At 54.4% G+C, this 69,015-nt stretch overlaps 2 protein-coding genes across 5 annotated transcripts; both read left to right on the top strand.

The window, feature by feature from the left end:
* The first annotated feature begins 12,710 nt into the window (after window positions 1–12,710).
* On the top strand, window positions 12,711–39,049 carry SYT12 (synaptotagmin 12). 3 transcript variants are annotated; one of them, XM_025357401.1, is made up of 8 exons: window positions 12,711–12,761; window positions 20,739–20,795; window positions 25,236–25,429; window positions 30,481–30,873; window positions 34,014–34,229; window positions 34,969–35,089; window positions 36,133–36,266; window positions 38,636–38,904. In XM_025357401.1, the coding sequence occupies exons 2-8, from the start codon at window positions 20,762–20,764 to the stop codon at window positions 38,807–38,809; spliced, it is 1,266 nt and encodes a 421-aa protein (XP_025213186.1). In that variant the 5' UTR covers window positions 12,711–12,761; window positions 20,739–20,761; the 3' UTR covers window positions 38,810–38,904. The 3 variants fall into 3 exon arrangements, with proteins under 3 accessions (XP_025213186.1, XP_025213185.1, XP_025213184.1); XM_025357400.1 differs by having other exon boundaries at window positions 12,723–12,935; window positions 38,636–38,991; XM_025357399.1 differs by lacking the exon at window positions 12,711–12,761 and adding an exon at window positions 13,347–13,462 and having other exon boundaries at window positions 38,636–39,049.
* An 8,160-nt stretch (window positions 39,050–47,209) lies between these two features.
* On the top strand, window positions 47,210–63,059 carry RHOD (ras homolog family member D). Of its 2 annotated transcripts, XM_025356706.1 has the most exons (5): window positions 47,210–47,420; window positions 55,713–55,800; window positions 56,882–56,991; window positions 60,834–60,968; window positions 62,478–63,059. In XM_025356706.1, the coding sequence occupies exons 1-5, from the start codon at window positions 47,289–47,291 to the stop codon at window positions 62,643–62,645; spliced, it is 633 nt and encodes a 210-aa protein (XP_025212491.1). In that variant the 5' UTR covers window positions 47,210–47,288; the 3' UTR covers window positions 62,646–63,059. The 2 variants fall into 2 exon arrangements, with proteins under 2 accessions (XP_025212491.1, XP_025212492.1); XM_025356707.1 differs by lacking the exons at window positions 55,713–55,800; window positions 56,882–56,991.
* Window positions 63,060–69,015: the final 5,956 nt, after the last annotated feature.

Below are 69,015 nucleotides of genomic sequence, written 5' to 3'. Positions count from 1 at the left end.
AGGTGATCTGCCCACCTTGGTCTCCCAGAGTGCTGGGATTGCAGGTGTGAGCCACCGCACCCCAGCCTATTTTTTTTTTTTAATTAAAAAAGTGGATTTGGATAGAGGGTTTTTCCTTTTCGTTTTTGACAAGGAGCACTTCCTTCCCGATCCTGAGGAAGCCCTTTTTTTTTTTTTTTTTTTTTTTTTTTTTAAGACAGAGTCTTGCTGTGTCACCCCAGCTGGAGTGCAATGGCGTGATCTCGGCTCAGTGAAACCTCCGCCTCCCGGGTTCAAGTGGTTCTCCTGCCTCAGAGTAGGCTGGGACTACAGGCGCGTGCCACCATGCCCGGCTAATTTTTGTATTTTTAATAGAGACGGGGTTTCACCATGTTGACCAGCCTGGTCTTGAACTCCTGAACTCAGGTGATCCACCCGCCTCAGCCTCCCAAAGTGCTGAGATTACAGGCGTGAGCCATTGCACCCGGCCAGGAAGCCCTTCTTAATCTGATTTTTCCTCCTTTCAGTTCTTTTATTCACTGCTTATTCATCAACTCTTTACTATTACTTGTTACTATTGGTTTGAATCCCACCTCTGCCACCTGCTGGTGTTTATTCTTGGCTACATTTCTTCTTTTTTTTTAGAGACAAGTTCTTGCTCTGTTGCCCAGGCTGGAGTGCAGTGTCGTGATCATTGCTCATTGCAGCCTCAACCTCCTGTGCTCAAGTGATCTTCCCACCTCAGCCTCCAGAGTATCTAGGACTACAGGTGTGAGATGGCTACATCTCTCTTTTTTTTTTTTTTTGGAGACAGAGTCTCGCCCTGTTGCCCAGGTTAGAGTGCAATGGCATGATCTCGGCTCACTGCAACCTCCACCTCCTGGGTTCAAGCGATTCTCCCACCTCAGCCTCCCGAGTAGCTGGAATTACAGGCATGCGGCATCATGCCCTTCTAGTTTTTGTATTTTTGTAGAGACGGGGTTTCACCATGTTGGTCAGGCTGGTCTTGAACCCCTGACCTCAGATGATCCGCCCGCCTCAGCCTCTCAAAGTGCTGGGATTGCAGGTGTGAGCCACTGCACCCGGCCTGACTACATTTCTTAACCTCTCTGTACCTCAGGTTCCGAATGTGTAATCTGCGGGCTGATAAAGGAAGCTTGGTGATAAGAGTCCTGGGAGGATCGAGTGAGCCAATATATGTAATGCTCTGAGAATGGTGCCAGGTATATAAAGACTGCATGCATGTGGGTTCTTGGGGCTGTTGTTGTTGTTGTTATTGTTGGTGTTTTGAGACAAGGTCTGGCTCTTGTTGCCCAGGCTAGAGTACAGTGCATCTTGGCTCCCTGCAACCTCGCCCTCCCAGGCCCAAGCGATCCTCCACCTCAGCCTCCCAAGTAGCTGAGACCGTAGGCATGTGCTACCACGCCTAGCTAATGTTTGTATTTTTTGTAGAGATGGGGTCTCACTTTGTTGTCTAGGCTGGTCCCAAACTCCTGCACTTAAGTGATCCCCATGCCTTGGCCTCCTGAAGTGCTGGGGTTACAGGTGTGAGTCACTATGCCCCACCTTTGATTTTTTTTTTTTTTTTTTTCTGAAAAAGGCTGGAGGGCAGCGGCTCGATCTTGGCTCTGCAACCTCTACCTCCCAGGCTCAAGCAATTCTCATGCCTCAGCCTCCTGAGTAGCTGGGACTACAGGTGTGTGCCCCCACACCTGGCTAATTTTTGTATATTTAGTAGAGACTGGGTTTCATCATGTTGGCCGGGCTGGTCTTGAACTCCTAGCCTAAAGCAATCCATCCACCTCAGCCTCCCAAAGTGCTGGGATTATAGGCGTGAGCCATTGCGCCCGGCCCCAGCTCTTGATTTTTAAATACTGACAAAGCACCTGCTATATGCTGGGCCTGAAGGCTAGAGAGATGAATAAGACACCTCATCTATGCTTCAGGTTCCCAGCGTCTAGTAGGAACAGGCACAGGAACAAATAATTCCAGGACAGACACTGTAAATGTGTTAGAGGGAGAGTCCAGGAAAGGGGAGTGAGTGACTTGCTGGAGCATTTACGGAAGTCTTCGTGGGAGAGAGTTTTAAAGGATGAAGAGTTTACATCCTCTAGAAAGAAGCAAATAGAAGGCGTTCCAGGCAAAAGGAACTGCATTGAGTAAAAGCATGGAGGCAAGAAAGGGCTTGGTGTGTTTGAGAAACAGTGAGTAGGGCATGGTGGTGACGGAAGCTTAAAGTGTATGGCCCAAGGACAGTGACAGCTGGACAAGAAGCTGAAGTGACAGTGAGAAAACACTGAAACCATTTGACCTTTGATTTCTGGCTTGATGGAGACATGTAGAGGACAATGTTTTGTCCCTCCCAGGCTAGAAAAAGACAGAACTGAGTCCTAGGGTTTACCCTGAAGCATCATCTCCACTCATCCATTCTGCCCCACAGCAACATCTGTGCCATTTCTCTCCCAGACTCCCTCGTGGTGAGGCGGGTGGTGGCAGTGTGACTTCTGGAGCTGGCCACCTCGCCCAGGTCCAGGCTCCAGCTCTAACATGCTGGGCCCCAAGGGCCGGGCAGGAGAGATTGCAGCCAAGATGGGGGCAGTGTCCAGACAGTGGACAGCATGATGTAGCCAAGCCCCAGTAACCCTCAGGTCCCCCCCCACCCCTCCCTGGGCCCTGGGCCCAACCCTGAGCTCATGCCCCTTTGTCTTGCCAGACCTGTTCCGGCTCCATGTTAACTGGCTGCCCAGTACCCTGCTGGTGACACCTGCCACCACCTCCAAATGCCTTCTGTGGCTGCCCTGCATCCTGCTCATGCCAGTGAGGGCCTGGGACCTGTCCCCGAGCAACCTGGGAAAGGGCAGCTTCCAGCTGTGACTCAGAGCCTGCGGAGGGGTCAGGAGATGCGTTCCTGTGGTGCTTCTGGTTGTCCTATGTTACCAGGGGTCTATCAGTGATGGTGCCCACACCTTTTTTTGTCTTGACTCCTAGAACAAGTTGAAACAAAGGAATTCCAGACCTGGGAAAGTGGAGAAAGAATTTTGGGGTCAGAGCCATTTAAGACTTTGCCTAGGGCCTGGGTCTTCTGTCTCCTAAAGGCCTCATCCCATAGCACGCCACACAAACATGTCACACATCACACAAACACACGTCGTATGTCACAGTAAGTAGAATTTTTTATTACACTATGTTCAGGTGCAGTATTCTCGTTGACAACATATTTGTGCATGATCAAATATTAACTTTAGCTAGGTGCAGTGGAACCTACCTGTAGCCCCAGCTTCTTGGGAGGCTGACGGGGAGGGTCGCCTGAGCTCAAGAGTTTGAATTCAGCCTGGGCAACATAATGAGACCCCCATCTCTAACGAAATGAAATGAAATAATAAAGTATACACATATTAACTTTGATTTTCTTTTTTTTTTTGAGATGGAGTTTTGGTCAGGAATGCAATGGCATGATCTTGGTTCACTACAACCTCCACCTCCTGGGTTCAAGCAATTCTCCTACCTCAGCCTCTTGAGCAGCTGGGATTACAGGTGCGTGCTACCATGTCCGGCTAATTTTTGTATTTTTAGTAGAGATGAGGTCTCACCATGTTGGTCAGGCTAATCTCGAACTCCTGACTTCAGGTGATCTGCCTGCCTGGGCCTCCCAAAGTGCTGGGATTACAGGCGTGAGCCACCTCGTCCAGCCCCATTTTGTTTTCTTATTTGGAAGCCAATCATTTTCTCCAGATGTCAGGCATTGTCGGCTCTTTCCACACTGGGTCCGAGGCAGTAGGCTATGAAAACCCCTCCACAGTGTCTCTTGGTATCTGCCCAGTTTCCTCTGCTTGGGCTGTCTTTTCCCACCCACCTTGCCTGGCTGATGCCTGATCATCTTTCAGGTCTTGGTTTTGTTTTTTGGGGTTTTTTTGTTTGCTTTTTGTTTTGTTTTGTTTTTTTGAGGCAGAGTCTTGCTCTGTCACCCAGACTGGAGTACAGTGGCACGATCTCGGCTCACTGCAACCTCTGCCTCCCAGGTTCAAGCGATTCTCCTGTCTCAGCCTCCTGAGTAGGTGGGATTACAGGTGCCCACCACCACGTCCAGCTAATTTTTGTATTTTTAGTAGAGATGGGGTTTCACCATGTTGGCCAGGCTGATCTCAAACTCCTGACCTCGTGATCTGCCCACCTCAGCCTCACAAAGTGCTGGGATTACAGGTGTGAGCCACTGTACCCGGCCCAGGTCTTGGTTTAAAAGTCACCTCCAGTCAGGCATGGTGGCTCACACCTGTAATCCCAGCACTTTGGGAGCCCGAGGCGGGGTAGATCACCTGAGGTCAGGAATTGAGACCAGCCTGGCCAACATGGCGAAACCTTGCCTCTACTAAAAATACAAAAAGTAGCCAGGCGTGGTGGTGGGCGCCTGTTGTCCCAGCTACTGGGGAGGCTGAGGCAGGAGAATCGCTTGAACCCGGGAGGTGGAGGTTGCAGTGAGCCGAGATTGTACCACTGCACTCCAGCCTGGACAACAGAGTGAGACTCCGTCTCAAAAAATTAAAATAAATAAATAAATAAATAAAAGTCACCTCCTCCAAGAAATGCTCTCTGAAGCCCTCCCGCCTCAGACTGAGTGAACTACTCCACCTTTGTGCTGCCACAACACAGTGCCTTGTGACTTCTTGGCTATGAGTTGGCCTCTTCCATCAGATTATGAGTCCAAGAGGGTAGGGTCTGTCTCATTCATTGGCCCTCAGACCAGCATCCCTCTGAAAATGTAAGTGCTTATAAATATCAGCAGGGAAATGAGGCAAACGGACCTTGAAGTCAGCACTGGAGCTGGTTCTCTGTCAACCTTAAAATGCTAAGAGCATCACTTTTCAGGATCTCATTTGAGGGTCTCACTCATCTAGGAGGTTGGCACAGTTATTAACTACATTTTGCAGTGGAGGAAACTGAGGCACAGAGACAGTAAGGAACTAATCCAAGGTCACACAGCGACTTCAGTGTTCTTAACCACACGTGCTGTGTCAGAGATTTAGCATGAAGTAACCACACACTGAAAGGGGGCTGTTGTGTTTCTTCCTTCAAAGGGAGGGGACTGTGAAAAGATAAGGCTTTTGAGACCTGGGGGGGTCATCCTTTCCTTTGGGAGGAGGTTGGGAATCTGCCGGTCATTCCTGAATTCTGGGTCTCCAGGAGTGAGTCCCTGTCCTCACAGGCGCAGGCCCCAGAGTCCAGAAGGAAAGTGGGTATAAGTGGCTTGAGCCTGATCAATTCAGTGTAATTGACACACAGAGTGGAGAGGAGCAGCCCAGCCAGGCAGTATGTAGTGTCTCAGGTTGCAAAGGGGTCTTCAGGAACCACCCATAACATAACTTAGTTGGGGCTAGAATCCCTACCAGGCACTCTTATTTATATATCTCCCTTGATGGGGAGCTTGCCCTATCTCGGGGTCATTTTCACTGTGGGGGCCCTGGCCATGCAAGTTCTTGTAGTCTGCCGAGCTGATACCTGCCTCCCTGCAGCTTCCTCAGGGCGCTGGTGCTCAGGGCCTGGCAGGGTGAGCGTCTGGGCCTTTCTGGTCTTCAGCGAGGGCTCCTGTCTCTCTCCTCTTTGTCCCAGCCCCCAACCCTGACAGTCAAGGCCTTTAGTCCTTGAGCCCATCCCATTCACCCTTCGAGGCTCCTGGCCCATAAGCCCCCTCCCTGGGCCGGGGTCCCACCAGCCAGTTACCTCATTACTGAATGGATCCTCCCCTGTCTGTGTGTCTTCCCATGAGGTTACAGGCCCCTGTCAAGTGTGGCTCCCGGGGCAGGGCCTCCCTGCCCTCCACTCGGCTGCAGTCTGCTCAGCGCCCTTAGCACAGGCTGGGGCTAATGCCATCTGTGTTCCTTTCCTGGGGCAGCCATGACAAATTACTGCAAACTTGGCAGCTTACAAAACCAGAAATTAATTCTCTCACAGTTCTGGAGGCCAGAGCCCAGAATCAAGGTGTTGGCAGGGCTGGTTCCCTCCAGAGGCTCTCTGGAGAATCCATCCCAGGCCTCTGTCCTAGTTTCCAGGGGCTGCCAGCAACTTTTGGTGTTCCTTGGCTGAGGATTTCATGACTCCAGCCCCTGCCTCCGTCTCCACGTGGCCTTCTTCTCTCTCTGTGCCTTCGTGACTGAGATGTCCCTGTTTTCTTTCTTATAAGGACACCACCCATCGCATGTAGGGCCCACTGTAAATCTAGAGTGATTACATCTTGAGATCTTTCACTTAATTACATCTGCAAAGACCTTGTTTCCAAAAAAGATGACATTCGCAAGTGCTAGGTGTTAGGACCCCGATGTATCTTTTTGGAGGATCACAAGTCAACTCGCTGCAACCATCCCATCAGCCTAGATGTGTATAGATGTGTCCGGGATCAGGGAGGGTGTCCCCTTCACCTCCACATCCCATGGAAAGTGCTCACTGGAAGGAGGGAAGATCTTGTTAATGGATTTGATGATTGGGAATCCAAGCAGTGCGCCCAGAGCAGATGCCCCGGGGGAGCGGAGCTGAGTATGGGGGTGGGGAACAGGTGAGGGCCCACAGATCCAAGGGCTGGCTTCCCTGAAGCTCCCAGCACCAGCTTCTCTGGAGAGGGTTGGAGCAGCAGCTCCTGCCGGGCTGCCCTCTGCCAGGCACTGAGGCCATCCTGTGAGCCAGGCAGGGGACCCAGCAACGGGGAGCTGGTGGAAGCTTGGGGCCTTGTGGGTGAGACCCAGACTGGACAATAAGGGGCTGAGGGATCATAGTGGGGGTAGCAGGCAGGCCCCAAGGCCGTTTTGACTCACATGGAGGCAGCATCGAGGTGTGGCATGGGGGCCTGAGAACCCAGAGGGGCCTAGGTGCCCTGGCTGGCTGTCCGTGGCCCACAAACCTGGCCAGGTTCCCTGTCCTGCCCTCCAGGGCAGCAGGGATCCTCATGGTCTCCTCACTCCCACTCTTGATGCTCCCTGGAGGCTGGGGGCAGCCAGACTGCTTTGGGTGTGTGCAGGGTGGCTGGAATGGGCAAGTAAAAAAATTTAAAAATAACAATAATGTCACTGTAAAATATTCCTGTGTCATGTAGCTCCTGCCACAAACTACTTAAAAGACAACTGCTTTCTTCGTCTAGTGCTCAAACTTTCTAGATGTGAGTCTACCGAGCTGGTGTACACCTTGAGTAAACTGTCCTACACCCCATTCGGTCTATCCGGCCCCTTACTTTCCTGCAGCAATGGGAGATCCCTGCCTTGCATCCAGAGCTGCGGCTCCTTCTTAAGCTTCCCCCAACCAAGGGGATCCCGGTAACAGGTAGAGAGGCAGCGCAGGTGTCTTTTGGAAATAGAGACCAGTAGTTCCTGGGGAGGGGGTCACAACAGGAGGGCAGGGCAGCCAAGGCCAGCGCGGGAAAGCAAGTCCCTGCCACCCCTGCTGGCCTCAGCCTGGCCCCATGAGTGCTGGCCTCCAATGCAGGCCCAGCTCCTCAGCATCCTCTCTGCACCCCATGGGCTGCTCTCCAAGGACCTGTGTTATGGACAGCTGCTTCCAGGGGCCACATCCTTACCCTGGCATGGAGGCAGGGGGGCCATCAGGCAGGTTGTGGCATGATGGGAGTCCCATCTGGGAACAAAGAGAGGGGAAAGGGAAGCGCTTTCCCTCCAAGGAGTGAGCCACCTCACCCAGCCACAACAAAAAATTTTAAAGGCTGGGCGCAGTGGCTGACGCCTGTAATTCCAGCACTTTGGGAGGCTGAGGCAGGCAGATCACCTGAGGTCAGGAGTTCGAGACCAGCCTGGCCAACATGGTGGAACCCCGACTCTACTAAAAATACAAAAATTAGCTGGGTGTGGTGGCAGGCGCCTGTAATTCCAGCTACTTGGGAGGCTGAGGCAGGAGAATCACTTGAACCCAGGAGGTGGAGGTTGCAGTGAACCGATATTGCACCATTGCACTCCAGCCTGGGGGACAAGAGTGAGGCTACATTTCAAAAATAATTTAAAAGGCCGGGCGCGGTGGCTCACGCATGTAATCCTAGTGCTTTGGGAGGCCGAGGCAGGTGGATCACTTAAGGTCAGGAGTTCGAGACCAGCCTGGTCAACATGGTGAAACCCCATCTCTACTAAAAAATACAAAAATTAGCCAGGTGTGGTGGCACGTGCCTGTAATCCCAACTACTCGGGAGACTGAGGCAGGAGAATCTCTTGAATTTGGGAGGCAGAGGTTGCAGTGAGCCGAGATCCTGCCACTGCATTCCAGCCTGGGGGACAAGAGCGAAACTCTGTCTCAAAAAAAGAAAAAAAAATTTTTTTTTCAATAGTTGGGCTGGCCACTCTGGGTACACTGCCTGTGGGGTAGCCCTGCTCCACAAGGAGCAATACCAAAAAGAAAAAGATAAAAGAAAAATAGCTGGGCATGGTGACATGTGCCTGTAGTCCCAGCTATTTAGGAGGCTGAGGTGGAAGAATGGCTTGAGCCCTGTAATTCAAGTCTGCAATGAGCCATGGTCTTGCCACCACATTTCAGCCTGGGTGACAAAGCAAGATTCTGTCTCTTAAAAAAGAAAAAGAAAGGCCGGGCGCAGTGGCTCAAGCCTGTAATCCCAGCACTTTGGGAGGCCGAGGCGGGTGGATCATGAGGTCAGGAGATCAAGACCATCCTGGCTAACACGATGAAACCCCGTCTCTACTAAAAAATACAAAAAACTAGCCGGGCGAGGTGGCGGGCGCCTGTAGTCCCAGCTACTCCGGAGGCTGAGGCAGGAGAATGGCGTAAACCCAGGAGACGGAGCTTGCAGTGAGCTGAGATCCGGCCACTGCACTCCAGCCTGGGTGACAGAGCGAGACTCCGTCTCAAAAAAAAAAAAGAAAAAAAAAAAAGAAAAAGAAAAAAGAAATGAAAGAGTTGGGCCTGTGGGATGCACAGGGCAGACACGTGGCTGGTGCCTCATGAGCTGAGCCAGGGCCTGGAAAGTGAAGAACTGAGGCCGAGTGCAGTGGCTCAACGCCTTCAGTTCTAACTGTATTCATCCATTTTCATGCTGCTCATAAACACGTACCCAAGACTGGGCAATTTATAAAGAAAGAGAGGTTTAAAGGACTCACAGTTCCATGTGGCTGGGGAGGCCTCACGATCATGGCAGAAGGCAAAAATCACGTCTTACATGGTGGCAGACGAGAGAAAATGAGAGCCAAGGGAAAGGGGTTTCCCCTTATAAAACCATCAGATCGCCGGGCACAGTGACTCATGCCTGTAATCCCAGGACTTTGGGAGGCTGAGGTGGGCGGATCACCTCAGGAAGCTCAAGACCAGCCTGATCAACATGGAGAAACCCCGTCTCTACTAAAAATACAAAATTAGCTGGGCATGGTGGCACATGCCTGTAATCTCAGCTACTCAGGAGGTTCAGGCAGGAGAATCGCTTGAACCCGGGAGGTGGAGGTTGCAGTGAGCCAAGATCGTGCCTTTGCTCTCCAGCCTGGGTAACAAGAGCGAAACTCCATCTCAAAAAATCACAAAACCCATCAGATCTCATGAGATTTACTACCACGAGAACAGTATGGGGGAAACCGGCCCCCACGATTTAATTATTTCCCACTGGGTCCCTCCTACAACACGTGGGAATTATGGGAACTACAATCCAAGATGAGATTTGGGTGGGGACACAGCCAAACTGTATCACCAACACTCTGGGAGGCCGAGGAGGGGGGATCACTTGAGCCCAGGAGTTCATGACCAACCTGGGCAATGTGTCGAAACCCCATCTCTACAAAAATACAAAAAATTAGCCATGCGTGGTGGTGCGAGCCGGTAATCCCAGCTACTCAGAAGGCTGAGGTGGGAGGATCACCTGAGTCTGGGTGGTCAAGGCTGCAGTAAGCCATCTTTGTGCCACTGCACTCCAGCCTGGGTGACAGAGTGAGACCCTGTCTCAAAAAAAAAAAAGTAGAGAGCCGCTGGCTGCAGCGCTGGTCTTAGGGCCCAGCTGTGTGGCCTTGGGAGCCTTTTCTTTCTAGTCTCTTCACCTGTAAGTGTCACTGACTCCACGCACAGCATCTCTATGGTGCTCAGATGGAGCATCCTTTGGGCCAGACCTCAGGGTGGGGCCTCCCCTGAGGTGCCCTGCTCTTCAGGAACCGGTCCCAAGTGTCCCAAAGGCCAAGGAAGAATGAGTAGGGGCTTTGCTCAGAGGAGGTGACCTCTGTAGGGTGTGATGTGCAGAAGTTGGAGGAAGCCATTGGTGAGAGCAGGGAAAACACTCCAAGCAGAGGGACCAGCAAGGGAGAGTCCCTGAGGCGGAAAATGGCTTGGCAGGCATCGGGAAGGCCAGAAGGCCCAGGAGGCAGGAGCTCAGCAGGTGACAGGGATGGTGGCATGAAAGTTCAGAGAGGCCAGCAGGGCCTGTAGGCCCCAGAAAGGAGTTTGGCTTCCATTTCCAGAGCAGTATGCAGCCACATGAGATGTTTTTGCTTTTGTAAATTGTACTGAAGCAAATCACACATGCACAAAGGTGTACAAATCATAAGTGTACAATGCCATGAATTTTCACAAAGTGAACACACCCAGGAGATGGGCACTGAGATCAAAACCAGAGTGTGACCAGCACCCCAGCATCCTCCCGTAGGCCCCTCTAGTCACCACCCCCATGGGGAGCAGAGTCCCATGCACGGAGTAGTTTTCCTTGTCTTTGAACCTCTTATAAATGGAACCATCAGCTGTGTTCTCTGTGTCCAGCTTCTTTAGCTCAGCAGTACATTTGTGAGATTCACCCACCTTTTTTTTTTTAGACGGAGTCTCTGTTGCCCAGGCTGGAGTGCAGTGGCGTGATCTCGGCTCACTGCAATCTCCACCTCCTGGTTTCAAGCGATTCTCCTGCCTCAGCCTCCTGAGTAGCTGGGATTACAGGCACCCACCACCACGCCCAGCTACTTTTGTATTTTTCAGTAGAGACAACATTTCACCACGTTGCCCAGGCTGGTCTTGAACTGAGCTCAGGCAGTACACCCACCTTGGCCTCCCAAAGTACTAGAATTACAGGCGTGAGCCACTGCACTTGGTGGATTCATTCACCTTTCATCAGTGGTTGTAGTTTTGCTTCTCTTCTTAATGGCACAGTCTTCCATTGTGTCGCTATACCACAATGCATCTATGCATTCGATTCATAAGGGGCATTTGTGGTCTCCTGTTTGGGGCTACTATGAACATTCTAGCCTTGTCTTTTGGTGTTCCCGTGTACACTTTTCTGATCACTGAAGGTTGTTCAACATGAAATTGACAAGATCTCATTTCAAGCTCACTCCTGCCCCTGCATCAGCTCCCCAGGGTGACACCACAACTGGACCAGCCTCATCTTTGCTTTTTTGTTTTTTGAGATGGAGTCTCGCTCTGTTGCCCAGGCCAATCTCGGCTCACCGCAGCCTCCGCCTCCCAGGTTCAAGCAATTATCTTCCCTCAGCCTCCAGAGTAGCTGGGACTACAGGTATTTTTAGTGGAGACAGGGTTTCACCATGTTGGCCAGGCTGGTCTCGAACTCCTGGCCTCAAGTGACCCGCCTACCTCAGCCTCCCAAAGTGCTGGGATTACAGGCTTGAGCCACTGTGCTGGCCTCAACTTTGTCTTTTGTTTCTTGGGTAGAATCCCCTATTAGAGTCTGGCCCCTTTTATGCCCTGATGATGTGTCTGACTCCCAACTCCCTTCCAAACCAGGAACTCGGCCATTCATTCCCCAGGCCTGGGTGTCCCGCGAAGAAAATGGACTCAAATGGACTCAGTCGTACCGAAGCTGCAGCTGGCTGTGAAGGTTGAGTTAAATGGGAAATGGCAGTGAAAGCTCAGGGCCCATTACCCAGGCCCTCCCGCCCCATAAAATGCCCTTTCTATTTGTTCTGTTCCAGGTCCAGGAAATGAAATGAAGACAAAAGCGCCCCCTGTGGGTGAGGGTAGGATGCAGCTCTCTTTCTTTTTTTCTTTTCTTTTTTCTTTTTTTTTTTTTTGAGATGGAGTCTGGCTCTGTCGCCCATGCTGGAGTGCAATGGCGCGATCTTGGCTTACTGCAAGCTCTGCCTCTCGGGTTCGCGCCATTCTCCTGCCTCAGCCTCCCGAGTAGCTGGGACTACAGGTGCCCGCCACCATGCCTGGCTAATTTTTTTGTATTTTTAGTAGAGACGGGGTTTCACCGTGTTAGCCAGATGCAGCTCTCTTTCTAGGGCTCCCCAGCGCCCTGTCTTCTAGACCACTGCATCAGGCCAGCACAGACCCAGCCTCCACTGAGAGGTCAGTGCCCACAGGCTGCCCTCAGCTCTAAAGGCCCAGAGTGTGGATGAGCCAGGAAGCACTGCCACCCTTGCACACTTGCTCCCCATCTGGGATCCTCACCCCACCCCAGACCATTGGAGAGGTCTCCCCAGGTGTCCACCCAGCCTGCTCCCCTGGTTACTGTGCCCACAACATGTGGCACTTCCCCCGCACCCAGCCCCTCCCAATGCAAGCCGTGCCTCACTGCCAGACTGCGCGGGCAGGGAGGGACCTGTCCCCTGTTCCCGGAAGATGGGAGATCGCCCACACCTGGCACTGTGCCCAGCCCCTGCGGGGGCGTCATAAATATCTCCTGAATGATTCATTCATTCCTTTGGGAGAGAAAGCACGACCCCTTAGTGGTTAAAGGTATGGAGTTTGAAGTCACACAGACCTGGGTTCAATTCTGGCTCTGACCTTTGGCTCTGTGATCTTGGTCACCTCTCTGAGCCTGTTTCTTCATGTAAAATATGGAGTCACCACGACCAGACTAGGCCACAGTGAGGACTGAGATGATGTTGTAAGGCACCAGCACAGAGCTGACCTACAGTTACAGCTCAGTCCTGGTGGGAGGGAGTAATTATCCATTCAGAAAAGGGGAAACTTTCCGCTGCGCCTCCTGTCGGTGTTTTCTTTGGCTCCCGGAGGTGCACGGTATCGGGTCCGTTTTTAAGGTAAAGAAACTGAGGCCTAGAAAGGGAACAGGATAACCCAGAGCGCGAAGGCTGGGGCTAGAACCCAGGCCGGCTGGCTCTGAGTCCAGTGCTTGGCCTGCCTCTCAGAGGCCTGTGGGCACATCCCCACCCATCCCTGTCCCCAGGCCTGGGAGCGAGGGGTTGGGCTTGGCCTCAGGGCGTCCCTGGATCCCAGACGCGCTTGGGGATCTCCGGCTCGGACCCCTGGAGCAGAGACAGCGCTCGAGGTTGTCACTTTAAATTAAAGAGGGGGCGAGCGGGCGAGCGCGAGGGAGCGCGCGGCGGGCTCCTGGGAGCGTGCCCGGACTGCAGCGCAGCTCCGGTCCACCGCTCCGGCCCGGCCGAGCCCCTGGCCCGCGCCGCGTCCCTCGGAGGCGGGCACCCGGCGACACTGCAGGGGTGGCGTTGCCGCCGGCGGCCGGGCTAGGCGCAGGTGCGTGCGCGCTGCGGGAGGCGGGCCGGCAGCTGGAGCCCAGCCGGAGTGGCGGCCCCTCCGCGGAGCCCGGGTGAGTACGCACCCCGACGACCCCCGTGCGCGGCCGGGATCACACCCTGATCGCTGACGCATGCAGCCCCCTCCTCGGGTCCGGGGCCCGGGACCCCAGAGCCCCGCGCACTCTGCGCGCCTGCACCTCCGCGCGGCGCTTGCACACGAACGAATGCCGGGCACCGCGCACGCTGGGCGCCCTTACCCGGCCCAGCCACTCCGCGCAGTGCGCATCGCATCGCATGCCCCGCGTGTGCACACACGCGGCTCACCCCACCATTTACACGCCTCCCCGCGCCCACGCTGCACACACGCCCCTCACTTTCGCATTCAGCAACCTGACTGTCCTCACTGTCCCTGCTCTGGCTTCACACCCCCTCCCGACACTCCGGTCCCCATACACCCTGGGGGTTCCCGAGGCAGGAGCGCTGGGTCTGCGGGAACCGTCCCAATCTGGAGGGAAACGTTGCACCCCAGCCCAAGGAGGCACTGGCTGTGTGAAGAGCCAGAGATGACCCTCAGCCTCCGGTGGCACCAGCCTGAGTGGGGGGCTTTCCAGAGCTTAGGAGAGGGCTACGGCGGGGCAGGGGAGGAAGCTTGCCCAGACTCAGGGCCTCAAGGCTGTAGATTTGGGCTGAAGTGCGGGGAGGGAGGTGGGGGCCGGGAGCCTGGCCTGTGGGTGGAAGGCCCTAAACTGGCCATCCTGGGAGCCCTCTTCCAGGGGCTGCAGAGAGACTGTGTGCCGCCCTCCTCCATTCCCAAAAGCCTGGGAAAGCTGCACCATGGAATGTCAGCTCCTTTTCCCCATCAAGGGGTTACAGGTTTAGAGCGCAGCAGCAATAGTGCTTCCTATTAGAAATGGGAAACTGAGGCTCAGAGAGGGCAGGAGACCCACCCAAGTTACCATAGCCAGTGTGAAGAAGGGTTAGGACAAGTCCCCAAGCCCCCAGCCTCCCTACTCTGAAGTCTGAAAGCTTTCCTAAGCAGCTCTGCAGAGTGGGGGCTCCCAGCCTGGGTTTCAGACCCAGACTCTGCCACTTGTCAGCTCTGGTGACTGACTGACAAATAAGACACATCTGTAGGCTGGCAGTGCTGCCCACACTGCACCTCAGTTTCCTCTCCAGTGCAAGGAGCAGGGTAGCAGCCCCCTCAGAGGGCCGTGGTGCTGAGATGACACAGGGCAAGTCACACAGTAGGTGCCCAAGAAATGCTAGCCAGCACCTCCCAGCCAGTCTGTCCTGCGGTTTCTGTGGGCTGTTTGGGGGATGGCAGCAGGATGTGGTTATCTCAGAAAGCGGAGGAGGGGGACTTGAAAAGGTTTCAACCTAAAGATCCTGAAGAGGCTCACAGCTTGAAGGGTGAGGCTCTCCTGGGCCCACCTCCCAACCCTTCCCATTCCCTTGCTAGCCAGAGAATGATGTGAGGACACTGGGCAAGGAGGTGGGGTGGAGCAGAGGGCAGGGACAGAAGGCCCCTCTCCCCTGCCGAGGCACAGCGTTCTTGAAAAGCCAATTCTCTGACAAGCCCAGGAGGGGCCTCTGCCATGGTCTGATTCCAGCAAAGCCGGGGGAAGTGGGGGGCTCTTCCAACTCCCCACCCCAAAAGGCCTGCCTGGTCAGGAGTCAGCATGGTGGCCAAGAGCCCAGGCCCAGATCCATTGCACCCTGGCACCAATCCCGGTGTTGCTACTTGTATGCTAGGTGACCTCGGGCCCCAGCTTCCTCATCTGTAAAAGGGAGATCCATTAATCCATTGAATCATCATGTCCACATTGTGTACCTACTACAACCAGGCGCAGTGCTAAGCACTTAGCACATATTATGTCCATATGCATGCAGCAGTAAGGAGATATGGCTAGGTAGGTATGATGGAGCTGGAATTTGAACCTAGAGCTGTTTTCAATGAGTAAGCTCTGTGCAGTTTAGGGTCTGGGGGTTTGGGACTGAACGAATTGGTCGGATGGGGAGGGGTGCTGCAGGGGATGGGATGTGCAATCTGGGAGCTCAGTGAGGGTCTGGAGCCACTCTGGTCCCCATGTTATGCTCTTTGCTGTGTGTCTGGACACCGGGGACGCTCTGGTCACAGGCTGCCCTGGTCCTACTGTACCTTGTCGCTATCCTCTTCTAGCCAAAGCCACAGTCCCTCTGCCTGGCAGACCTTCAGGCTGCCAGCGGGAGCCCACTGAAGTCGTCCCAGGTGAGATGGAGTCAAGGGGTCTCAAAGTGAGCAAAGCCGTTGAGAAGGGTACCTGCTGTACAGCCAGCACTTGCAACTTGGTCTCGGCTTCCTGCTCACTGGTTGGGTGACCTTGGGCCAATTCACTGCCCTTCTCTGAGCCTCCCTCTCGTCCTCTGTGGAGGACAGTCTGTGGAGGATGGGGTAGTAACAGGATTTGCCCCATGGGTCTTACGGATGGGGAAGATGGCATGAGGGTTGTCACTGCTAATGAAAGAGGGGCTGGACTGGGCAGCAGGAATGGCTGCCAGGCCCAGCTCTACCACTGCTGGCTGTGTGGCTTTGGGCAAGTCACTTAACCTCTCTTAATCTCCCATAGCTTTGCTGGGCTTGGTGAGATCGTGCCACTTCATTCCAGCCTGGATAAAAGAGCAAAACTCCGTCTCAAAAAAAAGAAAAAAAAAAAACAAAAGTAGCTCATTCAAAGTCCACTTTACCAGGCTTATGAACAGGGATGCGTCTAGGGGCCAACAGATTCTAGCAGTGAATAGAAGGATGCAGCCAGGGAAGAGGCAGAGCTGACTTAGCTCCACCTCCTGCTGGAGTCGGGAGATGCAAACCCATTGTCCCCAGATCTTCTAACTTTTTTTTTTTTTTTTTTTTTTTTGAGACGGAGTTTTGCCCTTGTTGCCCAGGCTGGAGTGCAATGGTGTGATCTCGGCTCACTGCAACCTCCACCTCCCAGGTTTAAACGATTTTCTGACTCAGCCTTTCCAAGTAGCTGGGATTATAGGCATGTGCCGCCAAGCCCAGCTAATTTTATATTTTTAATAGAGTTGGGGTTTCTCCGTGTGGGTCAGGCTGGTCTTGAACTCCCGACCTCAGGTGCTCCCGGCCTCCCAAAGTACTGGGATTACAGGCATGAGCCACTGCGCCTGGCCAGATCTTCTAACTTTCAAAGGGAAGCTGGAAATCCTTTTTAAATCAATTTTTTAATGGGAAAGTCCCCACTCATCGCACACTGCTTTCTTTTGAGGCACAGTCTGACTATGTTGTCCAGACTGGTTTTGAACTCCTGGGCTCAGGAGATCTTCCCACATCAACCTCCCCAGTAGCTGGGACTGCAGGCACAACCCACTGCACCCAGCTAAATTTTTCAATTTTAAAAGGCTGGCAACTCACTTAAATGTAAGACAAATCAACACATCTGTAGGCTGGCAGTGCTGCCCACACTGCCCAGACTAGGGATTAGGGGGTCTGTGTAGGCCATCACCAGGCTGCTAACCACAGCAGCCAATACGTACCAAGCCTGATTACACGTACCTTCTCATTCCACCCTCCTGGCAGCCTCACATCTGCTTTACAGATGGGGAACTGAGGCCCTAAGAGACTAAGAAAATTGCCCAAGGCCGCTGCAGCTAGCCAGGGGCAGATATGGGAGTCAGAGCTGGGTGCAGCTGACTACAAACCCTGTGCTCAGGATGACCCCCTCTAGGAGCCTCCACCTCTCCCGCAGTTCTCTTCTCCCTCCACTCAGGCAGATGAGATTCTGCCTTCACAGGGCACCAGGCTGGAACTTCTGTCTGGAAGCCAGGGGCGGTGGCTCACGCCTGTAATCCTAGCACTTTGGGAGGCCAAGGTGGGAGGATCACTTGAGGTCAGGAGTTCTGAGACCATCCTGGCCAACGTGGAGAAACCCCATCTCTATTAAAAATACAAAAATTAGCTGGGCATAGTGGCGCATGCCTCTAATCCCAGCTACTTGGGAGGTTGAGGCAGGAAAATTGCTTGAACCTGGGAGGCAGAGATTGCAGTGAGCTGAGATCGTGCCACTGCATTCAAGCCTGGGTGACAGAGTGAGGCTCTGTCTCAAAAAAAAAAAAGAAAAAAAGGAACTTCTGTGGGGTGTGCCTAGCAGTGATTCACACCCTCACTGAAATCTCAGCTCCCTGGGAAAGGATGTCGTGTTAAAAGGAGAGGAGAGAACAGACAGCGTGGGAGTCTGGGGTCTGAGCTGGACCAGCCATGGAGGTGATGGGGCCCCGGACAGCCAGAGGCCGGATGCAGCTTGAGGCTTTGTCCCATACCACGCCTGTTGTGCCGTGGGATGTACTTTGCCTTGCATACCTTGCTCGTATGCTGCTGGCATTGGCTGTCCCAGCTTGGCTCCACTCTTGCAAAGTCAGCTTGTGCCAGGTAAGCAGGAAAAAGCCGATGGCTTATCTGATTCCCGGCAAGGCAGCAGCAGGCTGGGAGGTGTGTGTGTGCACGTTAGCGTGTGTTTCAGCGTATCCAGGCCAGCTTCCACCAGGAGCTAGGACCACCTTGGACAGGGACCCGGTGACCCATTTGACTGGCAGATTCTTAGGAAACTTTTTGGAAACCATATGCCCACCTGCAGAGAGGCACAGTGGTTAGGAGCATGGAGCCAGACGGCCTGGGTTGAACAGTTTATTAGCTGTGTGGCCTGGGGCAAATTACACCCTGGGACTCTCACCCGCAAACCAGAGATAATAATAGTACCTACCTCATGGGGCTGTTAGGAGGATTAAATGAGGTCAGATATAAGCAAAGTGCTTAGAACGGGGCTTGATGTATAAGAAGTGCTCGGCAAGGTTGCCTGTTCCTATCATTATCTCCAGCCCAGGCCCAGGAATGAGTTTCCACTCTAGTCAGGACGGATGAAGCCCTTCCTGGCTTAGCACCGCCCTTCCATCTCCATGACAACGCACATCTCCTTGTGGGAGTGGGGGCAGCATCAGGAGAGCTGGGAGCCAGGAGCTGGCTGTGCAACTTACCTGACCTGCTTCTCGAGGCTCCTGGGCACCCCCGGACTTAAGGGGGTGGCCTAGGACTTATGGCATCCCAAATGTGCTGGATGACCCTGACTGAAGCATGGCACCCCAGCTTCTTGACTCCAAAGCCACAGATTGGGGAGAACCCCGGGGTTCCTGAAAATGTTGAGGGCCTTAGCTTTACCCTCTGATTCAACCCCTGTCCCAAAGGGAACCTACAGGATGCTCCAAGGGGTCGGGAACTAGTGGGTCACGCTCCCCGAGGACTTTTTATACTGCACCTGAATGGTGTTTGGATTTTTTGCAAATTGGTTGCTACCTTTAAAACTCAGGAAAGTGCATGTAAAAAATTCAGGTATCTGGCTTTTCTTTAAAGTGCCAGAAGATCAAGCCACAGTGGGTGGCTTTCCTGCTGGGGCAGAAAGGCAGCGGCCCTCGGGCCAGGCCATCACTCTGCACTTCTCACGTCCCCTTCCCCTCGCCCTACCACCCTGCACCAGGCCTGCAGGCTTACTGTGTGTAACCACCTCTCTGAACTACACGGGAATCCAGAGGTTGGGGCGGGCGTTATCCTGGCCCTCTGCGCCCTTGACCTGAGATCAGCGCAGCCCATCCCAGTTTCCCTTTTCCAGGACTCCCCACAGGCACCCATCGAGAACACATCCGTGAGCCAGATTTACTTCTTTTTTTTTTTTTTTTTTTTTGAGACGGAGTCTCGCGCTGTGTCACCCAGGCTGGAGTGCAGTGGCGCGATCTTGGCTCACTGCAAGCTCCGCCTCCCAGGTTCAGGCCATTCTCCTGCCTCAGCCTCCGAGTAGCTGGGACTACAGGCGCCCGCCACCACGCCCGGCTAGTTTTTTGTATTTTTAGTAGAGACGGGGTTTCACCATGTTAGCCAGGATGGTCTCGATCTCCTGACCTCGTGATCCGCCCGCCTCGGCCTCCCAAAGTGCTGGGATTACAGGCTTGAGCCACCGCGCCCGGCCTCAGATTTACTTCTTAGCACAATAATAAAACAATGAGCAGTCGCCTAGCTTCAGGTAATGGATTGTAGGAGCTCCCAGACCTTTCTAGAACAACTTCAGTTGTTCCTAAAAGCTGGGGGTGGAGGGTGGGGTGGGGAAGAAACCATGCCAAGCAGTGAAAGGACTGATAATAGAATATTGCAGAGATGCAGCCTTTCTTTCCCAATCGAAATGGAAGCATTTGAAGGAAGGCTCCGGCTCAAGCCAGGGGTGCCTTGCTCTTATGAGTCGCCTACCGCGTCCCGCTGGTCAGCCTGATGTTGTTAGGATGGAAATGAGCTGGGGTTGCAAATTTGGCAAATACAAAAACAGGTCGCCCAGGAGCATTGACGTTTTGGATGAGCAATGGAAAAGATTTTGGTGTAGGTATGTCCTATGGACTATTTGGGACACACATATTAAAAGCTGATTTGAAATTTGGCCGGGCACGGTGGCTCACACCTGTAATCTCAGCACTTTGGGAGACCGAGGCTGGTGGATCACATGAGGTCAGGAGTTTGAGATCAGCCTGGCCAACATGGTGAAATCCCATCTCTACTAAAAATACAAAAATTAGCCAGGTGTGGTGGCACATGCCTGTCATCCCAGCTACTTGGGAGGCTGAGGCAGGAGATCACTTGAACCCAGGATGCAGAGGCTGTAGTGAGCCAAGATCGCGCCACTGCACTCTAGCCTGGGCAACAAAGAGAGACTCCATCTAAAAAAAGAAAAGAAGAAGAAAAAAGAAAACAAAGGCCAGGCGCGGTGGCTCAAGCCTGTAATCCCAGCACTTTGGGAGGCCGAGACGGGCGGATCACGAGTTCAGGAAATCGAGACCATCCTGGCTAACACGGTGAAACCCCGTCTCTACTAAAATACAAAAAAAAAAAAAATTAGCCGGGCGAGGTGGCGGGCGCCTGTAGTCCCAGCTACTCGGGAGGCTGAGGCAGGAGAATGGCGTGAACCCGGGAGGCGGGGCTTGCAGTGAGCTGAGATCCGGCCACTGCACTCCAGCCTGGGCAACAGAGCCAGACTCCATCTCAAAAAAAAAAAAAAAAGAAAGAAAACAAAGCAAAATCTGAAATTCACATGCCACTGGGCATCCTATGTTTTATCTGGCAATCCTGAAAAGAGTCTTAGAATGCTTGAAAAGAGCTTTAAACATCATTTCTTAAAATGCCAAGCCTCCCTTTGGTAGCATGCCCCTTATAGCGGAGTGTAAGCTCTGGATGACAGGCACGCGCGTGCCGGGAGGCCAGGACCTGGGAACGGGACGCTGACTCTCTGCAGCCCTATCCGCTTACTCTCTTTTCCCTTCCAGTCACAGTCACCACAGCAGGCACCATGGCAGTGGATGTGGCAGAATACCATCTGAGCGGTGAGTGCCCAGGGCAAGCCCCTCCTGGATCACGCCTACGAGACCCTTACCCCAGGCCTGGGTGGGAGGTGTCCATGGGACATGAGTAATTTGTCCTTGCCATTATTGCCTTCACTGTCAAGGGCAGTCAGTGACTTGCCCAAGGTCAGACAGCCCTGGGGACATCAAGCTTGGCCCAGTCTGCCATCTCCTCATCTTGCCACTCAAGTGACTCCTTCCTGTTAAAGTGACTTTCTCTCTTTCACTTGAGAGGGTCCCCGGGGAGACCCTCGTCCTGCTGCACCCTGGGGATGAGCCTGTGAGTCGGAATCCACTCACCGAGGCCTTTTGTGGAGGCTGTCAAGTAGCCAAGGGAAAATAAATCCAGGAAGGTCAATGTTAGATTCATGAGGCATTAAACTCAGAGACCACCCAGTCCGGAGACAGAAGCTATGGTGAGCTGAGATCACACCACTGCACTCCAGCTTTCCAGCCTGGGCGACAGAGTGAGACTCTGTCTCATTAGGAAAAAAAAAATAGAGGCCACCCAGTCCAGGGCCATTGCTCCCACCCTGTCACCCTGTGCCCCAGCAGGGAGATGGGAGCTGGCCCGGAGATGCCTCGAGACTCCAGACATACTCCTGCAGCCCTCCCCATGGACGGTAGATGGGGTCAGAGCTGAAACACACCAGCCGTCTTTTCTCCCTTTGTTCTTCTCCCCATTCACAGATGGGAGAAGTGAGGCTCAGAGAGTAACGGGGTCAGGACGTGCCCTCAGGTCTCCTGACTCCCAGGCCCAGGCTCCCCATCACTCCAGGTCCTACCCTAACACAGCCCCTGGGAAGCCCAGGGCTGATCTGAAGGGTGTGCCTGGGTTTTCCCATCACTTTTCACCCTCACAGGTCTAGTCCCCCACACCCCACCCCCTATCTGTGTGGCCTTGGGCACGTGGTGAAACCTGAGCTTCTACTTACTCATCTGTAAAATGCAAACGATGAGCCTTGCCTCAGGGCTGTTGGGAAGATTTAGAGAGCTGATGGATGTGCAGCGCCCAGCACAGTGCAGACGCCACTCTCCCAGCGCCAGGGCTTTGCACATGCTGTTCTCCTGGCCTGGAGTTCTTCCCTGCCTCTGCCTCTGCCTCTGCTTGCCTGAGTCCTGGGGCCTGGTGTCAGAGTTACAGGTGCAAATCTGGACCCAGTCTGTCTGGAGGCAGATCTTTCCTCTGTCCCTCAGCTTCCTCATCTGTAAAATGGGGAAAGCAATAGAACCAACCTCACAGGATTGCCTTGACTGGATGGGTTAATATATGTGACGTGCTTAGAACAGGACCTGGCAAATCATAAATAGTAAGTGCTTCATAAGGGGAGTTATTCCTCCTCCTCCTCGTCCCCCTCATTTCCGGTCTTAGCCTAGACCCCACTTCCAATATCACCCAAAGACTGGTATTCCATAAAATCAGTAAACAAATGAATGTGAATTGTCATTTCATGCCACCTTCCTGGGGCTTTTCCTTCTGTGCCCCCAGCCCTGCCCCCTATTCTGCCACACCGGGCATGGGTTTCATCCTTCAGCTCCCAAGAGCCTCAGGCACAGGGGAGCCTGAACCTGCTTTGCCACCTGGCTGTACCCACAGCCTGCTCGGAGACCTTGGGCCTCTGGTCCTGCCCTCTGGCCAACCCCCGGCTACCACCCAGCCCTGCTGTGACCCTGTTCCCAGGACTCCCAGAACATGCCAAGCCTTGGCAGGGCAGGGCCCGGGAGCCTCTGTGGATCTCTTTGTTACGGGTGTATTTAGCCCACAGGTGACATTCTGTCAACAGGAGCAGGAGGAAGGAGGGTTTCTTCACGGCCCTTCCATTATCATTACCCATTCCTTCTGTTTTCCCCTGGTCTGCCCAGCCCGTGACTATGTGCTGCATTACTTTTACACACATCACAATTGTGTGATTAGACCGTGTTGGGGATTCATTTTTTTTCCTCTCTTAACAATGCCAGAAATGTGTCTCTGCATTGCCACAGTGCCATCCTAATGACCTCAATTGTCATGCTCAAAGGCCAGTGACATTTCCTCCCAAGACAGTGCCACCAGCCCTCCCTGGCCCCCTCGGTGGGACCTTCAGGCTGTTTCCAGATTTCTGCTGTTATAAATACAGCCTCGATGACTCATCCCAGACATAAAACTTGTTGGGATTTTCCCTTTAGAATAAATTCATCAGAGTGGTTCCGCTAGATGGGGGATGTTCTTGTCATCTGCATTTTCCAGACAGAGTCTGAAGCCCAGAGGTGCTGGGTGACTTGCCTGGAAACCAAGGTACCTGTGCCCGGCTCTGCCGTTTCTCACCGATGGCCTTGAGTGGAGAAACAGATGTGCCCGTTACCCTTCCTTGGTCTCAGTTTTCCTCTTTTAGAAAGTAGGGCCATGGCCGGGCGCGGTGGCTCACACCTGTAATCCCAGCACTTTGGGAGGCTGAGGTGGGCGGATCACCTGAGGTCACGAGTTCAAGATCAGCCTGGCCAACATGGTGAAACCCTGTCTCTACTAGAAATACAAAAATTAGCCGGGCGCGGTGGTGGACGCCTGTAATTCCAGCTACTCGGGAGGCTGAGGCAGGAGAATCACTTGAACCCAGGAGGCAGAGGTTGCAATGAGCTGAGATCGTGCCACTGCACTCCAGCCTGGGCAACAAGAGCGAAACTCTATCTCAAAAAAAAAAAAAAAAAAAAACAGAAAAAAAAAGAAAAAGAAAAGAAAAGAAAGTAGAGCCTCACAGGGTGCTTAGTGCTGGGAGGGCGTCAGGGCTGGAGGCCAGTGAGTCAGTGCTGTGGATCTGGCTAAAGGTGGCTCAGTAGACAGCAGGGCAGCCTAGAAGGGCTGCCCCACTGTGTGCTCCATTCCAGTGCATCTGGGCTTCAGGGCAGCAGTGATGAGGAACTTCTCTAGCCCCAGGTCCCCTCCCTCCCTCCCCCAGGCACTCTGCCCACTCTGGGCTTTTTATACCCCTCTATTCTTCCTGCCCTTGACTTCCAGCTCCTGTTGCTGTGGCCTGGCACACTTCTTGCCCCTCCTGATATCTCGGCTTACATGTCCCTCCTCCGGGAAGCCTTCCCGGGCTGCTCCCATTCCCAGTACGCTGATTTGTCTATTTATTTGCCTGCCCCACACCACCCCCTAGATTGCCAGCTACTTAAGGACAGGGACTTGGCCTGGGGCTGACTTAGCCCTGGCTACCTGTGCCCATAGGCTGCTGGCGCACCAGGGTGGGTGCTCGATGGATGTGCAGTGATCCATCTCCAGCCCTGAGATGCCCTTCGTGCCTCTCTCCACCTTGCTGCAAGGGAACTGTGCAGGGTTGAGGCCGGGTGGGGCAGTGGTTAGCCCGCTTGCTTTGGGGTCAGGCTGCCAGAGTTGGAGTCCCAGCATCACCCCTTCTGGGCTCTGTGACCTTGAGCAAGTTCTCTAGTCTTTCTGTGCCTCAGTTTCCTCACTTGAATTGAGACAGACATAGTACTAAGAACAGTTTAGAGAGCTGTATTTGCCAGCACTGTGACCTGCAGAATGAATCCCAGTGTCTCCTTGGCTTCCTGTGGGGAAGCAGAGCCAGGTTTCCTAGGAGAGGGAGGCAAAACCTTGGAACGTGTGTGGTCCTGCCTCGTGCCAAGCACGGTGCTAGGGAGGACACGCCTGCCACAGTTGAGGGGGTTGTTAATTTCCGTTTTCGGGGGCAGCAAGGCTCAGAGAGGGAAGGTTATTGACTCATCAGCAGAGCAAAAGCCTCTGAGCATCCGGATTTGTCTCCGAGCCCTGCACAGCCTGCAGCCACCTCACTTGTGGGTGAGTTGTTTGTTTGTTTTGGTAAGAGATTCACGGAGAGATGAGATTCACATACTGCGCAATTTACCCACTGAAAGTGTACAATTCAGTGGTTTTTAGTATATTGTGTGACCAGCCACACAATCCATTTTTAGAATATTTTCATCATCCCCCAAAGAAACCCTATTTCTCCCAACTTTCCAGCCCCTGACAGTCACTAATCTACTGTATAGACTGGTGTCAATTCTGTCTACGTAGATTTGCCTGTTCTGGATATTACGTACACCGGCTGATCATCCTCAATCCAAAAATACAAAATCGAAAATCTGAAATTTTTTGCAGGCCGACATGATGCTGAAAGGAAATGTCCATTGGAGCATTCTGGATTTCAGATATTTGGATTAGGAGTGCTTAACCTATAAGTGTAATGTAAATATCCCCAAATCAGAAAAAACCTGAAATCCAAAACACTTCTGGTTCCAAGCAACACGGGGAAGTGTATGTCTTGTTCGACATGGGATCTCCAGCACCTAGCACATAGTAGGCATCCAATAAATATCCATTCAATGAAGAAGTCAGTGCTGCTCCCCGGGTGGGGGTCTGTATCCACTAGGAAGCCCTAATGAGAGGCTGCCCTTGCCTTGCAGTCATCAAGAGCCCCCCTGGCTGGGAGGTGGGTGTCTATGCTGCAGGGGCCCTGGCCCTGCTGGGAATCGCAGCTGTGAGCCTGTGGAAGCTCTGGACGTCGGGGAGCTTCCCCAGCCCCTCTCCGTTCCCCAATTACGACTACAGGTACCTTCAGCAGAAGTACGGCGAGAGCTGCGCAGAGGCCAGGCAGAAGGTGAGGCTTCTGCTCCTACAGGTGCACAGCGAGTGCAACCCCATGCCCCCACATCCACTCAGATCGGCCTTCAGCCCCTCTCCCTCCATCACCGCCTCCTCCTGGTTGATGTCCTCCTTTGAAGGGGAGTAGACCTCCCTCCTCCCCTTTCACATCTGCACCTTTTTTTTTTTTTTTTTTTTGAGATAGAGTTTCCCTCTTGTTGCCCAGGCTGGAGTGCAATGGCATGATCTGGGCTCACTGCAACCTCTGCCTCCTGGGTTCAAGCGATTCTCCTGCCTCAGCCTCCCAAGTAGCTGGGATTATAGGCGTGCACCACCATGCCCAGTCAGTTTCGTATTTTTAGTAGAGATGGGGTTTCACCATGTTGGTCAGGCTGGTGTCGAACTCCTGACCTCAGGTGATCCATCTGCCTCGACCTCCCAAAGTGCTGGCATGAGTCATCACACCCGGCCTGCTTTTGAACTACTAACGTCTTCCTTCCTTCCTTCTTTCTTTCTTTCTTTCTTTCTTTCTTTCTTTCTTTCTTTCTTTCTTTCTTTCTTTCTTCTTTCTTTTCTTTCTTTTTCTTTCTTTCTTTCTTTTTTTTTTTTTTCTCAAAATGCTCCTTGTGGAGGAGGGCTACCCCATAGGAACGTGTCCAGAATACCCTGATATATTTATTTCTTCTTTCTTTCTTTCTTTTTTTTTTTTTTTTTTTTTTTTTTTTGAGACAGGGTCTCACTCTGTCACCCAGGCTGGAGTGCTCTGGCACAATCTCAATTCACTGCAACCTTCACCTCCTGGGCTCAAGCAATCCTCCCACCTCAGCCTCATAAGTAGCTGGGACTACAGGCCCAAGCCACGATGCCTAGCTAATTTTTTTTGTTTTTTGTAGAGACAGGGTTTCACCACGTTGGCCAGGCTGGCCTCAAACTCCTGGGCTCAAGAGATCTGCCCGCCTCGGCCCCGAAAAGTGCTAGAATTACAGGCGTGCACCACCGTGCCAGGTCCTTCTCTTTTCACCTCCCTTGTAGCTGAAGCATTTTGACATACTGTTGAACACACATCATAAGCATTATTTTAATGGCTGTAGGAGATTCCTTTTTGTGTATGTGCCATGATTGACTAAATGTCATGATAAATAATGCAGTGGATGTTCTGTATGTAAAACTTTGTCTTCATTTGGGATAGTGTACTTTGGATGGATGTCCACATGTGGAATTGTTGTATCGGGGGCACACACATTCTTAGGGCTCTCACTATACGTTGCCGAATGTTTTATCATTTAACACATGGCAGAGATTTTTCCGAATGTCATGTAGAGCTCCAGAAAGCACAGCCAGAATCTATTACCAGATTAGAGTCCCTCATGCTCACTCACTTAAGGTGTCTGGGGGGACTATCTCACATGCTGTTGGGGGAGTGTAAATTTGAAAAAACTTTTCCAGGCCTGGCGTGGTGGCTGACATCTGTAATACCAGCACTTTGGGAGGCCGAGGTGGGTGGATCACCTGAGGGCAGGAGCTCAAGACCAGACTGGCCAACATGGTGAAACCCTGTCTCTACTAAAAATACAAAAATTAGCTGGGTGTGGTGACACATGCCTGTAATATCAGCTACTCGGGAGGCTGAGCACGAGAATCACTTGAACCTGGGAGGCAGAGGTTGCAGTGAGCCAAGATTGTGCCACTGCACTCCAGTCTGGTTGACAGAGCAAGACTCTGTCTCAAAAAAAACCCCCGCTTTTCCAAAGAGCATTTCGGCAATGCTTGTCAAAAGCCTTCAAAGGACTGACTGGGCGCGGCGGCTCACGCCTGTAATCCCAGCACTTTGAGAGGCTGAGACTGGTTGATCACCTGAGGTCGGGAGTTCGAGACCAGCCTGACCAACATGGAGAAACCCTGTCTCTACTAAAAGTACAAAATTGGCCGGACGTGGTGGCACATGCCTGTAATCCCAGTTACTTGGGAGGCTGAGGCAGAAGAATCTCTTGAACCCGGGAGGTAAAGGTTGCGGTGAGCTGAGATCGTGCCATTGCACTCCAGCCTGCGCAACGAGAGCAAAACTCTGTCTCAAACAAAACAAAACAAAACAAAAAAAATTAGCTGGGCATGGTGGCAGGCGCCTGTAATCCCAGCTACTCAGGAGGCTGAGACACGAGAATTGCTTGAACCCAGGAGCCGAGATCGCGGCCGTGCACTCCAGCCTGGGCAACAGAGTGAGACTCCATCAAAAACAAAAGCAAAAAACCTTCAAGGGACTGTGTCCTCTGAGCCAGGATTTTAAGAAAGCTATTCGATACTGCAGCATTTGTATTTCTGAAAAAGTAGAAACAACGTAAGTGTCCAACAGTGCGAAAGAGTGAATTAAATTATGATTATCTGCTCAATGGAAAATTGGGGAACCATGAAAATTATGGTAAGCAGCCAGGTGCAGTGTCTCATGTCTGTGATCCCAGCATTTTTGGTAGCCAAGGCAGAAGGATCTCTTGAGCCCAGGAGTTGGAGACCAGCCTGGGCAACAAAGCAAGATCTCATCTCTACCAATAAATAAATAAATAAATAAGCCAGATGTGGCTGGGCGCGGTGGCTCATGCCTGTAATCTCAGCACTTTGGGAAGCCGAGGCGAGCAGATCACCTGAGGTTGGGAGTTCGAGACCAGCCTGACCAACATGGAGAAAGGCCGTCTCTACTAAAAATACAAAAAATTAGCTGGGTGTGGTGGGGCATGCCTGTAGTTCCAGCTACTTGGGAGGCTGAGGCAGGAGAATCGCTTGAACCCAGGAGGTGGAGTTTGCAATGAGCCGAGATCATGCCACTGCACTCCAGCCTAGGCAACACAGTGAGACACCATCTTTAAAAAAAAAAAAAATAGGCCGGGCGCGGTGGCTGAAGCCTGTAATCCCAGCACTTTGGGAGGCCGAGACGGGCGGATCACGAGGTCAGGAGATCGAGACCATCCTGGCTGACACGGTGAAACCCCATCTCTACTAAAAAATACAAAAAACTAGCCGGGCGAGGTGGCGGGTGCCTGTAGTCCCAGCTACTCGGGAGGCTGAGGCAGGAGAATGGCGTGAACCCCGGAGGCGGAACTTGCAGTGAGCTGAGATCCGGCCACTGCACTCCAGCCTGGGCGACAGAGCGAGACTCTGTCTCAAAAAAAAAAAAAATAGCCAGGTGTAGTAGCTCACGCCTGTGGTCGCAGACACTTGGGAGAGTGAGGTGGGAGGATCGCTTGGGCCCAGAAGATTGAGGCTGTGGAGAGCTGTGATCGCACTCCACCCTGGGCAAGTGAGGCCCTGTCTCAAAAAAAAAAAAAAAATTATGGTAATGAAGGCATGGAAGATGTTTGTGGTATAAAAGGTTCTTGTTTTCTCAAATCCCAAGGTCAATTTAAGGAAAATAAAAATATTTATTTATTTATTTGTTTTTGAGCCGGAGTCTCACTCTGTCGCCCAGGCTGGAGTGTAACGGCGTAATCTTGGCTCGCTGCAACCTCCGCCTCCTGGGTTCAAGCAGTTCTCCTGCCTCAGCCTCCTGAGTAGCTGAGATTACAGGCGCATGCCGCCACACCCGGCTAATTTTTGTAGTTTTAGTAGAGACAGGGTTTCACCATGTTGGCCAGGCTGGTCTTGAACTCCTGACCTCAGGCGATCTGCCACCTCAGCCTCCCAAAGTGCTGGTATTACAGGCGTGAGCCACCGTGACTGGCCAAGGGAAAAAAAAAAAATTAATATTTGGGTGAGCGTCACCCAACATGAAAGCTTCCTGTGTTGTAAAATTCCCTTGTGGCTGCTCCATCATCTCTTGAGTGGCTGGCTTCTGGTATTCTTACCCGTTCTTCTTCTGGGACACTTAGGGTGCTAGCTGTTTTTCCTTTTTCTAAACATCACTGCAATCGACAACTTGATGTATGGAATTCTGTCCCTACAAATAAACATGTTAAGAAAAAGTTGAGGGGCCAGGCGCGGTGGTTCACGCCTGTAATCTCAGCACTTTGGGAGGCCAAGGCAGGTGGATCATGAGGTCAGGAGTTCAAGACCAGCTTGGCCAACATAGTGAAACCCCGTCTCTACTAAAAATACAAAAATTAGCTGGGTGTGGTGGCGGGTGCCTGTAGTCCCAGCTACTTGGGAGGCTGAGGCAGGAGAATTGCTTGAACCCAGGAGGCAGAGGTTGCAGTGAGCCAAGATTGTGCCACTGCACTCCAGCCTGGGCAATGCAGCAAGACTTTGTCTCAAAAAATAAATCAATCAATAAATAAATAGTTGGCCAGGCGCAGTGACTCACGCCTGTAATCCCAGCACTTTGAGAGGCCGAGGTGGGCAGATTGCCTGAGGTCAAGAGTTTGAGACCAGCCTGGCCAACATGTAGACACCCCATCTCTTCTAAAAATACAAAATTAGCCAGACGTGGTGGCGCACACCTGTAATCCCAGGTCCTCAGGAGGCTGAGGCAGGAGAATTGCTTGAACCCGAGAGGTGGAGGTTGCAGTGAATCGAGATCTTGCCACTGCACTCCAGCCTGACGACAGAGTGAGACTCTGGCTCAAAAAAAAAAAAAAAAAAAATGTCTCGTGTACCCCTAGGCTGGGCACGGTGGCTCAGGCCTGTAATCCCAGCACTTTGGGAGGCTGAGGTAGGTGGGCAGATCACCTGAGGTTGGGAGTTCGAGACCAGCCTGACCAACATGGAGAAACCCTGTCTCTACTAAAAATACAAAATTAGCCAAGCATGGTGGCGCATGCCTGTAATCCCAGCTACTCAGGAGGCTGAGGCAGGAGAATCACTTGAACCCTGGAGGGAGAGGTTGCAGTGAGTCAAGATCGCGCCATTGCACTCCAGCCTGGGCAACAAGAGTGAAACGCGGTCTCAAAAAAATAAATAAATAAATAAGTGACATGAAATAATATTAAACAAGGACCTTCCTAGCTAAGGGATGCAGGGCTTCTGTGAAAGGGGAACTTGGAGATTCGAGAATGAACAGGACTTACTCATCTCTTTGACGTCTCCCAGTGACCCTGCCTATGGCCCCCATGATGCTCCCACATCCCTCTTTCTCATCCCCAGAGAGTGCCTGCCTGGAATGCCCAGCGGGCCAGCACGCGGGGATCATCCAGCCGCAAAGGCAGTCTCAGCATTGAGGACACTTTTGAGAGCATCAGTGAGCTGGGGCCTCTGGAGCTGATGGGCCGGGAGTTGGACCTGGCCCACTGTGGGACCCTCCGGAAGTCCCAGTCGGCCGACTCCCTGAACTCCATCTCCTCCGTGAGCAACACCTTTGGGCAGGACTTCACCCTGGGCCAGGTGGAGGTGAGCATGGAGTACGACGCTGCCTCCCACACCCTGCACGTGGCGGTGCTGCAGGGCAAGGACCTCCTGGAGCAGGAGGAGGCCAGCTTCGAGTCCTGCTTCATGCGTGTCAGCCTGCTGCCCGACGAGCAGATCGTGGGCATTTCCCGGGTAAGTGGGGCTTAGGGTGGGGCACAAGGGTGCTCTGGGCTCACTAGACGCCTCCCAGGCAGACAGGGTGGTGGGGCCCGGCAGGATCCCAGGAAGGCACTAGAGCGCAAATATGGATGCTGATCCCAGAGCTGAAGCTTCAGACGGTAGAGAAAGCTCCATACAGAGCCGGGAGTTGGGGGGCTCCACCTGAAGGCTCCCATTGTGTGGAGTTCTTAGCTCTCCTGCTAGGTGAATACAGAGTGTGGCAACTGTCCCTGTCCACATCTGCCCTGTGTCAACATGGGGTCCCAGCAGAAAAGGGATGACATGCTCAAGAGGGCTAATTTGGGGAGAACTTAATAACAGGACTGTCCAGGTACAGTGACTCATGCCTGTAATCCCAGCACTTTGGGAGGCCAAGGTGGGAGGATCGCTTGAGCCTAACCAGGAGTTGAAGGCCAGCCTAAGCAACACGGCAAAATTCCTTCTCTAACAAAAAAAAAAAAAAAAAAAAAAAATTTAGCTGGGTGTGGTAGTGCCAGCTAATGTAAAGTCCCAGCTATTCAGGAGGCTGAGATGGGAGGATCACTTGAGTCCAGGAGGTTGAGGCTGCAATAAGCCACGATTGCACCACTGCACTCTAGCCTGGGTGACAGAATGAGACCCTATCTCAAAAAATAAAAATAGGGGTGGGCGCAGTGGCTCACACCTGTAATCCCAGCCCCTTGGAAGGTTGAGGCAGGTGGATCACCTGAGGTCAGGTGTTTGAAACTAGCCTGGTCAACATGCTAAAACCCCATCTCTCCCAAAAATACAAAAATTAGCCAGGCATGGTGGTGCACACCTGTAATCCCAGCTATTTGGGTGGCTGAGGCAGGAGAATTGCTTGAACTCAGGAGGCGGAGGTTGCAGTGAGCCAAGATCATGCCACTGCACTCCAGCCTGGGCGACAAAGTGACTCCACCTCAAAAATAATAAATAAATAAATAAATTTTAAAAATGAAAATAACAAGAATATTTAGAGTGGCGCAGATGGGTTGTGAGGCGACCTCAGGGATGGCATGGTACCCTGGAGGGGTGTAACAGGAGGGGCGGTCCCACTCTAGATCTGAAGGGATGAGGGGAAGGTGAGGTTACTGGGCCCAAAAGGATAGAGGGCCACCTTTTGTGGAAAGGGCTACCTTGGTGGGAGCTGCGCTCTTTGGCCAAGGGACATGGTCGTCCTGCAGCAATACTGCAGAGAAGGACCTCCCTCCCCCTCCAGTTTCCTTCTGGTGACCTCCACTGGTTGACCTGACCAGAAGCCAAAGGCCAAGGGAATCTGTTGACCCAGCCCATGGAGGTCAACTCTCAGGGCCAGAGCAGAGTGGGGAAGGGTGAAGAATAAAGCGTGAGGGGCAGGGAAGGCACCCAGTCCCTTAGGCTACCCTCCACACTTCCCTGTACCTCACAGAGCCAAGCCAACAGAGCCACATCTGGGCTGAAGGATGGGGATGGCCTGTGACCAGAGTGCAAGGAGGGCGTGTTTAGGCAACACGTTGGGGTGGCCCAGCTTCTGAGAGTCAGTATAGTAGGCGATTAGGAGCAGGACCCTGGAGCCTGATTGCCTGGGTTCAAATCCTGGTTCCACCTCTTCCTAGCAGTATGACCTTGGGTAAGTCAGTTTAGCACCCCATGACTCAATTTCCCCATCTGTCAAATGGGCATCATGGTTATTGAGAAAGAGATGGGTTAACGTATGTGGAGTTCTTAGCCCAGCCCGGGTCAGTGCCCCATAGGTTGGCTCTCAGAACCGTGCAGAGCTCCTGTCGTGCCCAGCCATGTTGCCTGTGGTCTGGGCTGCCTAGAGGACTCTGGGTGGTTCAGGACGCATTCCTGGAGGAGGGTCATTGGCAGACAGCAGCCAGCACAGCCTGATGTGTGCTGAGAACCTGGTTCACAGAGCCTAGCACAGCCATGATTCTCTCATTAGCCCCTGAGACCAACAGGACGGATTGTTAGGGCATCTTACAGAGGAGGAAACTGAGGCTCGGGAAAGTGCTTTGCCCAAGACAACCCCAGTAAGGAAGCAGGAGGTCCGGGACTCGAACCCAGGGTTCCATCCTCCTCCACCCATGTGCGCACAAAGCACATGTTCAGAGAATGGCTGGTTGGGGAGCCCAGGCCCTCATGAGCAGGGGACAGCTGAGAGGCTAATTTAGCCGAAGGAGGGACAGGTGGAGCCAGATCATGACCAGCCTGAATGCCGAGGTCAGGAGGTCAGGAGGCCAGGTGGGCTTTATCCCTTGGAGGCCAGGAGCCCTTCAAAAGCAAGGGGTTGTGTAGGGAACGTGAGCACTGTGAGAAGAGCCTTTCCATGCCCAGGCAGTGACGGAAGAGTGTGGTCATGGTGGCTGGTGGCCCTGGGGGATTTATTCTGGGGAAGGCAAGCTTCCCAGCATAACAGCCTGGGCAATCCCACAGGGGGTGCTGCCCCCAGGCTAGGCAGCCCCTCAGCCTCAGGCAGGGTCCAAGGATGAGAACGCCTTTCTTTAAATATCGCCAGGCAGTGACTAAAGCATCCCCCCCATTCCCCAGAGACAGTGCCCGCAATGCACCTTCCCGGGGGCCCGCCCACGACTTCCTGGGAGGAGGCCAGTGGCGCCCACCAGGCAGGACTGGGCTTGGAAACTGAGTTGGCCCAACCTCGCCTAGTCCTCCCTTCCGTCCACCCATCCAGCCTACGGTGTTCAAACAGTCCTGGGCCAGGCTCTTCAGGAACCTGGGACATCAGTGGCTCGTGACTCCACAGACAACTGTCCCACTCCACTGCTTGCCTGGCCTAGGGCTAGACTCGAGCAGATGCAAGAAAGATGGAGACCACCTCCTCCAGGGCATCTGGAGGGTTCTGGGGTGCCACGGGCACTGAGGACAGAAATTAGTTGGGATCAGATTGTGGGAGCTTCAAACGCCAGGCCGCTAGATTGGCCACCACTGAGGAGAGGACAGGAGGCTTTTAAACCTTCAAGGCTGAGCCACCAAAGGAAAGATTGGCATTGAAGGTGTCATGACAACAGAGCGAGGACTCTAGCCTGGGCCTCTGGACTCCCTGTCCAGTGCTCTCTCCCTGCTGCGGCCTCTCAGGCCCCTAGCGCCCTCCATGGCCCTTTCTCCTGCAGATCCAGAGGAATGCCTACTCCATCTTCTTTGATGAGAAGTTCTCCATCCCCCTGGATCCCACAGCCCTGGAGGAGAAGAGCCTGCGGTTTTCTGTATTTGGCATCGATGAGGATGAGCGCAACGTCAGCACGGGGGTGGTGGAGCTGAAGCTTTCTGTGCTTGACCTCCCGCTGCAGCCCTTCAGCGGCTGGCTCTATTTACAGGACCAGAACAAGGTAAGTGACCTGCCCCGGCCTACTCGTCCGCCTCGGAAGAGCGCGCACACGCATACACTTCCATTAAGGGACTCCATCATCCTCAGCAATGGCCCGAACCCCAACATCATTAGGAGAGCAGAGAAGAAGACCAGAGCCACGTCTGAGGAAACCGCTTACTGCAGGCAAATTTCAGAAACATCCCAACCACTGTTTACAGCTCTTCTGCTGCTTTGCCACCAAAGCTTCAGAGGCTCTACCCCTACTGCGCTTCTGCTAGAGAAACATTCCTCTGGCCTTAGAGGGGATGATTTCAGACAGAGGCCAAGCTGCACTGTAGTTTTGTAATTGTAGGAATGTTCACAGAACATCATTGCTGTTTAAGCAAAGAATCGAATTCCATTCCACTTGGATCGCTGCGTATTACTACCGCAGAGTGTTTTCCTTGGCCTCAACGACGGAACAAAACTACATTTGAGAGCTACATTTGACAGGCCGCCTCTGGCCTTTGGTCCCAGGCAGGGCCCACACCCGGTGGAAGGGAGGGGTGGGACATGCTCCATGCAGTGGCGGGGGGTGGGTGGCTGTCCCTTTCTCCAGGCTGTCCCTGCCAGCCTGGAGCCCTGTGCTGAGGGGCCCCCGGTGCAGCCACTTCTCTATGGAGAAGGAAGCCTCAGCCTTTCCCTGGCAACCAAGGCCTTCCCTGGACCCCTCAAGTCGGGTGGAGAGAAGCCCTCTGAGCCACCCATCTGTCCCCCAGGCCGCCGATGCTGTGGGGGAGATCCTGCTCTCCCTCAGCTACCTCCCCACAGCCGAGCGCCTCACCGTGGTCGTGGTTAAGGCCAAGAACCTCATCTGGACCAACGACAAGACCACAGCGGGTAAGGCCCAGCAGGCAGCCCAGCTCCCCTATGTGGCTCAGTGGAAGCTGTGGCCCAGCTGCTGTGCTGTGGGCACCTGGAGGCATCAGCAAGTGTGGGACACAGTGCCAAGGTTCCCCTCAGCTTTGCTGAGCCCAGAAGTCGTGCAGATGGGTAGGGGGTGGCATGGGCACAATTAATCCAACGGGGGAAACATGAGATCCCTGGAGGGTGGCAGGGGCCCCTGTGAGGGCAGAGTGAAGGGGGTCAGAGTGATGGGGGGTCTGAGGGCAGGAGGCAGCACTCAGGGCTGGGGGCACTGGGCAGGGAACCAAGGTGGGCATCGGTTTCCTGGAACTGGAATTCATGATGGAGGCTCCATTCCCAGAGACAGGGCAGTACCCCAGACTCCAAAAAGGGACCAGGGCCATGGGGTTGAGGTGGGTGCCAGGCAGGACCTCATGCCTTAGGTCTGCAGGAGCCCCCAGTCCCTCAGTCCCTCTCAAAGCAGTGACCGTGGAGGCAGCTGTATTCTAGAGAACTGAAGACAGGGGGCTGGGGGAGCCTGATCTATTGGGAGTTGCAAGTCTTGGGACGGCGCGGGGGAGCGGGGGAGGGGCCAGCTCCAGGCAGGTGCAGCAAGGACACTCCGTGGGCAATAGGTGATGGGCAGACGGCAACTTGTTATTTCAGAGCCGCACACGGTTGAGTCAGGCTCTGGTGTGCGGGCGCCTGGTGACTCAGGGCTGACGTCTGCACTCGGGCCATTTATAGAAGGAACACGGTAGGGCTGCTGAGTTCCCCCCAGCATCCTAGGAGGGGAGCGCGTGGGCTGTGAGGCAGCTGCCGGAGCACAAAGCCCAGCCCTCACCTGACATGCTGTGTGAGCCTCAGTTTTCTCATCTGTGAAATGGGAAAAAAAATAAAGGACCAAGGGCGGGGCTGCAGGAGGTCACGGCAACAGCAAAGCATTGAGGAGTTTGGAGTCGGTGGGTGGAGCCAGACTGGGCAGGGCTGTGGTGAGTGAGTGTGACGCTGGCCCTCACTGCTGCACCTGCCCACAGACCCCTTCGTCAAGGTATACCTGCTGCAGGATGGGAGGAAGATGAGCAAAAAGAAGACAGCTGTGAAGAGGGATGACCCCAACCCAGTGTTCAATGAAGCCATGATCTTCTCAGTGCCAGCCATTGTGCTCCAGGTGAGGGGGGCTGGGGGACGGGAAGGGGCCAGGTCACCCCAGGGCTCTGGGGCTGCCACATCTCTCCACCTTCACTTCTCAGGGCCCCTGCAGGGGTAGCAGTTTGCCTCCAGCCATCACTTTCTAGCAGTTATTGAGTGCCACTGGGGCCAGCCCTAGGGTGGGTGCTGGGGACACAGGCACAGCTTTCTTGGTGCTCACAAGGGACAGGCAGGAGAGTCCCTAATCCACTAAGAGTGTCCTAGACTCCCGCAGTCAGGTGAGAGGGCTTCCTACAGGAGGGGATACCCAGCTCTGAGGGAGGACCATTCCTGGTGGAGGAATTGCAGAGGGCTAGAGAGGAGCCGGGGTGAGCCAGGCACCCACAGTTCCTGCTCTGAATCTCCCAGGCTCTATTTCAGGGTTCTGCTGAACTCCTCAAGTTCCCGTGGTCTTCAAAAGGTGACATGCTCCAGGGAGACCTCTCCCAGCAGGGACATCACAGACCACGGGTGGGAGCACTGCAGAGGTTAGGGCTGGGGCCCTGCTTGCATGCCTCGGAGGACGGGGCTCACACCACCTTTCGTCACTATCTCTAGCCCTCCTCCGCACTCCTGACAATGAGAAAGTCCTTTGTGCCTTGAGCCAAAACCTGCCTCCATAGCCCCAGGGCTATACAGAACCCGCCTAATCTCCCCCAACCCAGGGACCCCGCCTGTATGTAAAGGCCCAGAACGCTGCCTCGCTCTGAGTGTTCCTAACCCAGGCACATCCCAGCATCTCTGGCCCATCCTGGGTGTCGTAGCCTTCGCCTGCCACCCTCGTGGGGCAGGCTGCCCATGTGTCCTCTGCCTCCCCCTGGGTGTCATAGTGCCACTTCTCCACAGCCTCTAAAAGCGAGAGACTTCTTGGGACCATGTGGGAAGAGGGGGAGGAGAGAGATCGGGCTGGGTTTGAGTTTCAGCTCCCACTCTCATCTCAAGCACGGTCTCTCCTGTCCTCGGTTGTGAGTGCAACGTGGTGATATCAGTAATAGCATGTTCTGACTGTGCGCAGGTGCCGTTCTACACAGTTCACTCATTTTGTTTCCAAAACAGCCCTATGAGATAGAAACCAATTTTTTTTTTTGAGACGGAGTCTCACTCTGTTGCCCAAGCTGGAGTGCAATGGTGTGATCTCAGCTCACTGCAACCTCCGCCTCCTGGGTTCAAGCGATTTTCCTGCCTCAGCTTCCCGAGTAGCTGGGATTACAGGCACCTGCCACCACAGCCGGCTAATTTTTGTATTTTTAGTAGAGTTGGGGTTTCACCATGCTGGCCAGACTGGTCTTGAACTCCCGACCTTAGGCGATCCGCCCACTTTGGCCTCCCAAAGTGCTGGGATTACAGGTGTGAGCCACTGCGCCCGGCCCCAATTTTTTTTTTTTTTCCTTTGAGACAGAGTCTTGCTCTGTCACCCAGGCTGGAGTGCAGTGGCATGATCTCGGCTCACTGCAACCTCCACTTCCCAGTTTCAAGTGATTCTCCTGCCTCAGCCTCCCAAGTAGCTGGGATTACAGGCAAGCACCATGATGCCCAACTAATTTTTGTATTTTTGGTAGACACAGGGTTTTACCATGTTGGCCAGGCTGGCCTCGAACTCCCGACTTCAGGTGACCTGCCTGCCTTGGCCTCCCAAAGTGGTAGGATTACAGATGTGAGCCACCGCGCCCGACCAGAACAAATATTATCATCACCATTTCACAGATGGAGAGGCTGAGGTAGCAAGAGCCCAAGTCACTGCCCAAGGTCACACAGCAAGGAAGTGGAGGCCAGGCATGGTGGCTCACGCCTGTAATCCCAGCACTTTGGGAGGCTGAGGTGGGTGATCACCTGAGGTCAGGAGTTCAAGACCAGTCTGGCCAACATGGTGAAACCCCCATCTCTACTGAAAATACAAAAATTAGCCAGGCATGATGGAAGGCGCCTGTAATCCCAGCTACTTGGGAGGCTGAAGCAGGAGAATCGGTTGAACCTGGGAGGCAGAGGTTGCAGTGAGCCAAGATCGTGCCCCTGTACTCCAGCCTGAGCAACAGAATGAGACTGTCTCAAAAAAAAAAAAAAAAAAATGGAGGAGGGGGAAGTGAAGTGGGGAGGCCAGCATTTGAACCCTGGCAGGCAGGTGCTGCTGCTGTGGAGGGAGGCAGCAAGAGAAGCCTGAGGGCCTAGTTCAAACTCTTGCCTGCCATTTATTTGCTGAGTGACCTGGGGCAAGTCTCCTCACCTCTTAGATCAGAAGTGAGGATTCAGGGAGCCCCCACTGGGGCCTGACATTTGTAGCCTTGAACCCAGGAGCCAAGAAGTGCCTCTGACTGCTCCTGGTCCTCAGCACCCATGTTGCCTCTTCCTCAGGACCTGTCTCTCCGCGTGACGGTGGCTGAGAGCAGCAGCGACGGCCGTGGGGACAACGTGGGCCATGTCATCATTGGGCCGTCAGCCAGTGGCATGGGAACCACACATTGGAACCAGATGTTGACCACGCTGCGCAGGCCTGTGTCCATGTGGCACGCTGTCCGGCGAAACTAGCAACCAGGGCGGGCCAGGTGGGCAATGGAGCTGCTGGAGCCTGGTACCCACTCGGCTCTGTCTGATGCCCTCTCCATAGCCCAACTGGAGCCGTGAACACTGGGGTCCCCTGGCAGAGTCCTCATGAGCCATCCTGGTCTCTCTGTCCAGATTGCAGCAGAGGAGTGGGCGTGGCTTTGTGTCCAGGGCCCCAGGGTCTTCTCCTGCTGAGGACCAGCTGTGGCTGGGCCAGGACAGAGGGAGGGCGCTGGGCACTGGACAGCTGTGCTCCATCTCAAGCTCCCTTAACCCTGCTCCTCCGGGGAGGCCAGCTGCCAAGCCAGGCTATGTTCTGGAACCCAGCGAATCTTGGGGGCCAGGCACTGTGCTAGGCACCAGCAGGAGTAACACGAACAAACCTGGCCCTTAGGACATCAGGAAGACAAGCTCCCCTGCCCCTGAGGATCTGCTCAGTGCTGATGGCAGCCCAGCTGTGTGGACTCAGGGGCTCTGAGGGCTGGGGAAACAGGAAGTATCTCTTTGACAAGGTAGGAGCTGCACTTGGAGGGGCAGGGAAAGAACTGAGCATGTTGCAGGCAGCGGGCCCAGCCTGAGCTATGGCAGGATGTGAACTTCCCATCACAAATGCAGCCCTCAGCCCACTGCAGTGGATACAAGGAAGGGCCTCTCTCAGGGCCAGAGAAGAGACCAAGAGACCAAGAGACCAAAAGACCAGGCCCAGGCGGAAGACTGCTGGCCACGTGGAACACTGGCTCCAGAGTTATTCTCTGTGAAATCTACTCCCCGGACCTCAAACATGGCAAGAACCAGAGGTCCAAAGAGGCCCAGACACAGGTTGTTGTGCTCAGTCCTGTGCAAACCAGGCCCGGGCTCTGCAAGCATTTGATGCCCTTCCAGGCCCACTGGGAGAAAGACGCCTCAGGCAGGTCTCAGCCTGGGAGGTGGCAGGCGTGGGGCAGAGAGAATACTGGCTGCAGAGGTCTTGGTGGGCTGCAGGTGCCTGGGAAGATGTGGTGGACAAGGAGGCTCTCGGGCTGGACCTTGGAGGGGTGGCAGCGGAAGGACAGCCCAGGTGGCTGAGGCCTGATGGGAAGCCAGGAGAGGCCAGGGTGGAAGGGCGGTTTGAGGGACGCCAGGATAAGACTGAATGCCAGGCTAGGAAGGAGATGGCTCTCAATCACAGGGCGGGGGGTGCCCCCGACACTGGGTCTCCTAGCTTCTAGTTCCCGAGAAGCGAAATCTTAGAGGGGGATTCTTGGGCAAGTAGCTTCTTGCGGGTGAGTGCTCCAAGAGAAACTTACCAGAGCCAGAAAGGGAGCTGAGGCTGGAGGGAGGAAGACAAGCAAGTGTGGCTTCAAGATCATTGCCTTGGCCTGACTGCTGTGGGGGCAGGGGCCTGGGCTGTGAGAGGCACCCTGGGCCTCCCACCCAGAAGCAGAGGGGCTGGGCTGTTGCACCTCTACTGGCATCAGTCTTTGGTTACCCCCCAGCTCCAGTAGGAGGAAAGCAGGCAGAGCTTATCGTCCCCAGCCTGGCGTCCCACCGTCCCAGGAAGCCGCTTCTTGCCTTCATGGCTGAGTGCTGGGAAGGTCTGAGCTCACCCAGGCCAGCAGATGGGGTATCATCTGCTCGGTGGGGCCACCCACAGGTGACAGCATGGACCTTAAGGCTGGCTGCCCCTGTTCCTTGGTCCATAACTGGTGAGCTATGGCGACCCAGGCCAACCAGTTATCCCCAGTGATATGGGGGGAGGAGGGGCTGGAACAGGGGCCCAGGGGACTGGAGGCAGGATAGTGGCTCTCCCCACCTGACACAGCCATGGCCCAGGCCCAAGGCCAGGCTGTCTACCCTGTGGCCACAGCAGGAGGTCAGCCCAGGGCCAGGAAACACAAGGCTGGATAAGGCTTTGTAGCCTGGGAGACCCCAACTCTCTCTGACCCAGTGGCTGTGCAGTGCAGGCCACTGACCCCCCTGCCCTCTCCCTACTCTCCCTCCCCCTGACTGCATGACATGTTAAATGTGTGCCCAGGATGGCCGTGGTGGGGACGGGGTATGCCGACTGGAATGATTCTAGAACCAAAATAAAGCTGGGGCGGGAAGAGGGGGCTTCCAGGGAGCCCTGCTCGGCCCTGAATCACCTTCGTCTCTTCTCTAGGAATCAGGGACTCAGGCCTCCTATGGGTTACTGTGTACCCTCCTTCCTGCTACTGGGTGCCCAGAGGGGAGTGAGCCCCATGTCTGCTGAGGAGACCATTACAGGGACCAATGCAGGCTGGGCATGGTGGCTCACACCTGTAATTCCAGCACTTTAGGAGGCTAAGGTGGGTGGATCACTTGAGGTCAGGAGTTCGAGACCAGCCTGGCCAACATGGCAAAACCCCATCTCTACTAAAAATACAAAAATTAGCCACGTGTGGTGGCACGTGCCTGTAATCTCAGCTACTCGGGAGGCTGAGGCAGAAGAACTGCTTGAACCTGGGAGGCGGGGGCTGCAGTGAGCTGAAATCGCGCCACTGCACTCCAGCCTGGGCAACAGAGCAAGACTCAAAAAAAAAAAAGGTCTTAAAAAAAAAAAAAAAAAAAACAAGGAAAGACCAATGCATCAGACTCCTTGGGAAGCTCAGAGGAGCCACTGAGCCAGCTCTGGCAGGAGAGAGTAGGATGACAGGGAGTATTAAGGAAGGCTTCCTGGTGGTGACACCCAGCTGAGGCTTCAGGGCCAGAAGGAGGAGATCAGGTAGACATGGCAGGAGAAGCATTCCTGGCAGGGAACCGCATATTCAAAAGGGCACGAGGGAGCAAAAACTTGGCCAGTGTATCCATTTGGCCAGAACAAAGTGAGGGGGGTGGGAAGAAGGGAGCCAAGGGGGAGGCCTGAAGGGGAGAAGGGCCTTCCACATTCAGCAAATGCTGGTGTTCAGCCCGCAACACTTCAAAGTAGATGCTGCTGCCATCCCCTTTTTTGCAGATGTGGAAAAGAGCTCAGAGAAGTTAGGTAACTAGCCCAAGACCACACAGCCACAGAGCTGGGACTCAAGCTCAGCCTGTCTAGTTACAGAGCCAGTGCTCTGAATCACTCAGCAACAGCGCCCCCTTCCCCAGCTCCTCGAAGGTAGTGCTGAGGGCATAAGAGAAACCCCCCTGGGTCCCCGGCTGCTGGCTTCCCCTCCTCACCCCTGGAAGATCACAAGCGTGGGACATTCAACATGGATAGGGATGAGCTGATGGAGAACTCCCAGCAGCTGCCGGGAGGCCTGTCCACTGCAGGGACTGACTCTGAAGAGCTTCTGAGGCAACCAATGAGATGGGCTGTGGCAGGAGCCTGTAAGGGGTCAGAGACCAGGGAGGGCTTCCTGGAGGAGGTAGAAGCATGAGAGCTGGCCTTGCAGCAGGGGGACTGTACACATGGAGGAGGGAGGGGTCTCAAACTGCCTGAGCAAAGGTGTCACAGTGTCTGGGGAGACACAGCTGGGCTGAGGCTTGAGAGGCCAGGTGGCGTTGGGCTGTGGAGGCTGTGCGTCCAAGCTCAGGGAGAAGCTCCTTGTCCTGCTGGCAGTGGGGAGCCATGGTGGAGTCTTGAGCAGAAGCAGGTCCAAAGGAGGGAGGGGTCACTCTAAGAAGCTTTGGAGGTGACACGGAGGGACATCAGTGAATGTTACCCTCACCGGTGAGTGGTAGAAGGGGCAGGCAGGAGGCCTCTGAGCTGCCTTTAGGTTTAGGTTCATTCAGCAGGACTCAAACCAAGGTGCCTTCCTGGAGAGAAGCCAGGACAACCCAGGCTCTGAGAAGCTGTCTTGCCTTCTTCTTCTCTCTTGTAATCTTCCCAACCTGTTTCCCTCCTTTCTCGGGCCACCCCACCTCCAGGGTCACATCCCTCCCTGCCCCTTCATCTCCCCTCTTCCAGCCCCAGCCCTGGGCCCGTGGACATGCCTCCAGGGTCCCAGGCCCCCTCTGTCTGGGAGCCCCATGGAAGAGGACAGGTGTGGAGGTCTCTGACCTGCCCAGCAGCATTGCCTGGGCCAGGCCGGCATGTGGGAGAAGCGGGGCAAGTCACTGCATCACGGTCAGCAGCAGCTCCACGGTCAGCAGCAGCAAACTCCAAACTTCCCTTCCTCTCTCCCATCTGTCTGTGCCTGCAGACCCCCAAAGGGACCAATCAAAAAGCTAAATAAGCACCAAGATGGGGCCACCAGACTTCCTCTCTCTCCACCACGCCCACCCTATTATCAGCCCTCGCGTCCCACCCTGAAAGATCAATAATGATTTGGCAGGGAGAGGAAGCTGGGGCAGGAGAGCACGTCCCCGTGGCCTGGGGCCCCAGTTAGATGGCAGCCAGGCTGGAGCTGTCTGGGCAGGCTAGACAAAAGGAAACCTGGGAGCACAGGCCCTCTGGGTTCCACCTGGCGTAGAGCTGAGTCTGTTGCTCACTTGCTGTGTAAGTTCCTTCCCTTCTCAGGCCTCAGTTTCCCCATTTGAAGAATGGGGGTGTTGGATAAGATGGCCTCTAAAGAGCCCTGTACCTCTGACCTTTGGAGATTCTGTGTGTATGGACTCTGGAGCCCAAGAGCCTGGGCCCAAATCCCAGCTCCTCTGCTTACCATCTGTGGGACCTTGGGCAAATTATCCAACCTCTTTGGGCCTCAGTTTCCTCACTTGTCAAAGGAGGATAAGAATTGAACATACTTCATAGGATGGCATGAAATGACACTTGCCAAATGTCCAGCACAGGTAGGTGCTCAGTAAATGTGAGGTCAAGGCTTTGGGTGGAGGAGGTCAGGCTGAGGGCAAGGGCTCTTGGGATCCGGTATTTCAGATGAAAGAAAGTGGGCCAAGGCTGGGCGCAGTGGCTCACACCTATAATCCCAGCACTTTGGGAGGCCAAGGCGAGCGGATCACCTGAGTTCAGGAGTTTGAGACCAGCCTGGCCAACATGGTGAAACCCCGTCTCTACTAAAAATAGAAAAATTAACTGGGCGTGGTGGCAGGTGCCTCTAATCCCAGCTACTCGGGAGGCTAAGACAGGAGAATCGCTTGAACCTGGGAGGCGGAGGTTGCAGTGAGCTGAGATCGCATCACTGCACTCCATCCTGGGCAAGACTCCATATGGGAAAAAAAAAAAAAAAAAAACATAAGGAAGAGAGCAGAGGACAGGGGATGCATGCAGAACTAAGGACTTCGGGAGCCACACACCAGGGCCCCGTGCACCCTGCCAAGCCACTCCAAGGGGAAAGACTGTATCTCTCCCCTTCACTCAGCCATCCACAAACATCCCACACACCCAAGTCCAGAATCCCAAGCAGGGAGGCAGCCCCTGGTGATGACTGCGCAGAGAGCTGAGCAACCACATGAGGGCAGTGGAGACGTGATCAGGACCGCACAGGATTTGGCCTTAGGATGGGGGTGGGCTGTGAGAAAATGGGGACGGGGTGAGGCCAGGGGGCCTTGGAGTAGGCAGAGGCTGGAGAGTGGTCACCTGTCCACACATTCCCCATTCATGTCACATGTGGTATTCGTCATCAATGCAAGCATTTGTTCCTTTATTCATTTCTTCACTTTGTTTCTTCTTGTAAGTCAGCCCCTCTTCCGTCCATCCTTCCTTCTTTCCTTCCTCTCTTCCTCACTCTGCTCTTCTCCTCCTTGTCCTTTTGGTTTGTCTGGCCAGGCGATCAACTGGACATACCGTCCTGAGCCACAGCTGGGTGCCAGCCCGAGAGAGGCACTCCTCTATGGGGTACAAGTGAGCCTTAACTCTTGCCCTTGAAGGGTTCAGGGCAGCAGGCCACGGTGCTGGGCTCCCCACAGATCTGGGCCTGGGGTTGGTGGGGCCTAAAAGGGCCTAAGTCACCCACAGGTTGCAAGTCCTGAGAAGCCTCAGTAAACACTGAAAACAGTAAACAGTACCCTGACCAGGCAGACTGTGTGACCTGGTCCACCACTCTAAAAATAAATTCCAGGAAAACAGTACAGTCCCAGGTCCAGCAATGTCTGAGATTCAGGGACATTCCCTGCCGACTAGAGCCAATTTCTGTGGCCTGGTGACTAAGCTCCCTCTTGCAAGAGCGTAAGCATAGTGGGGGGTGGGGGGCTCGGGGGCGGTGAGGCTGGGGCAGATCGAATCCTGGCTGTGTCCTGCTGGCCTAAGACACCCCTCTGCCTCTCTCGGAGGTTCAGTTCCCAAATCTGTAAAATGAGGGGAAGCAGGTCATCTGCTTGGTTGACGTCATGGTCTGAGAGCTGAACAAAATTGCAATTGCACAGATGAGGTGTGATGGAGGGAGACAGCCTGGCTTTGGGGTCACACCTGGATCCAAATTCTAGTTCAGCCTCTTACTAGTTGTGGATCTTAGTCAACAACTTAGCCTCTCTGGGTCTCAGGCTCCTCATCTGTGAAATGGAGCTAAGAGTCCCTACCTCCTAGGGAACAGTGCCTACACGTGGCTTGCAATCCATTAATGGGTGCTGTTATTATTAGGAAATGTTCAGTGAAACTGTACAGCATGACAGACATCAAGTGTGTCATTACAGAGATTATCCCTATAGCAACCAAGGCCAAACGCCTCTGCCTGACTCTCGGCTCCCTCCACCCCCAGTCTGGCCCCACCTGCCTTCCAGCCTTGCCACCCAAGGCCTGATGACAGCAGCAGTGGGGAGGATGACGCTGACAGCTGATCCGAGGGGGTGGGGCCCCTCTCACCACTCCTTGGGGCGGGGAGCCCTGCTCAGGAGCTACCTGCCCAGCCCGGTGTCAAGTCACTGCCCAGCCCTATGGCAGTTTCGGGGAGGAAGGGGCACCTGGAAGGCAGAGCTGTCCTGGGGAGGCTCCTTCCCTCCAAGTGGGGCTCCATCCAGCCTGTGGACCACAGCCCGGAGCCAGGCAGAGGAGTCAAGGAGCTGGACTCTGCCTCTCCACGTAGTGACTCTTGCCCTGGCTGCCTCTTTAGACCACAGTGAGTTTAAAGGAGGTTGAAGGTGCATTTTCACCTGCCTGACTTGGAACTCCATAAGGGGTGATGTCATGACCAGCATAAATTGGGGGTAACCTAATGATGTCTGCCCCCTGTTCTTTTAAGTTTCAATATAAACACTCAGTTCAAGATCTGGGAAGACCCTTGTGCCCATTTTTTTTTTTTTTTTTTGAGACGGAGTCTCGCTCTGTCGCCCAGGCTGGAGTGCAGTGGCCGGATCTCAGCTCACTGCAAGCTCTGCCTCCTGGGTTCATGCCATTCTCCTGCCTCAGCCTCCCGAGTAGCTGGGACTACAGGCGCTCGCCACCTCGCCCGGCTAGTTTTTTGTATTTTTTAGTAGAGATGGGGTTTCACCGGGTTAGCCAGGATGGTCTCGATCTCCTGACCTTGTGATCCGCCCATCTCAGCCTCCCAAAGCCTTGTGCCCATTTTTAAAAGATTTTAACTCTGGCCATTAGGAGAAGTGGAGGGATCAGGTGACAATGAGTTCCCAGTTCAATGCTGGATTTACTGCTGGCATCCAAAGTGCTCCACTGGGCAAGCACCAGCTCCTCTTGCTGCACCACTGTGCAAGGGAGACTCACCCTCTGCGGGGGCGGGGGGGCAGCATTCCGCTCCGGCCTCCACAGCCTCGCCCCTGCCGCTCTCTCCTGTGGAACACCTTCTCCCTCCCCCATCTGACTGTGTCTCACTTTTTCCTCAAGACTCTGAAGGGCTTCCTGACTCACTCAACCTGGGCGAGGAGCTCCTTTCCCCTACTCCTGTCCCGCTGCCTGTCCCTACCCCCGTTGTAGTTCTGATCACACTGATGTCCTGCCTGTCTACTATTCTAGGCTGTGGGCTTCTCAAGGCAGGGCCTGGATTTTATCTTGAACAATTCAGGGTCCCCAGGCCCTTGGGCACCAGGAGGACGTCTCATGGTGCAATAATAAGAAACACACTTTATAGAGGGAAGGTTCCATCTCTTTCCCTAGATCGTGGCCAGCCAGGGTGTCAGGTGGCTGCCCACCTTCAGCAAAACTTCCTGGTGCTGGCGGAGGGAGGCAGGCCAGGCCTCGTAGGGCCAGTGAAGGGGGTCATCCGCTTCCCACCTGGCATGAAACGCCTGTGTTGTGCTCCGTCCTAAGCCCCCTGGGGAAATGCACCATTCATTCACTCATTCAGTAAAGGTCACTGGCTGCTACCTGGGATCTGGGACCCAGCCCGTGAGCACACCCCCGCCCACACTGTCATGGTCCCGCTGTTTGTCTTCTCCCTTCCGACCTCCCATGGCCCCAGCGCGGCCCGCTCACAGTAGGTGCTCGGGCAGCGTTTCTTCAAGGACCTAGACGGCCTTGAGAGGAAGGGCCCCAGCCCAGCCGCCCGGGCCTCTCACCTGGCTCTCGGGGCGCCCGGCTCGCACTTCCTCCCGCCGCCCCGCCCCTTCCACATTCTTGCCCCGCCGGGCCTGCCCCGCGCAGTCTGGGTCCCTGCGCTGCAGCCGCCCGCCCGCCCTCTCCGCGCCCGGCCCCGGGATGACGGCGGCCCAGGCCGCGGGCGAGGAGGCGCCGCCAGGCGTGCGGTCGGTCAAGGTGGTCCTGGTGGGCGACGGCGGCTGCGGGAAGACGTCGCTGCTGATGGTCTTCGCCGATGGGGCCTTCCCCGAGGTGAGTGCCCGGCGTCTTCGCCTCGCCCGGTTCCGCCCGCGCGCCCGGGTGTGCAGGTCCGTGCCGGACGGCCCAGGCTGTGCGTCTGCCCCGGCCTCCGAGGGGTCTCCCAGCGGGGCCTGGAGTCCAGGGCAGAGTTCTTCTCCCCCAGCCATTGGGAATGAAGGCCTCAGTGATGTTATCTGTAAAGCGGGAGGAATGGCACCTACCGGGGAGGGGTGTCACAAGGACTGAGTGAGGCGACCTGGGTGCACACAAGATCCTAAGACAGCACTTGGCCGCACAATTCCGCCAAGAGGGCCTGAGGGCTTGGGAGCCAGACTGCCTAGGTTAAAATTATGGCTTTGCCACTTACAGCTGTGTGCCCTTGCGAGCGTCCCCTAACCCCGCTGTGCCCGTGTCCCTAACTACATCACAGGTGAGTGACAGCGCCCACCGCACAGGGTCACTGTGACAGTGAGTTAATAGATGTCAAGCACTCAGCCCCGGGCTGCGCACAGGAAGTACTCACGGAGAGTTGGCACATGTCACTCTTGGGAAACAAATTCTCCCCTCCAGCTCTTGCCGCTGGAATGCATGTGCCATGGGCTCTTCCTTGGAGGGTCGGAGCACACCAGCTGTAGCCTCAGCTGCTGGGCCCGCGTCTCTGCTCTCCTCTTATGAGCCCCGTGCCCTTTTGTAACCTGCTTAGCTTCTCTGAGCCTCAGTTTCCTCACAACAACCCCATGGGGTAGAGGGACTGTAGGGCGGTGGTGAGGTGGAGCCCAGGGAAGGCTGATAGGCAGCTCCGGTGCGGTACCTGGCACGTCGTTGGCGCTGTAGGCATGCCCACTGTTAATCCGTCCTGACATGCTGACTGCCCAGGCAGACTCCACAGGCACCAGGCGGCCCCTGCTCTGCCACCTCTCAGCTCTGTTGTCCTGGGAGTCCAGGGAGTTGCTCCCAGCATCTCCTTTTTTTTTTTTTTTTTTTTTGAGACAGAGTCTCACTGTCACCCAGGCTGGAGTGATATTGGCACAGTCTCGGCTCACTGCAACCTCCGCCTCTCCGGCTCAAGTGATTCTCTTGCCTCAGCCCCCTGAGAAGCTGGGATTATAGGCACCCAATACCACGCCTGGCTAATTTTTTTTATTATTTTATTTTTGAGACGGAGTCTCGCTCTATCACCCAGGCTAGAGTGCACTGGAGCAATCTCGGCTCACTGCAACCTCCGCCTCCCAGGTTCAAGTGATTCTCCCACCTCAGCCTCCTGAGTAGCTGGGACTACAGGTGCGTGCTACCGTGCCCAGCTAATTTTTGTATTTTTTTTAGTAGAGACAGCATTTCACCATGTTGGCCAGAATGGTCTCCATCTCTTGAACTCGTGATCCGCCCGCCTTGGCCTCCCAAAGTGCTGGGATTACAGGTGTGAGCCACCTCGCCTGGCCAATTTTTTTATTTTTAGTGGAGACGGGGTTTTGCCTTATTGGTCAGGCTGGTCTCGAACTCCTGGCCTCAAGCGATCTGCCCGCCTCAGCCTCCCAAAGTGCTGGAAATACCAGCTTAAGCCACCGCAACTGGCATTCTTCCTTCTTTTCTTCCCAGCATCCTCAAAGCCCCTGGGGTTGTACAGGTGCTGGGGCATCTGAGCACAAGCAGGACGGGTCGGGCCTACCCTGGTTCTTATCACACTGTAGTTCTTATCACGATGATGTCCTGCCTGTCTCCCACCCTTGGCTGTGACCCCCCGGGCTGTATTGGGCCCCGCCATGGCTTTCTGCTGCAGTGGCATTGAGTCACTTTTGTTTAGTGGCTTGTGGAGCTCATGTCACCTCCTTTGATCAGTCATACTTTTTTTTAAGTTGGGGGAAACATGTTTCTGGATGCTGCCCATGGGAACCCAACAATGAGGGCACCCAGGGAAGAGCACTACACAGGGACAGGTGGCCCAGGCCCAGGGGAAGGCACCTGATGGGCAGGGGCTGGAGGGCTGGTGCCTCACCACCAGCTCTGAAATGTCCTTGATGGTGAGACCATCCCAGCTTCAGAGCAGCTCTGACGTGGAAATGGGCGTCTTGCAGTTGATAAGATGTGAATGCTTTGAGGGACATGCTGGGGCAGGCCAGAAATGGGGGGAGGGCATGCTTGTCACCAGGAAAATGGGCCGGATTTGTCCAGGCTCTTCCCCTGTCTGGGGGCCCTGGGTTCCCTGGAGCAGGAGAGTCCTCTTCTTTTAAAGAGCCCACAATGGGCCAGGCGTGGTGGCTCATGCCTGTAATCCCAGCTCTCTGGGAGGCCAAGGCGGGTGGATCAGCTGAGGTCAGGAGTTCAAGACCAGCCTGGCCAACATGGTGAAACCCCGTGTCTACCAAAAATACAAAAAAAAGTACCCGGGCATAGTGGCACACGCCTGTAATCCCAGCTACTCGGGAAGCTGAGGCAGGAGAATCGCTTGAATTCAGGAGGCGGAGGTTGCAGTGAACCAAGATCGCTCCACTGCACTCTAGCTCGGGGACAATCGAGCGAGACTCTGTCTCAAAAAAAAAAAAATTATATATATATATATATATATATATATATATATCCCACAATGTGCAAGAGCTGGAAAGGGTTCATTTTGCAGATGGGAAAACTGAGTCCAGAGCCCAGAGGCTTGCCTGGGGGCACATGGCTTAGTGGGGGCAGCACTGATCTAGACCCCTGGTCTTCCCACTCCCTACCAGGGCCTTCTCCACAGCCCCCAGTGATCTGCCTGCTGGACCCAGCCTCCTCCTGCCCCTGTCTCTAGCACCAGACTCTTCCTCCAGGCAGCCCTTGAAGCCCAAGGGGCCAGCAGCCAGGAGGCTGGAGTCCCATCTCCCAGACTTCCTGCACACAGCAAAGGGCCGAGAGCAGCCTGAGGATTTGGAGGGACCTCCGTGACCCTCATCCGGCTGTGGCCCAACCCTGGGTTCAGAGCAGCAGGGGAGGGCAAGGTGGAGAGAACTCCTAGAACAGGGGGGAGCCGCAGGCTGGGCTGCCAGCCTCTGCCCAGTCCTGGCTGGCATTTGGGGCTGCAACCATTCCCACAGGTTCAAAGCCTAGCAGCCCCCACACCAGCATGGGGATAGGAGGCGGTGAAGAGCACCCGGCCCTGCTGGCTAGAGGTCTGGAGGGCAGACCCGAACCTGAGTCATCTCTGTCTTGGTCCAGCACAGGCTCAGCCCTTCTTTTCTGGCTGAGGACGGCCTAACAGATAAGGTTAGGTGCCATTGGTCCCATGGACAGAGGGTGACCCTGCCTGGGGGTCAAAGAACAACACAACAGAAGGTATAGACAGAGTCTCTAGGATGACCTCCCGAGTGGGGGAAAGGGCTGTGACAGTTACAAGCCAGAGGGGAAACCCAGCCCCTTTCTGCCTCCAGGAACTGGAGTTGGTAACCTCAGGAAAGGCAGGTGGCTGGGGACAGAGCCTGGCCTCTGCAGCCAGAAAGACCTAGCTCTGTCACTAGCCAGCTGTTCAGTGTGTCACCTTGAACAAGTCATTTCCTCTCTCTGAACATCATCAGAAAGTGAAGATTGTACTGATGTTCCAAGCTTGCCAGGATCAGAGACGGCGCCAGTACACAGCCACGCACAGATCCTTAGAGAATGGTAGGTGATGGTGTCATTACCATGGGCATTTGCAAAGCACTGAAACATGTTTCCCAAGAGATTCCCAGCAGGCTGCCCTGCAGCTCAGATCAAGAAGGTGACTTAGTGGGTGGTCAAGCTGGGAGCTCAGCTGCAAGGGCACCAGTGCCCTTCACAATGAGAGGCCCCTACTCTAGGACAAAGGTCAGAAGCTGGGGAGGGGCTGGGGGTATTAGTCCATTTTCACACTGCTATAAAGAACTACCTGAGACTGGGTAATTTATAAAGAAAAGAGGTTGGCGGGGCACAGTGGCTCACGCCTGTAATCCCAGCACTTTGGGAGGCCGAGGCAAGCGGATCACCTGAGGTCAGGAGTTTGAGACCAGCCTGACCAACATGGCGAAACCCCGTCTCTACTAAAAATACAAAAATTAGCCAGGCGTGGTGGCAAGCACCCATAATCCCAGCTACTTGGGAGGCTGAAGCGAGAGAATCGCTTGAACCTGGAAGGTGGTGGTTGCAGTGAGCTGAGATCGTGCCACTGCACTCCAGCCTGGGTGACAGAGCGAGACTCCGTCTCAAAAAAAAAAAAAAGAAAAGAAAAGAGATTTAATTGATTCACAGCTCTGCATGGCTGGCGAGGCCTCAGCAAACCTATAATCATGGTGGAAGGTGAAGTGGAACCAAGGCACTTCTTACGTGGCAGCAGGAGAGAGAAAGAGAGAAGGGGGAAGCACCACACTTTTGAACCATCAGGTCTCGTAAGAACGTCCTCACTGTTGGCCAAGCATGGTGGCTCACATCTGTAATCCCTGCTCTTTGGGAGGCCGAGGTGGGCAGATCACTTGAGGTCAAGAGTTCGAGTCCAGCCTGGCCAATATTGTAAAACCCCGTCTCTACTAAAAGTACAAAAATTAGGCTGGGCACGGTGGCTCACGCCTGTGATCCCAGCCTTTGGGAGGCCAAGGCGGGTGGATCACCTGAGGTCGGAAGTTCGAGACCAGCCTGACCAACGTGGAGAAACCCTGTCTCTACTAAAAATACAAAATTAGCCAGGCATGGTGGCACATGTATGTAATCTCAGCTACTCAGGAGGCTGAGGCAGGAGAATCGCTTGAACGTGGGAGGCAGAGGTTGCGGTAAGCAGAGATCGTGCTATTGTACTCCAGCCTGGGCAACAAGAGCGATACTCCGTCTCAAAAAAACCAAAAAAACAAAAATTAGCCGGGTGTGGTGACACACGTGTAATCTCAGCTACTCAGGAGGCGGAGGCAGGAGAATCACTTGAACCCAGGAGGCAGAGGCTGCAGTGAGCAAGATCACACTACTGCACTCCAGCCTGGCTCCGTCAAAAAAAGAAAAATCTCCCTCACTATCACAAGAACAGCATGGGGGAAACCACCTTCACGATTCAATCACCTCCCACCAGATCCTTCCCTCGACACGTGGGCATTACAATTTGAGATGAGATTTGTGTGGGGACACGCAGCCAATCCATATCACTGGAGAAAGTGTCACCACCTGGAAGGACGGATGGGGGCTCTTGTGGACACTGCTCCTGGCCACCAGCTTTCCCGGTGGTGAGCATTTATGCTGGGGCCTCATCTGCCAGTCCATCCTCCCTCCCACATCATGGCGTGACACTCTTCCCCTTTAACCAGTGAGGAGACTGCCCTAAGGACACATAGCTGGTGAGTGCCGGAGCTGGGTCTTAAGCCAGGCACATCTAAACCTAAAGCTAGTGCTCCTAGCTACCAGGTCACACTGCCCCCACCAGGCAAAGGGCCTGAGGGAGGGCACTCTGAGTGGGCAAGGGGGGATGGAGAGGTAGGTGACGCCCTTGCCTCTTCCTGTTGGTTCCTCTTGGTAGAGGGAGTGACAGCATGTCTAGAGTCTGGGGTGGGGCCAGCCCTTACCTCAAGGCTATCCCAACTTTTCCATCTTCCTCAGCTGCCCACTCTGAGACCTGCCTTTCTCCCCACCCTACTCCCTGCAGCTTCCCTGGAGGATGGTGCTGACCCACTGCTCAGGTGCTGCCCCTCCCAGCTGGTCAGGGCCTGACTCAGAGGACCAGCGGGCAGGCAGGCAGGCGGGCAGGCGTGAAATTCTCCTGAGTCATGGGCAGGTGGGGGCCCCACCTGGCATGGGAAGGGAATAGGATAGGGGCCCTGCCGACTGTGGCCGTACCAACCAGCCCTGAGCAGGCAGTCGAGGGTTAGGGACCTAACAGCAGGCAGCCCAGCATGCCTCTTGGAGCAGAGGGCACAGGTTGTGGCAGAGTTTTGCAAACCCATCTTTCAAAAGCTCCCTCTTCATTCCTGCATTTTCATCTGTGTACAAAACCTGGCCTGTTGCCCGTTCATCTCACCTTCATGGAAAGGCAGTGAGCTTAGGCTGGGCAAGGCTGGAATAAGGGGCCTCTGTCCTGGGCGACCTCCTCCCAAGCCCAGGCAGGACAAAGAAGAAAGGCCCAAACATGGGACACTGGTCTGGGAGTGGTGGCTCACACCCGTAATCCCAGCACTTTGGGAGGCCAAGGCAGGTGGATCGTGTGAGTCCAGGAGTTCAAGACCAGCCTGGGCAACATAGCAAGACCCCATCTCTACAAAAAATACAAAAAATTAGTTTGGGAGGTTAAGGTGGGTTGATTGCTTGAGTTCAGGAGTTTGAGACCAGCCTGGGCAACATGGCAAAACCCTGTCTCTACGATAAAAGAAAAAGAAAAATTAGCCAGGCATGGTGGCCCACATCTGTAATCCCAGCTACTCAGGAGGCTGAGGTAGGAGAATCACTTGAGCCTGGGAGACAGAGGTTGCAGTGAGTCAAGATCGCGCCACTGCACTGCCTGGGTGACAGAGTGAGACCCTATTTAAAAAAAAAAAAAAAAAAAAAGGCAGGGCGTGCTGGCTCATACCTATAATCCCAGCACTTTGGGAGGCCGAGGTGGGTGGATCACTTGAGTCCAGGAGTTCAAGACCAGCCTGGTCTTGTATCTCTACTAAAAATACTTTTAGTAGATACTCCTTTGTATCTCTACTAAAAATACAAAAATTACCTGGGTGTGCTGGTGTGTGCTTGTAATCCCAGCTACTCTCAAGGCTGAGGCAGAAGAATCATTTGAACCCAGGAGGCAGAGGGTGCAGTGACCAAGAGATCACGCCATTGTACTCCAGCCTAGATGACAGAGCAGGACTCTCTCTCAAAAAAAAAAAAAAAAAAAAAAAAGCCCGGGTGCGGTGGCTCACGCCTGTAATCCCAGCACTTTGGGAGGCCGAAGTGGGTGGATCATGAAGTCAGGAGTTCAAGACCAGCCTGACCAACATGGTGAAACCCTATCTCTACTAAAAATACAAAACTTAGCCGGGCATGGTGGCGCGTGTCTGTAGTCCCAGCTACTCGGGAGGCTGAAGCAGGAGAATCCCTTGAACCTGGGAGGTGGAGGTTGCAGTGAGCCAAGATCACACCATTGCACTGCAGCCTGGGCGATAGAGTGAGACTCTGTCTCAAAAAAAGAAAAGAAAAAAAAAAGGTGGAAGGCGCATTGGGGGATTCTGGTAAGGGATCAGGAAAGGCATCCCAGAAAGGTGAAGGTAGCATTTAATAGGGGTCTTGTTTGGATTGTGAGAGGTTGAGAGGCAAAGAAGGAACCCCAAAAAGGTGCGAGTTCCCCAGGGCAGGGATTGAGTCTTTTGTTGCCTGCTTCCCAGTGTCCAGAATTGGGCCTAGAGAAGGTGCTAATGCTGCTGAATGAATAGATGAATGAACAAACGAACAAAGCAAGGCATGAATAAACATGTAGGTTAATGGTGTTCTAGGAAAGGGGGACAACATGAATGAAGGCTCAGAAATGGGAGTCCCACTAGCATGTGCCTGTGGTCCCAGTTCTTGGGAGGCAGAGGCAGGAGGATTGCGTGAGCCCAGGAGTTTGGGGCTACAGTGAGCTATGGTGCCTGTGAATAGCTGCTGCACTCCAGCCTGGGAAACACAGGGAGACCCTGTCTGTGAAAAAAAGGAAAACTGGGAGTCCCCTGCCCCCATCCAGAGGGCAATGATAAAAATAACAGTAGCTGGCATGTAGATGTGCTTATTTTATGCCAGGCCCTGAGCTAAGGGCTCTGCATGGAATATCTCACTGAATCCTTATAGCGGCACTGTGGTAGGGACTTTTTTTTTTTTTTTTTTTTTTTTTTTGAGACGGAGTCCCACTCTGTCACCCAGGCTGGAGTGCAATGGCGCTATCTCGGCTCACTGCAACATCCACCTCCTGGGTTCAAGCGATTCCCCTGCCTCAGCCTCCCAAGTAGCTGGGATTACAGGCGTGCGCCACCACGCCTGGCTAATTTTTGTATTTTTAGTAGAGACAAAGTTTCACCATGTTGGCCAGGCTGGTCTCGAACTCCTGGTCTCAAGGCCCACCTCAGCCTCCCAAAGTGCTGGGATTACAGGGGTCAGCCATGGCGCCGGGCTGGTAGGGACTTTCAATATTCCCATTTCACGACTGAGAACAAAGCTCGGGAGGTTCAGGACTTTGCAAAAGCAGACAGGCTCTGGACCAGCACCCCAGGCAGGCCGAGGAGGAGGCTTCTCACAAACAACTATACTCCACTGACTCCCAAGACGGGGGCAGTGCTGTGGACAGACCAAGTCCCCAACGCCTCTCAAAGCCTCCTCACAGCCTCCCCCTGCCCTGCTTCTCCTCAGAGCTACACCCCCACCGTGTTTGAGCGGTACATGGTCAACCTGCAAGTGAAAGGCAGACCTGTGCACCTCCACATCTGGGACACAGCAGGTGGGTGTGCTGGGGCAGGGGCAGGGTGGGAGGGGCTTCCGTGGGCCCCAGATGCCTGGGACAGATTCCGCTCTGCTTCCTTCTGAACCAGGGAGGCCAGCCAGTCTCCCAGGGACAGGCGCGGGCCAGGAGTGGGCCCAGGAGTCTGAGCCCTCTTTGCCTCTGCAGCCGTGTCCACCTGCACCCCCAGCACCCCAGGGCTGCCCACTACGTCTTGGAGGCAAGCAGGAATCCAGCACTTTGCTTTCAGGACTGTTCCTGGCCTTCTGAGCACTCCACCCTGCTTTTAGCTTCTGTAGGATCTGCCTGTCCGTGGCCTCTGCCCTCCAGCCTCCTGACCTTGCCTATACCAGGGTGAGCTCTGAGCTAAACTCAGGGCATCCCAGCAGCCCTCTTAGTTGGATGGGTTAAGATGTCTTTGCCGGCCGGGCGCGGTGGCTCAAGCCTGTAATCCCAGCACTTTGGGAGGCCGAGGCGGGTGGATCACGAGGTCAGGAGATCGAGACTATCCTGGCTAACATGGTGAAACCCCGTCTCTACTAAAAATACAAAAAACTAGCCGGGCGAGGTGGCGGGCGCCTGTAGTCCCAGCTACTCGGGAGGCTGAGGCAGGAGAATGGCGGGAACCCGGGAGGCGGAGCTTGCAGTGAGCCGAGATCGCGCCACTGCACTCCAGCCCGGGCGACAGAGCGAGACTCCGTCTCAAAAAAAAAAAAAAAAAAAAAAAAAAAAAAAAGATGTCTTTGCCAGGTTCCCACCTACCCCTTATTTCTCACTCCTAAGCTCAGAGCAAAGCCAGCTTCTGAGCAGTTGGCCCCAGTTCCTCCAGGTGGTGCCAGGCCTGGCCTCTGCCTTGCCCGCCATCCCTTCCAGACACCCCACAGGCAGAGGTGAGCACTGCCCCAAGGGCGCACTCACATGGAGTAGCCACCTCAGAGCCAAATTTGTGCCAGACTCTGAGGCAAAAAACTAGGCCCTGTCCCCAGAAGCTCCCCATCTGATGGGGTGACCTCCTGACATCGGGGCGGTGCTGACAGGGGCCAGGAGCCCTGAAGGCAGTGACCACCCCCACTCTGCCCAGGGCAAGACGACTATGACCGCCTGCGGCCCCTGTTCTACCCTGACGCCAGTGTCCTGCTGCTCTGCTTTGATGTCACCAGCCCGAACAGCTTTGACAACGTCTTTAACCGGGTAGGTATCGGGGGACAGGGAGGCATAGCCCCCATAGCAAGGCCACTCCACTCTGCCACCCACCCTTGATGCAACTGACTGTCAGAGCGTGGCAGGCCCAAAATGATACTCATTCCAGAGCCTTTGGTGTATATATGGGGAAACTGAAGCCCAGAGTGGGGCAGTGGCTTGCCCAGGGTCTCTGGCACAGGGATTTGGTGGCAGCATCTGCCTTTCTGACTCCCAGTACAGTGCTCCTTGCCTACCCTATGCTGCAGACTCTGAACACTATGGCTCCTCCCACTGCGGCTCTGCCTGAGGTTGCTGGGTGACCCAGAGGCTCCTGCATCTCCCCAGCCCGTGCCTGCCCGAGGTGCACGAACCGTCAAGTCAGAGCGCAGCAGCTCTGCGTGGCTGCTGGTTCTCAGAGGCTAGTCATGGATATCAGGGATGTGGCCCCTTGAATTCCTCTGCTCCAGCTGCCTTTAGCCATGGCACAGCCCCTCACCCACTGCTGCCAGGGCCTCTGAGTTTCTGCAGGGTACAGCCCACGACAGTATTTGCAGCAACAGCAACAACAATGGCGACAATTTTAAGGACTGACCATGTGCCAGGCACTGTTCTGGGTACTTGTATGTATTTACTCATTTACTCCCCTGGCCAGCCTTATGGAGTGTTATTATTCCCGGATCCAGTCACTCATCCAAAGATACACATCTATTAAAGTGGTAACACTGGGATTTGAACCCTGGCAGGCTGCCCCGCCCATTCATTCAGAACAAATGATTGAGCACATTTGTTCTGGTGCTGTTTGGGCATTGGGGACCAGGAGAGATGGTGGTGCCTGGGACCAGGGTGGAGTGACAAGAAGGAGGTTCATTCTGAATCGGTCTGGAAGGCGGAGTTTGCTCATGATCGGGGTTTCCTGTTGGATTGGATGTGGGTGGGAGGGAGGAGTTTTTACCAGAGCAGCTGGAAGGTGGAGTTGCCCTTGGCCAGGATGAGAAGGAGCAAGCTGGGGACTGGAGTGGGACATCCTAGGGGAGGTGTGCCAGGCAGGCAGTGCCAGGCATGCGTCTGCAGTTCCTCCTAGCAGGCAGTCCGGCTGGGCAGCCTCAATGCAGCCGCATATTTATAAGCTACAGGTGCAGTAAAGCCTGGGGGAGGCTGCCCGGCGAGGGAGAGCAGCCAGAGGGGAGGAAAGGCTGAAGCCCAGGGAGAGAAGGAGGAGGGCAAGGCCCCATAAGACCTAGGAGAGCCAGGAGAGTGGGGTCCTGGGGTGAACTGCAGGCTCAGTCAGGTAGGAGGGAGTGATGCCCAGGGTCAGTGCTATTGAGGGATTGGTAGGAGCAGGGCTGAGGATCCACTAGTGGAGGCCGGGCGCGGTGGCTCACGCCTTGTAATCCCAGCACTTTGGGAGGCCGAGGAGGGCGGATCATTTGAGGTCAGGAGTTTGAGACCAGCCTGACCAACATGGTGAAACCCCATCGCTACTAAAACTACAAAAATTAGCCGGGTGTGGTGGCACATGCTTATAACCCCAGCTACTTGGGAGGCTGAGGCAGGAGAATTGCTTGAACCTGGGAGGTGGAGGTTGCAGTGAGCCGACATTGCACCACTGCACTCCAGCCTGGGCAACAGAGCTAGACTCTGTCTCAAAAAACAGAGGATTCACTGCTGGGTTCAGTGGGAGCCACCAAGGAAATCTTCCTCATGGGCAGTTTCGGTGGATGGGTAGGGTGTAGGGAATCTGCCAGGGACCCCACAAAGGCCCCATTTGCTTCCAGGAATGAGGTAGTTTGACGCCAATTTGTTTGTTTGTTTTGAGATGGAGTCTCACTCTGTCTCCCAGGCTGGAGTGCAGTGGTACAATCTGGGCTCACTGCAACCTCCACCTCCCGAGTTCAAGCGATTCTCCTGCCTCAGCCTCCCGAGTAGCTGGGATTACAGGCTTGAGCCACCAAGCCCGGTTGATGCCAATTTTTATCTGGCAAGTTTGACGCCTGAACCGGCCGACTTAGTGCTCCTAGAGATAGAAAGCCCCCTCGGGATCCCTGGCTCCCCAGCTGTAGTCCAGGCTGAAAGAACTCGGCCCTGGTGGCCTCACATTCCGCAGAGCAGCCCTCCCTCCACCAGTCAAGCAGTTGAGGCAGACAGCGGCAACCATTTTGTAAGCAGATTGATTTATTTATTTATTTTTGAGACAGATTCTCATTCTGTCGCCCAGGCTGGAGTGCAGTGGCTCCATCTCAGCTCACTGCAACCTCCGCCTCCCGGGTTCAAGCGATTCTCCTGCCTCAGCCTCTGGAGCAGCTGGGACCACAGGCGCCGCCACCATGCCCGGCTAATTTTTGTATTTCTAGTAGAGACGGGGTTTCCCATTGTTGGCCAGGCTGGTCTCCAACTCCTGACCTCAGGTGATCTGCCTGCCTCAGCCTCCCAAAGTGCTGGGATTATAGGCGTGAGCCACCGAGCCCGGCCTGGATTGATTGATTTATTTTTATCTTATTTATTTATTTATTTATTTTGAAATGGAGTTTCACTCTGTCACCCAGGCTGGAATGCGGTGGCGCAATCTCAGCTCACTGCAAACTTTGCCACCCAGGTTCAAACGATTCTCCCGCCTCAGCCTCCCGAGCAGCTGGGATTACAGGCACCCACCATCACACCCACCTAAATTTTGTATTTTTACTAGAGGTGGAGTTTCACCATGTTGGCCAGCCTGGTCTCGAACTCCTGACCTCAGGTGATCCATCCGCCTCAGGCTCCCAAAATTCTGGGATTACAGGCGTGAGCCACCACACCTGGCCCGGATTTGTTTTTGTTGTTGTTGTTTGTTTGTTTGTTTTGAGACGGAGTCTCGCTCTGTCGCCCAGGCTGGAGTGCAGTGGCCGGATCTCAGCTCACTGCAAGCTCTGCCTCCCGGGTTCATGCCATTCTCCTGCCTCAGCCTCCAGAGTAGCTGGGACTACAGGCACCAGCCACCTTGCCCAGCTAGTTTTTTGTATTTTTTTTTTTTTGGAGACGGAGTCTCGCTCTGTCACCCAGGCTGGAGTGCAGTGGCCAGATCTCAGCTCACTACAAGCTCCGCCTCCCAGGTTCACACCATTCTCCTGCCTTAGCCTCCCGAGTAGCTGGGACTACAGATGCCCGCCACCTCGCCCGGCTAGTTTTTTGTATTTTTTAGTAGAGACGGGGGTTTCACCGTGTTAACCAGGATGGTCTCGATCTCCTGACCTCGTGATCCGCCCATCTCGGCCTCCCAAAGTGCTGGGATTACAGGCTTGAGCCACCACGCCCGGCCAGTTTTTTGTATTTTTTAGTAGAGACGGGGTTTCACCGTGTTAGCCAGGATGGTCTCGATCTCCTGACCTCGTGATCCGCCCGTCTCGGCCTCCCAAAGTGCTGGGATTACAGGCTTGAGCCACCACGCCCGGCCTCCGGATTTGATTTTAAAGGATCACTTATTTCCTTATATGTTTTGCTCAGTTTAGTGGGTGTCTGTGAGGGCCCTTACCCTGCAGAGAGGCAGGATTCTAGAAGGGCAGGAGCAGGGCTCTGAGCCCCACCCCCAGGCTCAAATCCTGCCATTTCCAGCCAAGGCCAAGTTACGTCGCCTCTCTGTGCCTCAGTTACCGCATCTGTACAGTGGGATTGGTTATCAACTTGCTGCCGGGCCTTGGGGAATTAATGGGTCCATATGTGTAAATTCTTAGATGAGAGTCTGGTACCAAATAGTTTCTCCCTAGATGCTGGCTGTACTGATTATCAATATCAGAGCTCGGGCTGGGGAGCAGGAGAGTGGCCCACTGAGAGGGCCAGAACTCTCAAGGGCTCATACATGCCCCCTTGCCCCCCTGCAGTGGTACCCAGAAGTGAATCATTTCTGCAAGAAGGTGCCCATCATCGTCGTGGGCTGCAAGACCGACCTGCGCAAGGACAAATCACTGGTGAACAAGCTCCGAAGAAACGGGTTGGAGCCTGTGACCTACCACAGGGTAGGAAACCCAGCCTGAGGTGGGAGTTGGGGAGGACTGGCTAAGGGGACCTCTGGATGCCTCTCAGTGGCACTAGGCGTCCAGCATGCTCAGGGTGTAGGTCAGAGCTGGGGTTGTCTTAGAGGCTGTCGGTGTCAGGAACTTCCAGCACTTGGAAATGGTCCCTAGAATATGCTGGGAGCCTCCACCGGCAGAAGGGAGAACAAAGAAGTAGGCATATCAGAGTCAGTTCCACCACCAACCTGAGACCCAGAGAGGAGGCCCACATATTCAGACTGTGGGATCCTCTCTGCTACACGCCCGGGTTCATAGGAAGTTCATTTCTTGGTGCCTTGAGAGGCAAAGACGCCCAGCCCAGAATGGAGGTAAGAAACACAACGAAGGCTCGCTGGGCACAGTGGCTCACGCCTGTAATCCCAGCACTTGGGAGGCCAAGGTGGGTGGATCACTTGAGGTCAAGAGTTCGAGACCAGCCAGGGCAAAATAGTGAGACCCTGTCTCTACCAAAAATACAAAAAATTAGCCAGGTGGTGTGGTGGTGGGTGCCTGTAGTCCCAGCTACTCTGAAGGCTGAGGCAGGAGAATCACTTGAACCCGGTTGGCGGAGTTGCAGTCAGTTGAGATTGCACCACTGCACTCCAGCCTGGACGACAGAGCAAGACTCCGTCTCAGAAAAAAAGAAAAGAAAGAAAGAAAAAAGAAAAGAAAAAGAAACACAATGAAGGCCAGGCACAATGGCTCATGCCTGTAACCCTAGCACTTTGGGAGGACGAGGCTAGAGAATCATTTGAGTCCAGGAGTTTGAGACCAGCCTGGGCAACATAGGGAGACCCCATCTCTACAAAAAAGTAAAAAAAAAATAGCTGGGCTTGGTGGCCGCTCCTCTGATCCCAGCTACTTGGGAGGGTGAGGCGGGAGGATCCCTTGAGTCCAGAAGTTCGAGGTTACAGTGAGCCAAGATTGTACCACTGCACTCCAGCCTGGGCAACAGAGCAAGACCCCGTCTCAAAAAAACAAAAAAAAAAAGCCAGGGGTGGTGGCTCATCCCTGTAATCACAGCACTTGGGAGGCCAAGGCGGGTGGATCTCTTGATGTCAGGAGTTCGAGACCAGCCAGGGCAAAAGAGCAAGACCCTGTCTCTACCAAAATTACAAAAGATTAGCCAGGTGTGGTGGCGGGTGCCTGTAGTCCTAGCTACTCTGGAGGCTGAGGCAGGAGAATCACTTGAACCTGGTTGGCGGAGTTGCAGTGAGCTAAGATCGCACCACTGCACTGCACTCCAGCCTGGACAACAGAGCAAGACTCCATCTCAAAAAAAAAAAAAAAAGAAAAGGAAGAAAAGAAAAATAAATGTGCTAAAGTGCATGAGGGCGCTTGGGCAAGCCAGGGTACGGGAGCCATGGGTGCTCGGCAGACCCCACCTTCCACTCTTGTCCAGGGGAAGGAAGCGAGGACGTGAGGCCTGCCCATTGCCCCCTTCACAGCAGCCCCATCCACCTCTCCCTCTAGGGCCAGGAGATGGCGAGGTCCGTTGGCGCGGTGGCCTACCTCGAGTGCTCGGCTCGGCTCCATGACAATGTCCACGCCGTCTTCCAGGAGGCAGCCGAAGTGGCCCTCAGCAGCCGCGGTCGCAACTTCTGGCGGCGGATTACCCAGGGCTTTTGCGTGGTGACCTGAGCATCTCGGGGCGTCCCAGCAGCGCAGGAAGGGGCAGGGTGCTGACCTACTGCTGAGCTGCCTGGGCTGGACCCGGCCCCTAGGCTGTGACCACCGAACTGCACCACAACAGACGGGTGCCACCAAGGCCAAGCCCTGGGGCCTGGGAGTCTTGGACTGAGAAAGGGGGTTCCTGGGCCCACCTGCCCTATGTAGGGCTCATCCTGCTGTGCCCGAGAATCACTCACTGACCCCTTCGCCCGGTCCCGGACCGACATCCTGGAGCCGCCTGTGCAGCCTGATGCCCCCTCGTGGCTGCTCCCAGGGCTGCACCTGCCAGGACCTAAAGTTCTTAGGTCCCTCCTGCCAGGACCCACACCCGGCCCCATCCCACCTGTCATACTGGTAACTGTAACAAGGAAAACGACATCACTTGTCATTTGTGTCATGCCTCGTTTCTTTTTTCTTTTTTTTTTTTTTTTTTTTTTTGAGACGGAGTCTCGCTCTGTCACCCAGGCTGGAGTGCAGTGGCCGGATCTCAGCTCACTGCAAGCTCCGCCTCCCGGGTTCACGCCATTCTCCTGCCTCAGCCTCCCGAGTAGCTGGGACTACAGGCGCCCGCCGCCACGCCCGGCTAAGTTTTTGTATTTTTAGTAGAGACGGGGTTTCACCGTGTCAGCCAGGATGGTCTCGATCTCCTGACCTCGTGATCCGCCCGTCTCGGCCTCCCAAAGTGCTGGGATTACAGGCTTGAGCCACCGCGCCCGGCCTACTCTTTTTTCTTTTCTTTTTTTTTTTTTTTTTTTGAGACAGAGTCTCGAGTCTCGCTCTGTCCCCCAGGCTGGAGTGCAGTGGCTCAATCTCAGCTCACTGCAAACTGTGCCTCCTGGATTCAAGCGATTCTCCTGCCTCAGCCTCCTGAGTAGCTGGGGTTACAGGCGCGCGCCACCATGCCCGGCTAATTTTTGTATTTTTTTTTTAGTAGAAACGGGGTTTCACTATGTCAGGCTGGTCTCGAACTCCTGACCTCATGATCCACCCGCCTCGGCCTCCCAAAGTGCTGGGATTACAGCCGTGAGCCACCACGCCCGGCCTATGCCTCTTGTGTCAAAGCGGCTTTACACACACGTTCCAAGGTAGGTAAAAGCCCACCCCATCTAGGCACTGGGATGGGACTGCTTGGATCCAATCCAGCTTTATTGCTTCCACGACCTTGGGCAAGTTCTTCTGGGCCTCAGCTTCCTCACCTGTGAAATGGATCACAGACTAAGCCATGGAGCTTTTGGATGAGTAAGAGGGTCATGAGGACCAACACATGCAAAGAGTTTAGTAGGTGCCTAGCACGCAGTAAGTGCTCACAAAAGGTTAGGCCAGGGCCGGACGCGGTGACTCACTCCTGTAATCCCGGCACTTTGGGCGGCCGACATGGCTGGATCACGAGGTCAGGAGTTCGAGACCAGCCTGACCAACATGGCGAAACCCCTGTCTCTACTTAAAATACAAAAATTAGCCAGGCGTGGTGGCACACACCTGTAATCCCAGCTACTCCAGAGGCTGAGGCAGGAGAATTGCTTGAACCCAGGAGGCGGAGGTTGCAGTGAGCCAAGATCACACCACTGCACTCCAGCCTAGGTAACAAGAGCGAAACTCTGTCTCGAAAAATAAATAATAACAATAAATTAATAAATAATAGTAGTTTAAACAATAAAATATAAATAATAAAAATAAAAAAACTCACAGTGGGGACTGGAATCCAGGTAGGGTTTTCCACGTTGGCCCCTAACACTATTTCACATGCTGCAGCTCAGCCCTGTAATCTGAGCTGTAAGCCCCCACATTGCTGAAGCAGTCCCCCACCTGGAACTGTTTCTGATGAAACTTCCAGGACAGGTGTCAGCAGCTGGTTCTCATTAAGGATCATGTGTATCAGTGCAAAAGAAATGGTCCCATTTGGCTGGGTGCGGTGGCTCACACCTGTAATCCCAGCACTTTGGGAGGCCAAAGCAGATGGATTGCTTGAGGCCAGGAGTTCAAGACCAGCCTGGCCAACATGGTGAAACCGCGTCTCTATAAAAAAATACAAAAATTAGCCAGGTGTGGTAGCACGCACCTGTAGTCCCAGCTACTCAGGAGGCTGAGGCAGGAGAATTGTGTGGGACGAAGAGGTTGTGGTGAGCTGAGAATGCACCACTACACTCTAGCCTGGATGATAGAGTGAGACCCCATCTCAAAAAAAAGAAAATATATGGTTGGTTTTGGAACTTCCCAAGAGCTTTAATTAGGCTCACAGTACAGTTGGAGAATATTTGGGTTTGAGTCCAGAGCATGTGGGCATAGAGTAGATTAGTGCAGCTTTGGTGCTGGTTCATGGTTTGGTTCAGATCGAGCCCCTGAGCGTAAGAAAGTTACTCACTCAGGCCAGAAATGAAGCTGCAGCAGGTGGGGTCATAAGTGCCCTGCTCACCTTGTGGCTTGGCCAGATGGGTAGATAGGAGGGGTGCTCAAACTGCATCTGATTCAGGACACCCCAAGATCTCTCTTAGGAAATTACCTCCCCTTGAAGCCCCAACAGGATTCTTTTTTTTTTTTTTTTTTCACAGACAGAGTCTTGCTCTGTTGCCCAGGCTGGAGTGCAGTGGTGCAATCATAGCTCACTGCAGCCTCAACCTCCTGGGCTCAAGCAATCCTCCTACCTCAGCCTCCTGAGTATCTGGGACTACAGTTGCACACCACACCCAGCTAATCCCCCTGCAGGGTTCTAAGTGCTATAGAGGAGAGCAGACCATGGGGTGGGCTTGTTCACTGAATCGGTTTTAATGAGTTCACATTGACTAAGACTCACTGAGGCCGGGTGTGGTGGCTCACGCCTGTAATCCCAGAACTTTGGGAGGCCAAGGCAGGTGGATCACCTGAGGTCAGGAGTTCAAGACTCACCTGACCCATATGGTGAAACCCCGTCTCTACTAAAAATACAAAAATAAGCTGGGTGTGGTGGCACGTGCCTGTAATCCCAGCTTCTAGGGAAGCTGAGGCATGAGAATTGCTTCAATCCGGGAGGTGGAGGTTGCAGTGAGCCGAGACCACGCCATTGCACTACTCCAGACTGGACAACAGAGCGAGACTCTGTCTCCAAAAAAAAAAAGAAAGAAAGAAAGAAGGAAGGAAAGAAAGAGAGTCACTGTGTGCTTAGTGCTGTGCTTAGTCATTTTCCATGAAAGTATCCCATTTAGTAGTCACAGGCCCCAGCAAGCTAGGACCAGGTACACATCCACCTCACAGATGAGGAGGCAGAAGCACAGAGGGCTTGGTCAAATGCTCATGACCTCAAGAAGTAGCAGGGCCAAGGTTTAAGCCCAGGACAGTCTGACTGTCCAGAATCTCGGCTGTTAACCACTACGCTGGACCTCTGTCCGAGTCACCTCTTCCCCGGACCCCCAGCCCTGGACCCCTGCTTTGTACCAGTATTTCCAGACCCAGACCCCAAGGAGCTAAGAGTTTACAGAGATAAAAAGGCTTAGAACTGTCTTTCAGGGATTGGGAGCAACATGGCGGGTGCAAGGCTGTGAAGACCACGTGGTTTGCCCCAGACACCAGCAGAGCTACAGCTCACAGAAGGCCCGCTGAAGCAGGCTGAGTAGCACCTGAGGATCCCAGCAGAAGGAACAGGCACTGGGATTTATTGGGTTCCCACCCCGTGCCAGACGCTTGATTGACAAGATGCCATTATTAGACCCATTTCAGAGAAGAAAATAAGGCTCAGGGCAGGAGAGTGGTCTGTGTAGGGTCATGTGGCCAGAGGTAGGGCTGAAGTTCAGCTCAGCCTCTCGTGGCACTTCATTGAGGACGCATGCTGGGAGATCAAGGTCAGTGAGGAACCGAGCTCTGTGGGCAAAGAAGCAGGATGGGTCTGGAGAGCGGAAAGATCCAGTGGTGTGCACAAGTTGGGGAGAAGCATCTGGGGCCACCACATGAGAGGAGGGAAGTGGGCACCTGCCTGCTGTTCCGGGGAGGGAGTTCTTGGGAGAGAGACAGTGGGACTCAGGAGCACACACACTGGACTTTCCTTCCCTGCCAAGGGCTGCCCTCCTCTCCTTCTTTGAGAGCTCATCACCACCTGAAATGGTCCTGTCTGTCTCCCCATGGCCATGCCAGCTCTCTGAGAGCACAGGCTGGGCTTGTTGCAATCCCCCATGCCTGCCGGGCGCGGTGGCTCATGCCTGTAATCTCAGCACTTTGGGAGGCCGAAGCAGGTAGATCACCTGAGGTCAGGAGTTCGAGACCAGCCTGGCCAACATGGTGAAACCCTGTCTCTACTAAAAATAAAAAAAATTAGCCAGGCGTGGTCGTGGGCACATGTAGTCCCAGCTGCTCAGGAGGCTGAGGCAGGAGAATTGCTTGAACCCCAGAGGCAGAGGTTGCAGTGAGCTGAGATTGCGCCATTGCACTTCAGCCTGGGTGACAGAGCGAGACTCCATCTCAAAAAAAAAAAAGAAAGAAATCCCCTGTGCCTCAAACAATGCCTAGCATATAGTAAACACCAAATACATAGGTGAGAAATGAGTGAATTAATGAATGAATGCCATCAATCAGTGCTCCATTCAGACCCTCATCTATTCCGGCTTGGACCAGCACATAAGTCTCCCAGCCTGCAGGCTCTCAGCCTCCTACATCCTCCTCACTCTGGCAGAGCCATCCTCCAAAGCACAAGTGTGTCCCTGCACAGAAGACTTCGGCAGCCCCTCTGCCCAGAGATGAAGAGCCAGAGTCCACAGCTGGGGCCTGGGGCTCTCCAGTATCTGGCCCCAGCCCACCTTGATCCGGGCTTTATCCCCAGGATACCTCCCCACACCCACTCGGGCCACACCCAGGGGCCACATCAAGGGAGCACCAACCTCCTAGCCTTCGCTCAGACTGCTTTCCCACCTCAGCAAGCCCTGCCTCCCAGTCACTGCCCATTCAAACCTCCCCTCCTCCCCCAAATCCTTCAAGGTCCAGCTGGGACACCACCCTCTCCAGGAAGCTTGTGGGCCAGGCCTGCCGCCTTTCTCCCTCTTCACTGCACACCCGCCTGTGTGCACCAAAGCTGTCTTCGCAGGGCCCCTTGGCTAAGGAACTGGGCTTTTCTTCCCATGCTGTGGGAGGGGCCAGGTTGGACTCCGTAAGATGACAGGTCTGGTCGTGGGACCAGGTGGGCTATCTGGGAGGGCAGAGGCGGGAGCCTGGAGACCAGCTGGGCAGCTGCAGATGTCCAGACGCAAGAAACAAGCCACCACAAGTCAAGGCTTGGTGACTTCTGGGCTGGGCGCTGTAGCACCAAGGGTGGACTTTGGGAAGGGTGGGGATGTTGGGAGGGAGGTAAGAATGCAGGCCTCTCCCACCCAGGGTCGGCGGGGGGGGGGGGGGGGGCAGGAATGTGGGGAGTACTTCTCCCAGACCCGGCACTGGGAGAGGCGGGGACCTGAGTTGGGTGACCGCTTTCTCACTCTGGCCTCTCTCCCTCTGCCCCGCCTGCGTTTCAGGCCCCATCCTGCCTAGCCCACCACACACAGCTCTCCAACCGTGTCCAAGGAAGGCATGGGCGCGGCGGGGGTGGGGGCGGGGCGCGGTCCTCAGAGACGCCTGTGAGGAGCCAGAGTTATTACTATTATCCTCCTCCTTCTCCCCCCAACAATCCCCTCTTTCAATTCCTCACTACCCAGCCTGGCAGAGCAGGCACTGCCAGACGAGTGGGAGCTAGGGAAGGCCCAGCTTGGAGGCCAGCCCAAGCCAAAAGCCACAAACCACAGTCTTCCTTACCCCACGCCACCTCCACCCAGCCTTGGGGTTGTCTGCTGGGAAGGTAGAGGGCAGGGGTGGGGACCTCAAGTCATCTCCTCCAGGACAGGCCACTCCTTAACACCCTCAGGGTGAGGAGGAGGGTGGGCCACACACTCTGTGAGTCACAGAGCTTCCCTCTCCCCTGTGCCGGGGCAGCGCTCTGGGCCCCATCCCATGTCTGGACACAGGGAGAGGATGGTGGCCAGCAGATCACCCTACTCCAGGCCACCCTCTGCTCTCCAGCCTCGTTTTCCTCCTGGGGACCCATAATTTGGAGGATAACCACTCACAGCCCCCAGGAAGTCATCGTTCAGCCGCTGGCTAGGAAACCAACAAAGCATATGGCCAGGCTGAGGGCAGTAAACGCGCGACAGAGTGGAACGGCTGACAGCCCACCCCTGCATTCAAGGGCTTAATCTCCACAGTAATGCTGCTGATTAATAGGTCAGATTGCCGGGCGCGGTGGCTCACGCCTGTAATCCCAGCACTTTGGAAGGCCAAGGTGGGCGGATCACCTGAGGTCAGGAGTTTGAGACCTGCCTGACCAACACGGTGAAACCCCGTCTCTGCTAAA

The sequence above is a fragment of the Theropithecus gelada genome, chromosome 14, assembly GCF_003255815.1.
Source record: "Theropithecus gelada isolate Dixy chromosome 14, Tgel_1.0, whole genome shotgun sequence".
NCBI lineage: Eukaryota > Metazoa > Chordata > Mammalia > Primates > Cercopithecidae > Theropithecus > Theropithecus gelada.
This window is presented reverse-complemented; position numbering and strand designations above follow the sequence as displayed.

Excerpts from the sequence above, each read along its gene's own strand:
- SYT12 (XM_025357399.1), top strand. The coding sequence starts at position 20,762 with ATGGCAGTGGATGTGGCAGAATACCATCTGAGCG. Across the intron at positions 34,230-34,968 it reads ATTTACAGGACCAGAACAAG|GCCGCCGATGCTGTGGGGGA; the intron begins GTAAGTGACCTG and ends TCTGTCCCCCAG. Across the intron at positions 35,090-36,132 it reads CAACGACAAGACCACAGCGG|ACCCCTTCGTCAAGGTATAC; the intron begins GTAAGGCCCAGC and ends ACCTGCCCACAG.
- RHOD (XM_025356706.1), top strand. The coding sequence starts at position 47,289 with ATGACGGCGGCCCAGGCCGCGGGCGAGGAGGCGCCGCCAGGCGTGCGG. Across the intron at positions 56,992-60,833 it reads TTGACAACGTCTTTAACCGG|TGGTACCCAGAAGTGAATCA; the intron begins GTAGGTATCGGG and ends GCCCCCCTGCAG. Across the intron at positions 60,969-62,477 it reads AGCCTGTGACCTACCACAGG|GGCCAGGAGATGGCGAGGTC; the intron begins GTAGGAAACCCA and ends CTCTCCCTCTAG.